This window comes from Balaenoptera acutorostrata, chromosome 2 (genome assembly GCF_949987535.1).
Source record: "Balaenoptera acutorostrata chromosome 2, mBalAcu1.1, whole genome shotgun sequence".
Lineage (NCBI taxonomy): Eukaryota > Metazoa > Chordata > Mammalia > Artiodactyla > Balaenopteridae > Balaenoptera > Balaenoptera acutorostrata.
Genome location: NC_080065.1, coordinates 162,869,231 through 162,941,319, shown reverse-complemented (window position 1 = coordinate 162,941,319; position 72,089 = coordinate 162,869,231). Strand labels below are relative to the sequence as shown.

General features: G+C 39.0%; 1 protein-coding gene across 1 annotated transcript; it reads right to left on the bottom strand.

Moving 5' to 3' along the window:
- Positions 1-22,125: 22,125 nt before the first annotated feature.
- Positions 22,126-43,228, bottom strand: LOC130707367 (UDP-N-acetylglucosamine--peptide N-acetylglucosaminyltransferase 110 kDa subunit-like). Its single transcript, XM_057541599.1, has 2 exons — positions 43,168-43,228; positions 22,126-25,275 (listed from the first exon to the last, which is right to left on the bottom strand). The coding sequence occupies exon 2, from the start codon at positions 25,264-25,266 to the stop codon at positions 22,126-22,128; it is 3,141 nt and encodes a 1,046-aa protein (XP_057397582.1). The 5' UTR covers positions 25,267-25,275; positions 43,168-43,228.
- Positions 43,229-72,089: the final 28,861 nt, after the last annotated feature.

Genomic DNA, 72,089 nt, shown 5'->3' with positions numbered 1-72,089 from the left:
CATAGATGCAAAAATACCTCAACAAAATACTAGCAAACAGAATCCAACAGCACATTAAAAGGATTGTACACCATGATCAAGTGGGGTTTATCCCAGGAATGCAAGGATTCTTCAATATACGCAAATCAATCCGTGTGATTCACCATATTAACAAATTGAAGGATAAAACCCATATGGTCATCTCAATAGGTGCAGAAAAAGCTTTCAACAAAATCCAACACCGATTTATGATAAAAAACTCTCCAGAAAGTAGGCATAGAGGGAACCTACCTGAACAGAATAAAAGCCATATATGACAAACCCACAGCCAACATCGTTCTCAATGGTGAAAAACTGAAACCATTTCCTCTAAGATCAGGAACAAGGCAAGCTTGCCCACTCTCACTACTATTATTCAACATAGTTTGGGAGGTTTTAGCCACAGCAATCAGAGAGGAAAAAGAAACAAAAGCAATCCAAATTGGAAGACAACTAAAGCTGTCACTGTTTGCAGATAACATGATACTATACACACAGAAGCCTAAAGATGCTACCAGAAAACTACTAGAGCTAATCAATGAATTTGGTAAAGTAGAAGGATACAAAATTAAGGCACAGAAATCTCTTGCATTCATATACACTAATGATGAAAAATCTGAAAGAGAAATTAAGGAAACACTCCCATTTACCACTGTAACAAAAAGAATAAAATACCTAGGAATAAACCTACCTAAGGAGACCAAAGACCTGTATGCAGAAAACTATAATACACTGAAGAAAGAAATTAAGGATGATACAAACAGATGGAGAGATATACCATGTTCTTGGATTGGAAGAATCAACATTGTGAAGATGACTATACTACCCAAAGCAATCTACAGATTCAATGCAATCCCTATCAAACTACCACTGGCATTTTCCCCAGAACTAGAACAAAAAGTTTCACAATTTGTATTGAGACACAAAAGACCCCAAATAGCCAAAGCAATCTTGAGAAGAAAAAAAAAAAAAAAAAAAAAAACGGATCTGGCGGAATCAGTGCCCTGACTTCAGACTCTACTACAAAGCTCCAATTAAGACCATAAGTAATTAAGAGAATATGGTACTGGCACAGAAATAGAAATATACATCAATGTAAAAGGATAGCAAGCCCAGAGATAAACCCACGCACATATGGTCACCTTATCTTTGATAAAGGAGGCAAGCATATACAATAGAGAAAAGACAGCCTCTTCAATAAGTGGTGCTGGGAAAACTGGACAGCTACACGTAAAGGTATGAAATTAGAACACTCCCTAACACCATATACAAAAATAAACTCAAAATGGATTAAAGACCTAAAATGTAAGGCCAGACACTCTAAAACTCTTAGAGGAAAACATAGGCAGAACAATCAATGAAATAAATCACAGCAAGATCCTTTTGACCCACCTCCTAGAGAAATGGAAAGAAAAACAAAAATAAACAAATGGGACCTAATGAAACTTCAAAGCTCTTGCACAGCAAAGGAAACCATAAACAAGACAAAAAGACAACCCTCAGAATGGGAGAAAATATTTGCAAATGAAGCAACTGACAAAAGATTAATCTCCAAAATATACAAGCAAGTCATGCAGCCCAATATCAAAAAACAAACAACCCAATGCAAAATATGGGCAGAAGACCTAAATAGACATTTCTCCAAGAAGATATACAGATTGCCAATAAACACATGAAAGGATGCTCAACATCACTAATCATCAGAGAAATGCAAATCAAAACTGCAATGAGGTATCACCTCACACCAGTCAGAATGGCCATTATCAAATTTTACTTAATTTTTAACTACTACAAAACTATATATTTTTTTAAAAAGGCATATTCAAGTGTGTCACATACAAATGTTACTACAGAAGAAGCCAACAACATGCTTACTGGCCTCGCCAGGTTAACTCTCTTGGTACAGCCCTCAGAACAAATGAAGCTCCCCCTTGTTACTTACAAATGGAATGGTATCCTTAGATCACAAGGCAACTTGTTTAAAAACTCTATTTTTTTTACCATTTCCAACAGTTTATCATTGTAATCAAGAAAAATCTTGATAATATGCAAGAAGTAAGAAATCACAGAAATCAATTGGTTGCTGAAGCTCACGTAAGATAATTGTCATTAATCCCCTAATTTTAATTTTTGGCGTTCATCAAAACAGCCTTGTTTTTTCATTGAATTTGAATAAATATGATAAATCTGAACTAATACAATGTTTACTAAAAATATTCTTCCTATCTGTTTTATATATTTGTGATTCTTCATAAGATTCCTTCTGAAAAGAGGGTTCTACTCCTAAAAAAAGTCTTTTAAAAAACTGAATGTAAAGTGTTACACTCCTTCTTTTTCTACTGACTTTCGTTTCTGAGATTGTTAAGCAAGTCTTCAATTTATTGGACTCATTTAAGATTCTAAAACCATCTTTTCTCTCTTCTCACACACATCCATATTTTTCTCCCTGCTCCCCACTTCTCCCTCTGAGCTTGGTGTTTGTGTAAGACAATAACAGGAACAATCTGATTTGGCAGGATAATAATCAACCAAAATGTGTCTCTTCTGTTTCTCATTTTGCTTGATTACAACATCAAAATGCTAGAATGGGTGAACTATTTTGAAGTCTGGGCTTTGAAAACACCTGTTTAGTGATGTGGATGTGTGAATTTTCCTATTGAACAATAATAGCAGCTTACTCTGTCACTTTCACACTTTGATTACAAAAACAGTGGTCTGGACATATCCTGGCAAAATATATTCGGAGGTTATGGTAGCAGTTGAAATTCTCATGGAAGAATAAAAATGTGCATTAGGACAATTTACACTTATTTTATTTGTTATACAATCTTATATAAGCAATGATCAACTCCTCTGTCCTAAGTAACTTTTTAATGTGTTATGTGAACTTCATCAGCAGCTTCTTGATTGGGTCTCAAGCACTAATCAGGCCCCTCACAAGTACATTGGATGCTTAGACATCTTGCCTCCATCATGAAGAGTAAGTAGGATCATAGTGACTAATCACATTAGCATGATTTAAGAATGCAGAGCGTGAATAGCTTTTCCCCCCAAGATTTGTAATAAAAACATACGCACAATAAGACTGCAATAATTCATTACACCATTGGCTTGTTTATATTATAACATATTTATGTGCCCAAAAGAATGAAACCAGAAAACCACCGTTAACAAGCAGAGGGAAGAGATTGTCTTTTTAACTGAATTCAGGATGAACACGTAAAAAAAAATATTTCAAAGAAGGGAAACTGCTATCTTGTTATGTCCTCTAAGACATTACAAAACCCAGTCTCACTAAAGATCTTTTTAGTAACCTATATTTTGTACTTCCCACTAAGAACCACTTTCTGCCCATAAAGCCAAACAGTGAGTTCCAGGTGAAGTCACTGCAAATCACAGAAGCATGTCACTAAGGGAAAATTCATTCCCGTGAATTTTCATTGGAAAATTCCTATGTTTCCCATGAAAGCAAAAACCCTTACCTTCGGGGGAAGATATCCCATTTACAAATAGTATATTGCCACCCAAATGGATGTAAATTCACTGACTCCCTCTCAGGACTTGGGGTGTCTGCTTTAGGGCTGAATTGGTCTGCTAAATATTAGCTAGGTACTGAGCAAGGTGCCTTAGATGCAACTATGAAAAATGACAAACGGTTCTTGCCTTCTACAAGCTTACCATCTAGTGAGGAAGGCACTAGATACTAATGATAGTATCAAGAGTTCTGTCCTGGAGGGTGTAATGACAGTGTTGATACCTGGAAGGTAACAGGAGTTCAGGGGAAAGGACATAATGATGTAAAGTATTCCAGGCAAAGTATTCCATTACAAGGAATGTTGAAGGAAATGAGAATAGTTTGTGATCAAATGATTATTGAATATTTGTTGAGTGCATACAGCTAACCTATAGATTACAAGGGAGAAAGTGGTGAAAAACAAAGCTAAAAGGGATTCGGGGGGCCAGATTTATCAACATAAACATTCAGGGGCCAGGGGCCTATCAGTGCAAAAGATAGACATGGTATCTGCCCTCAGGGAGCTAATAGTTTAGTAGGAGAAAAAGATTTTTAAAAATCAACACTAATGTCAAATTGGGATCAATACAATGAAGAAAACAAATGGGTGTGAGGAGAGAGTAACAGGAAGAATCTGCTTAAGATGGGCTCAGAGGAGACATCTCTGAGGAGGTGAGATTTGCAGGATGAAAAAGGGTCAGATCATGAAGGGCCTGGTGAACCTTATTAGTGAGTTGTGGGTTTTGTGGGGGTTTTTTTGAATTTTTTTTTTTTTTATACAGCAGGTTCTTATTGGTTATCTATTTTATACCTATTAGTGTATATATGTCAATCCCAGCCTCCCAATTCATCCGACCACCCCCTCCCCCTTTCCCCCGTGTGTCCATACGTTTGTTCTCTACCTCTGTGTCTATTTTTGCCTTGAAGACTGGTTCATCTGTACCATTTTTCTAGGTTCCACGTATATGCGTTAATTTACGATCTTTGCTTTTCTCTTTCTGACATACTTCACTCTGTATGACAGTCTCTAGGTCCATCCATGTCTCTACAAATGACCCAGTTTCATTCCTTTTTATGGCTGAGTAATACCCATTGTATATATGTAGCACATCTTCTTTATCCGTTAGTCTGTCGATGGGCATTTAGGTTGCTTCCATGACCCGGCTATTGTAACTAGTGCTGCAATGAACATTGGGGTGCATGTGTCTTTTTGAATTATGGGTTTCTCTGGGTATATGCCCAGTAGAGGGATTGCTGGGCCATATGGTAATTCTATTTTTAGTTTTTAAAGGAACCTCCATACTGTTCTCCATAGTGGCTCTACCAATTTACATTCCCACCAACAGTGCAAGAGGGTTCCCTTTTCTCCACACCGTCTCCAGCATTTGTTGTTTGTAGATTTTCTGATGATGCCCTTTCTGACTGGTGTGAAGTGATAGCTCATTGTAGTTTTGATTTGCATTTCTCTAATAACTAGTGATGCTGAACAGCTTTTCACATGCCTCTTGGCCATCTGCATGTCTTCTTTGGAGAGATGTCTATTTAGGTCTGGGAGTTGGGGTTTTATCTTGATGGTTATCCATGTTTAAAGGTTTTAAGTAGAGGAGAGATGCAATCAACTTGTATTTTAGACAAATCATTCTGGCTGCTATGCAGAGTCTGGAAATGAACAAAGCAGAAGGAAGAGGTAGGGAGGTCAGCTGGATGGCTTTTCCAGTGAACTGGGTGAGAAAGAATTTCCTAGTGCCAGAATATTTTAGTAACAGTGCTATTAGGTAGACGTAATATTAAACTATTTAACAATCAGTTTGGCATGAGCACTAACTCATCAGGATGGATGGTAGCTTCAGCACTGAGTAGGGTCTGCAGACGTCTCTCTGCTGGGCCAGGCTGGATAGACAGGTGGAACCCAGGGGTGAGGCCAACACAACTGGGGCTTAGACTAGCAGCTCTATGCAACCAGTATGGAAGTATTTCAATATTTCAGCACCAGACGCAACTGTAGTAGTCTGGGAATTTGGTATAGAGAGCCAGGGAAAGATTCAGGAGATGGTCAGGAAAGAGAAGGCTTACATGTGGGGAATGCGTGAGGTGAGCAAAAGGGAGGGGTTAGCGATTAGGCTCTGGCCTCTGCTTGGGCAACCAGGGAAACTCATTTATTTATTCAGCACTTTATGTTTAAGACACCTGAGAGATTTGAAATGTCAAGAGGGCCGTTGGATATGTGAGGCAGGAACGCGGGAAAGATGTGGGCTGCAGAAATAAATGTGGGAGTGTTCAGTACATCATTTGAAGCTAAAGAGTGGATGAATCCCCAAAGGAGAGACAATAGAACCCAGGATGGAGGCCTGAGCAACTCTGCCATTTAGAGTTTGTCAAGAGGAAAAGGAGCCTTTGATGGCAGAAAGAGTGGCTACTATTGTACAAGGAAAACGAATCCTGTGAGGTTTCGGAAGCTAAGAGCAGAGAGTGTTTCCAGGAGGAGGGAGTGGCCGGCTGTGTTCTAAGCTGCGGAGAGAGTGAGTAAGAAAGAGAGGACTGGAGACTCTCAGGGATTTAGCAGCACAGAGATTGTTGGTGACCTCGATAAGAGCAATTTCAGTGGGCGGTGAGCACAGAGGTCAGACTGTCTAGCACTGGAGGTGAATGAGAGGTGGGGAGGTAGAGATGGTGTGTCCAAGACAACTTCTTGCAGTGATGTGGGACTTGGATTTTTTTTTTTTTTAAAGGGAAGAGGCTTAAGCAAGTTTAATTGCTAGTAGGAGAAGCAGTAAGGTATTTTAATAGATTCCAGGGGTCAGCAAACTAGGGCTACTGCCTGTTTTTATAAATAAAATTGTATTGGAACCCAGCCACTCCCATTCATGTATGTATTATCGATGACTGTTTTTATGCTGTAACAGCTTACTTACTTTAGTACTTGTGAAAGACACCCTGTGACACAAAACCAAAAATATCTACTCTCTGACCCCCTTACAGAAAAAGTTTGTTAGCCCCTGGTTTAAACTAAAGTATTACATGCCCTTTTAATTTCCACAGAAATGCAAATAAATACAGACCATATATAAATGCATACATAATGACATACACTAACAATTTCCCAAGTCAAAAGTGCTACAGAAATTCTCCTTCATTCGTTTACAAATTTATCAATTAAAAAAAAAAGACAAAAAGACGTAGCTACTGCTCTTCTACGCATACTACAGTTCTGTTGTTGACAATATAAAATAAACACATTTTATTCACTACAGCACACCTAGTACCTGGTGCTGAGCCTGACATGTGGTAGGTGCCCAATAAACACTGGTTGAAGCAAAGAAGAGAAGGAACCAGGTGCTGTACTAGGGAATTGCCTGGGGCAAGGGGTAGGGGAGCTTTTGAGATTGGGGTAAATAGCAGAGGATTCCCTGTGTACATGAACTTAGAACCATCCCAGTGAGGTTTGTGGGGGCTGGAATAGATCACACTCCTCTAGAATTAATCTGGAAAGTGAGGGGGAAATGGCCTGGGGAGATCTGGCTAAAGCTGAAGAGTATCCTTGATGTGAAAACAAAATCACAAAGTGGCAGTTTGTAGTTTGGCAGCAGGAAAGGGCAGTCTGCACAGTTCTTTATTTGTTGTGATGAAACAGAAAGTAGAGATGAGCTGAATTTATGTACAGTTCAAGCCACCTTATTCCTCAGGAGCATGTGTTGCTCTGTTAAAAAGTAGGTTAAAGTAACAAGTCAAAAAATGAAAATTTCCAAAAACATTTTGTTTAACTGAAAACAAGCATATACAAGTTGCCCAATCTTTTGACACAGGAGCAAGGCTTTTGAGCACAGGGCATCACTCTTGAATAAAGAACACCCATAACATTAACTGAGATTTAAAGTATGGGTGTCTTTAAAGGAGAATGAAAACTTATAGATAAAGGGGAAGCGATCTGAGTGCAGAATTCTTCTAGAGTTTTCCCACAATCTTTTGCAGCTATATCGCTCACACTTTAGGAAGCTTTTGACTTGTTCACTAGAAAAAACTCTTTTCTTTGTCTTCATATTTCATCTATTTATGTAATATTTAATGATATCACATCATTAAAATAACAAAATGCAAGTGTCCTAAACAGACGTAGGAAACAACTGCTTCACAGGGAGGATACAATTCATATCAGAAGGTAACCTACTAACCTTGTTCTGTGGTGGGAACGCTGGGGTACAAAGGGAATAGGCGGTGATTCTGGTGACTCCAGGAAAAAGAGGCAAGTTAAGAGGGTTTCTCAGGACTTCCCTGGTGGCGCAGTTGTTGAGAATCCGCCTACCAATGCAGGGGACACGGGTTTGAGCGCTAGTCTGGGAAGATCCCACATGCCACAGAGCAACTAAGCCCATGTGCCACAACTACTGAGCCCATTTGCCACAACTACTGAAGCCTGCATGGCTAAAGCCTGGGCTCCACAACAAGAGAAACCACCACAATGAGAAGCCCATGCACCACAACGAAGAGTAGCACCCGCTCTCCACAGCTAGAGAAATCTCACGCATAGCAACGAAGACCCCACGCAGCCAAAAATAAATAATAAATAAATAAATTTATTTTAATAAAAAAGACTGTTTCTCTGTGAGTGTGGTACAAGCATGTTACAGGGCCCCAGCTGGTGCTGCTTGAGTCACTGACAGGCTGCCAGCATGGCTGGGTCCCCTGAATGTTGACTTGGGGCAGCTGTCCCAAGTCATCACACTCTAGGGACTGTGCAGTATTGTGCCCTGGAAAGCATGCATTAAACACTTGCTTTAGCTTCTTCTGGAATGTAGTATGTGGAATAATAGATGACTCCTCTTAACAGTGCAACTACCAGAGAATTACAACTGATGAGAGACCAGCCTTATATATCCCATAGCAGATTTCGCTTTGCAAGGCACATTTAACGTTCTCAAACTGCTGAATCTAGAGAGAGACAGTAAAATCTCTGTAAGCATATTCTGGCAGCAAGTCACCGGGTAACTAACAAAGAACACCCAAAATAGCAGGCAAAGATGACTGAACAATATAAAAGTCGAGAATCTAAGCAGTGGTTACTATATTACCATGAACTGAGACTCGGGAGCCCACGTTTTGCAGCAAAGGCCAGCCAGCTTTCTAATTTATTTTATGCTAAAATTGGGTTGATAAAAAATGACCCTATTCTCTGCTGTCAATACTTTGGAAAAATTTTCCCATAGTTTGGAAAGGAGGGAAATAAGATTTCCCTGAGAGAGTTAACTGTAAAACCAAGAATGTCATTGATTACATATAGATATGCAGTCACTCAAGAGATCGAGTATTTCCAATATGAAACCTTTTCATATTGTTCTCTATCAAGGCCTTAATTAATGGTAGAACTTGAAGGGGCCTAAAAGGTTCAAATGTTAGGACTCAGAAAGGTTACATGATATGTTCAAGGTCCTAAGGTCAATTATGAGTTAATCCAGCCTATGACCTAGGTCTCCCAGGTCCTAGTCTAATGTTTTTCTCATTATAACACCCACCTTCTAGTTGGAATTTTCTGATTAGCTGGGGTCACTGTATCCTTAGAGATATGGTTACTATAGCTGAGGACCAAATTACCCTACAAATCAATGAGGTAAAACAACTGTTTATAATGCTTATTGGGTCTGTGGGTCACAATTCAGACAGGGGCTGTGGAGATGACTTGGGGCTAAGATCCCCTGAAGACTCACTCACTCACTCACTCACACGTCTGCTGACTGATGGTGGCTATTGCTGGGACCTCAGCACCTACAAGCAGCCTCTCTATGTAGCCTGAGCTTCCTCACAACATGGTGACTGGCTTCCAAGAGTGGGCATCACGAGACAGTCAGGCAGAGGCTCTATTGCCATTTATGACCCAGCTGGGAAGTCATGCAACATGACATCCACCCCATCCTCTTTTTGTTGGGGCAGTCATAAAGTTCTACCCCAGTTCAAGGGGAAGGGAATAGACTTCACCTCTTGACGGGAAGTGGCAAGGTCCTGGAACAGCGTGTGGGGTCAGAAATATTGCTGTGGCCACTTATGGAAATGACAATCTGCTACAACTAGAATTAAATGCCTTCTTTACAAGAAAAAATTAGAGGGAGAAAAGAGGCAGCAGAAGAACAACTAACAAATCACACCTGAAGTCTGAGTATGCCTGCTCCCATTTCTCTCCCTTGGGGAACTTCGCAATCTGTGCTTACTGCAAATTGAATGGGAATAAAGCATGTTAACTCAACATGATTGAAGCTTTTATTTCATTTAAATGTCTAGTTTGGTGTGTTGGAAAGTATGTTTCCAGCTTTTATGCTAGGGATAAGATGTATCCTTCACAATGAGGAAAAGGGGAAAAACTATTTTAATTGAAGAACTTATTTTTTAAAATAGATCATGTACTAGACTATAAAGAAAACATCAACAAATCTCCTAAAGCACAAAGTGCACAGACATTCTCTGACCACAGAGCAATAAAACTATAAATTAGGAACATTTAAACAAAAATTTCCCACCCACTTGGAAATTCAAAAATACCCTTCTCTATATCTCTTGGGCACAAAAGGGGAAATATGATTGCAATCATAGAATATTTAGAAAATAAAAATAATGAAAACACTACAAATCAAAACTCCTGGGATATGGCTAAAGCTATATTTTAAGAGGCACATAAATCAGTAAGGAATGAATAATGACAAAGCCAGCAGGAGCAGCAATGGCTAACACTTTCTATTCTAGGAGCTTTATATGTATGGACTCATTTAATCCTCACAGCAACCTACAGGTAGATGCTATTATTTTCATTCTCATTTTACACAGGAACAAATTGTGACACAGAAGGGATGAGTGATTTGCGCAAGATCATGCAACTAGCCCTGTCATTCCAGGCACTGGGGTTACACAGTGACCTAGAAGGCAAAGTCTATGCTCTCTTACAGCTGTGAGCTCCTCATTACTGCTGGGCAGGTGTGGGAGTGCCAGCTTCTCACGAGGCCTTCACAGATGCCTTCCTGGATGGGAGGGGCAGAAGTGCCTCGTTACTGCCGGGTGGTGGCAAAAGCCCTGAAGCTCCCCTAGGCCTTCTCTGGCAGTACCCCATCTGGGATGGGAAGAGAGGCCTTGTTACTGCCAGTGGGGGTGGAAGTCCAGGCTCCCCGTGTGGTCTCCACTGGTACTGTGGAGAGGGGAGGGAGGAGAGTGTGTATCATTCATGCCTGGTGGGGATGAAAATCCCAGCTCCCTATGTATCCTTCTCTGCCACCACCTTGGCAGGTGTGTTGGGGTGCCTTGGTACAGCCTAGCGGAAGGCTGAAGTCTAGTCTCCCCTCTAGGACTTGGCTGGCATGGGTGGGAGTGGGGCCACAGTTTTGTTTTGTTTTTTTTCTGTGGTTTTTGGCTGGAGTAGAGCTGCTTAGATAATTCTAAAAGTTTTCTATTTCACTAGGCTGACCTATTTCTGGTTCTCTGGCTAAGCAGAGCACGCTTTGGTTGAAGGTTTTTTTTTTTTTTTTTTGTCTGTGCCTGTTGGTGCTTGCAGGTTGCTAGCTTCTTCAGCTCCAAGTCTGGGATATATGAGGTAAACAAACAAACAAGGTAGGAACTAGCCATGTGTCATTCCTCAGGTCTCAAAGTCCCTAGCTGATCTGCCTTCCTCTCTCTACCTTTCAGCCTTCTTATGTTTCTTTTATATGTAATGGCCAAGGGTGTTCGTTTCACTTAGCTGGAGGAATATGGGAAAGTACATCAACTTCATCTTCACAGAAGAAGTTGTCTCTTATGTTAAGAAAAAAAAAAAATCTGACAGGATGTGTTCATTCTCAGAGCAGGAGGAGAGTCAGAATGACAGAGAACCACTGATAGGGGTGGAGGGGAGAAAAAGGGGGTGGGATCCTGTGCACAAGTGGAAAGGATGGCCCTAGATGTGAACATGGAGAGTTCATCTGAAGTCACAAGAGGAAAAGATGAGCATCTATTAAACGTGCAGGGAGATTGGTAGTGAGTGGATGAGGATGTCTCCATGGAATAAGGGAAGCCATCAACTGAGAAAAGGGGCTGGGGTCAGGGAAGGCTGGGGATTTGCAGAGAGAAGCTGCTTTGAAAGGTGGTGGAGAGAACTGACTAGAGGAATACAGAAGGATTTCTCTACATCCTGAAGCCACATAAATTTAGAAGGAAACCAGTTAGCCTAGTTGCTTGTTTTCCTCCAGAACTAGGTACAGAGTAGGCAGATAAATGTGGGTTTAATCAATAACTGTGCCAGATCAGATGAGAGAAGCAGGAAGAAAAAAAAAAAAAAAGACATGGAGGGTGAGAGGGCAGACAGCAGAAGCAAGAAAAACTACAATCCTGCAGCCTGTGGAACAAAAACCACATTTACAGAAAGATAGACAAGATGAAAAGGCAGAGGGCTATATACCAGATGAAGGAACAAGAAAAAACCCCAGAAAAACAACTCAATGAAGTGGAGATAGGCAACCTTCCAAAAAAGAATTCAGAATAATGATAGTGAAGATGATCCAGGACCTCGGAATAAGAATGGAGACAAAGACCGAGAAGATGCAAGAAATGTTTAACAAAGACCTAGAAGAATTAAAGAACAAACAAACAGAGATGACCAATACAATAACTGAAATGAAAACTACACTAGAAGGAATCAATAGCAGAATAACTGAAGCAGAAGAACGGATAAGTGACCTGGAAGACAGAATGGTGGAATTCACTGCTGCGGAACAGAATGAAGAAAAAAGAATGAAAAGAAATGAAGACAGCCTAAGAGACCTCTGGGACAACATTAAAAGCAACAACATTCGCATTATAGGGGTCCCAGAAGGAGAAGAGAGAGAGAAAAGACCAGAGAAAATATTTGAAGAGATTATAGTCGAAAACTTCCCTACAATGGGAAAGGAAATAGCCACCCAAGTTCAGGAAGCGCAGAGAGTCCCATACAGGATAATCCCAAGGAGAAACACGCCGAGACACATAGTAATCAAAGTGGCAAAAATTAAAGACAAAGAAAAATTATTGAAAGCAGCAAGGGAAAAACGACAAATAACATACAAGGGAACTCCCATAAGGTTAACAGCTGATTTCTCAGCAGAAACTCTACAAGCCAGAAGGGAGTGGCATGATATACTTAAAGTGATGAAAGGGAAGAACCTACAACCAACATTACTCTACCCGGCAAGGATCTCATTCAGATTCGATGGAGAAATCAAAAGCTTTACAGACAAGCAAAAGCTAAGAGAATTCAGCACCACCAAACCAGCTCTACAACAAGTGCTAAAGGAACTTCTCTAAGTGGGAAACACAAGAGAAGAAAAGGACCTACAAAAACAAACCCAAAACAATTAAGAAAATGGTCATAGGAATATACATATCAATAATTACCATAAACGTGAATGGATTAAATGCTCCAACCAAAAGACACAGGCTTGCTGAATGGATACAAAAACAAACCCGTATATATGCTGTCTACAAGAGACCCACTTCAGACCTAGGGACACATACAGACTGAAAGTGAGGGGATGGAAAAAGATATTCCATGCAAATGGAAATTAAAAGAAAGCTGGAGTAGCTATACTCATATCAGATAAAATAGACTTTAAAATAAAGAATGTTACAAGAGACAAGGAAGGACACTACATAATGATCAAGGGATCAATCCAAGAAGAAGATATAACAATTATAAATATATATGCACCCAACATAGGAGCACCTCAGTACATAAGGCGACTGCTAACAGCTATAAAAGAGGAAATTGACAGTAACACAATCATAGTGGGGGACTTTAAATATATTTATTTATTTATTTATTTTGGCTGTGTTGGGTCTTCGTTTCTGTGCGAGGGCTTTCTCCAGTTGCGGCGAGCGGGGGCCACTCTTCATCGCGGTGCGCGGGCCTCTCACTGTCGTGGCCTCTCCCATTGCAGAGCACAGGCTCCAGACGCGCAGGCTCAGTAGTTGTGGCTCACGGGCCTAGCCGCTCTGCGGCATGTGGGATCTTCCCGGACCGGGACACGAACCCGTGTCCCCTGCATTGGCAGGCGGACTCCCAACCACTGTGCCACCAGGGAACCCAATAGTGGGGGACTTTAACACCTCACTTACACCAATGGACAGATCATCCAAAATGAAAATAAATAAGGAAACAGAAGCTTTAAATGACACAATAGACCAGATAGATTTAATTGATATTTATAGGACATTCCATCCAAAAACAGCAGATTACACATTCTTCTCAAGTGCACACGGAACATTCTCCAGGATAGATCACATCTTGGGTCACAAATGAAGCCTCAGTAAATTTAAGAAAATTGAAATCATATCAAACATCTTTTCTGACCACAATGCTATGAGATTAGAAATGAATTACAGGGAAAAAAACGTAAAACACACAAAGACATGGAGGCTAAATAATACGTAACTAAATAACCAAGACATCACTGAAGAAATCAAAGAAGAAATCAAAAAATACCTAGAGGCAAATGCCAATGAAAACATGACGACCCAAAACCTATGGGATGCAGCAAAAGCAGTTCTAAGAGGGAAGTTTATAGCTATACAAGCCTAACAAAAGAAACAAGAAAAATCTCAAGTAAACAATCTAACCTTACACCTAAAGAAACTAGAGAAAGAAGAACAAACAAAACCCAAAGTTAGCAGAAGGAAAGAAATCATAAAGATCAGAGCGGAAATAAATGAAATAGAAACAAAGAAAACAATAGCAAAGATCAATAAAACTAAAACCTGATTCTTTGCGAAGATAAACAAAATTGATAAGCCATTAGCCAGACTCATCAAGAAAAAGAGGGAGAGGACTCAAATCAATAAAATCAGAAATGAAAAAGGAGAAGTTACAACAGACACCGCAGAAATACAAAGCATCCTAAGAAACTACTACAAGCAACTTTTTGCCAATAAAATGGACAACCTGGAAGAAATGGACAAATTCTTACAAAGGTATAACCTTCCAAGACTGAACCAGGAAGAAACAGAAAATATGAACAGACCAATCACAAGTAATGAAATTGAAACTATGATTAAAAATCTTCCAACAAACAAAAGTCCAGGACCAGATGGCTTCACAGGTGAATTCTATCAAACATTTAGAGAAGAGTTAACACCTCTCCTCCTCAAACTCTTCCAAAAAATCGCAGAGGAAGGAACACTCCCAAACTCATTCTATGAGGCCACCATCACCCTGATCCCAAAACCAGACAAAGACACTACAAAAAAAGAAAATTACAGACCAATAGCACTGATGAATATAGATGCAAAAATCCTCAACAAAATACTAGCAAACAGAATCCAACAACACATTAAAACGATCATACACCACGATCAAGTGGGATTTATCCCAGGGATGCAAGGATTCTTCAATATACGCAAAATGTGATACACCATATTAACAAGTTGAAGAAGAAAAACCATATGATCATCTCAATAGATGCAGAAAAAGCTTTTGACAAAATTCAACACCGATTTATGATAAAAACTCTCCAGAAAGTGGGCATAGAGGGAACCTACCTCAACATAATAAAGGCCATATATGACAAACCCACAGCAAACATCATTCTCAATGGTGAAAAACTGAAAGCATTTCCTCTAAGATCAGGAACGAGACAAGGATGTCCACTCTCACCACTATTATTCAACATAGTTCTGGAAGTCCTAGCCACGGCAATCAGAGAAGAAAAAGAAATAAAACGAATACAAATTGGAAAAGAAGAAGTAAAACTGTCACTGTTTGCAGATGACATGATACTATACATAGAGAATCCTAAAACTGCCACCAGAAAACTGCTAGAGCTAATTAATGAATATGGTAAAGTTGCAGGATACAAAATTAATGCACAGAAATCTCTTGCATTCCTATACACTGATGATGAAAAATCTGAAAGAGAAATTATGGAAACACTCCCATTTACCATTGCAACAAAAAGAATAAAATACCTAGGAATACACCTACCTAGGGAGACAAAAGACCTGTATGCAGAAAACTATAAGACACTGATGAAAGAAATTAAAGATGATACCAACAGATGGAGAGATATACCATGTTCTTGGATTGGAAGAATCAACATTGTGAAAATGACTCTACTACCCAAAGCAATCTACAGATTCAATGCAATCCCTATCAAATTACCAATGGCATTTTTTACGGAGCTAGAACAAATCATCTTAAAATTTGTATGGAGACACAAAAGACCCCGAATAGCCAAAGCAGTCTTGAGGGGAAAAAACGGAGCTGGAGGAATCAGACTCCCTGACTTCAGACTATACTACAACACTACAGTAATCAAGACAATATGGTACTGGCACAAAAACAGAAACATAGAGCAATGGAACAAGATAGAAAGCCCAGAGATAAACTCACGCACCTATGGTCAACTAATCTATGACAAAAGAGGCAAAGATATACAATGGAGAAAAGACAGTCTCTTCAATAAGTGGTGCTGGGAAAACGACAGCTACATGGAAAAGAATGAAATTAGAATACTCCCTAACACGATACACAAAAATAAACTCAAAATGGCTTCGAGAACTAAATGTAAGACTGGACACTATAAAACTCTTAGAGGAAAACATAGGAAGAACACTCTTTGACATAAATCACAGCAAGATATTTTTTGATCCACCTCCTAGAGAAATGGAAAGAAAAACAAAAATAAACAAATGGGACCTAATGAAACTTAAAAAAAAAAAAAGACATGGAGGGTGTGTATAAAGGAGTGATTATGATGATGAAACACAAAGTCAGTACCATAGCATGGCACAAGTACAGAAGGCACTATTTTTATTGTATTTTGCAACACAGAGACCCAGCGTAGACTCTAATGTGGATGAGGAAGAACCTGAGTAAAGGGCCAGTGAATATTTGGGGGTGATTGAATTGGGAGTCCTAATAGGGCTGGAGAATTGTTAAGGTGGGACTGGTAAATTAGAGGCACCCAAAGATAGGAGATGATGGCCATAGAGAAGATATTTGAAATTGAGATTTAGGAGGTGAAATAGATATTGGAAATGAAAGATCTAGGATATGAGAAGGTGTAGCTGAAGTGAGGTGGGGGGTGCTTAGCAAACTACATGCCCTTAACAAACTTCCCATTGAGAATAACTAAAAACAATGAATAAAATATAGAAATATATATATTTTTAAATGCATCAGGGACCTGCTAATAAAGTAAGGCCAAAAGGAATTCAAAGCAAGGCCCAAGTGAGATGACCCAGGCACTGCTAATGGCCTTTGCACTGAGGACTTTTGACAAATCAGGGGATCTTGAGATCCAGTGTTCACAGCCTTGTGAAATATGGATGATAGTTGACAAAGCCTAGGTCCAGCCCAAAGAGGGCAGCATAAAAGACAATCCTACATAAAGCTCGAAAGGGTACACTAGAAATAAAATTGCCCCCATTGCAGACAACAAGGACATTTGCTTATGTTAAAATTTGGCGCTGGTAAAGGAGAAGAAAAATCTTTCCTGAAAGTTTCTAAGTACAAGCTAGCCCTCACGTGTGAGTTTTGTTGCCAGAGTTGCACTACCTGGGTGGTCTGGAAAACCTTCAAGCTGAGAATTTAGTTTAAAGTGGCCCTCCTTCAGTAGTACCCATGAGCAGCTGGCAGAAACACATGCAAATCCTTTTTAAATGAACTCCCTTCTATCTAGGCTTCAAAGAATTCCCATAGAAATATGAATTCACAATTAGAAAAGAAAAGCATCATGAGCGAGACCCAACAAAATAACAAGCAACTCACATCACCCACAAAAAGTCAATCAGGTGTTGGAAATATCAGATAGTATAAAATTTATATACAGTTTATAATGATTAGAGAGCAGAAACTAGGGAGTCATCTGCAGGAGATAAGATTTTTACATATACATAAAAATACATATTAAAGTTGGGGACTTTGCTGGTGTAGTCTTTTTATAGGTTTTATAAACCACTTGAGCCTATATCAGTCATTTTAGTGTCTGACATGTTTGGAACTATCAGTGCTTTGTTGGTTTCTGGCTTAAATTCTTTTTCTGGTCCGTTTCCTTCTTCCCTTCCCCCCACTTTAAAAATTTTCCTATACATAAAAATAGAATTAAGATTTTTTTTAGTAAAGTTGATACTTATAAGGTCAATATTTTAAAAATGCATTTCTATATACCAGCAACAAAAAATTAGAACGTGTAATAAAGACAGATGCCATTTACAGTAGTATCAAAAATATTAATTACCTAGGAAGAGATTTAACAAAATATGAGTAAGACCTATATACAGAAAATCATAAAATGACTGAGAGAAATCAAAGGAAATTTAAATAAATGGAAAGAGATACTATGTTTATGGGTAGGAAAATTCAATATTATAAAGTTGTCATTGCTTTTCCAATTGATCCATAGATTTCTTTTATTACATTTAAAATCCCAACAAAGTATTTATTTTGACTGGTGGGCATTGAGGAATGGATAGTGGAACTTGGCAAGTTGATTCTCAAGTGTATCAGAACGGACACTGAAAATCAGTTGAGAAAGTATGAGCTTTAAATAACTGATGCTGAGACAACTGGGTATTCATATAGAAAAGAAGGTATCTGAACCCCTACCCCACACCACATGCCAAAAATCAGTTCTAGGTGTCTAAAAGACTCAAAATTAGGTAGAGTTTTTAAGCTTTTTGAAAGTAATAAAAGAAAATGCCCTTTTCAATTAACGGATGAGAAGAATCTCTGAAGCGAGACAGAAAAACACAGGGAGTAAAGTAAATTACTATTAAAGTCAATTACATTAAAATGAAGAACTTCTGTTCATCAAGATATACCATAACAGAAGTGAAAATATGAGTCACACACTGGGAGAGGGTATTTGCTATACCCATATGACAAAGGGTTAGTATCCAGACCATATAAAAACTATAAGCCATTCAGAAAACTACAACCTAATTTATTTTAAAGGGGAAAAAGATTTGACTGGGCATATCACTGAAGAGAGAACACAAATGGTAAAATAACATATGAAAATATGTTCAACTTCATTTGTAATCAGGGAAATGCAAATTAAAGCCACAGTGGCATATTATTTCAATCTCATCAGCTTGACAAAAATTTTTCAATGTGGAATACCAAGAATTAGAGATGTGGAACCACTGAATTCTTATACAGTGTTTGTGGGAGAGTCAATTTATTTCAACCATTTTGGAAGATAATTTGCATTATCTATTAGGTTGAAGGTATGCATGCCTTTTGACTCAGCAATTCTACTCTCTGATGTTTGGCCTAGAGAAACTCTTGTACACATGTAGTGGGCGGTAGGTACAAGATGTTCATAGTAGCATATCTGTAAGAGCAAAAACTAGATATAACCAAGATATTCACCAACAGTAGAATGCAGTAAAATTCTGGTATATTCATATAATTGAATACTATACAGAAATAAACATGAATAAACTGTAGTTATTTGCAACAACGTGGATGCATCTCAGGAACATGTTATTAAGTGGAAAAAGTATGTCCCAGAAAGACCCATATGGTAAATTCCAATTATATGAAGTTCAAAAGCATGCAAAAATCATATATACATACATATATATGTATATATACATACACAAACAGATGTATATATAGAATGATTAGGAAGGATGGGATTGGAGAGGGACACATAGGGGCTTAAATGTTCTATGTCTTAAATGGGACAGTAGGTGCACAAGGTGCATGTCCTTGTTACTTTTTTTGTCCTTAAACATTTATTTTATAAATATTCTTTTGTATATATCCGATACTTAATAAAATGTCAAGGCTCTTTGGAATTGAGGAGGTAAAAAGAGCTTTATCACAGAATGATTTCATGCTGGAAAGTTAGAAACAAGAACAAAGGTCCCCAGTAAAGGTCTGGTTAAATAAATTAAGGTACATCTGTATAACAGAATAGCATCCAGCAATGAAGTGCATACACTGACATGAGATGTTCCTTGTACAGTAGATGAAAGAAGTTACAGAACAGTATGATATCTCATTTACATAAGAAATATAAAAATACACATACATAAGAATATAAAAAGCATTTAGTGAGTACACCAAAAAGTTAACTGTATTGGAATCTGGGTGTTGACTATTAGAATTATATTTAGGTTGTTTTCTCTTGATTTCTTCTCATTTTTTTCTACCAGAAACATATATTACTATTATACCAAAAAAAGTCAGAGAAAGAGTAGCAAAGAATATCTAAGAAACATCAGAAAGAAGAATGTAAATATAAAATATTTGGAAATGACCTTCACAAAATATATTAACATATTATTTGAAGAAAACGGTTACACTTTTATTAGAGTTAAAAATGAGATATGAAGATAAATGGATTTATCTATCTATCTATCAAGTTTCTGGCTAAAAGGCAATATAATAAAGATTTAACTTCTTTCCCATTTAATTTACAGGATTAAAATAATCCCAAACAAAATCACAATGAAGTTTTTTTGGTTTTTGTTTTTTGTTTTTAAGGGCAAATCATTCATTTATTGTTTAAAGATTGCAAGACAACATCTGAATTTCTGTAGCACAATGTAAATGTTTTACTTTTTTGATAAAGCAGAGTATAATAGAAAAAAACAATTAGTTTCCAGTAATATCTATATCTCTATTCAGAATTAAGTCTTCCACAGACATGTCACCTGGAAACAAAAGCCTGTTACAAAAAGCAAAGCTTCAACAAGAGCGGCTACTTTTCGGGCAGGGAAAGGTTCATCCCTCTAGGGGGATGCTGTGCTATGTAAAATGGCTGCAAGGTCACAGCCTTGAGGGCGCTGGAAGTCTATTCTCCTGTTCCACATGAAGTAGTGTGGTGAACTTCAAACGTCCGTTCATCTGCAACCAAGCTGGCAACCTTTAACTGATTCTTTCAAGCAGGTAAAAAATAAATTAAAAGAAATCCCTACACTGATGTTCCTTGATTTACACTGTTAAATCGTTCATTAACATGTAATTCTGGCTAAGAATTACATTTGAGACTCCTTGTTCAGATTTTGGTTAACAGTACAAATCTTTCCGAAATTCAAGTTCTTATTAATCAATCATTTGTCAGCTAGGATACATTCAGGCATCAGCTGCAACTACAGAATAGATGCACTGCCTCAGCGCTTTGGAAAGACAGAATCTAGAACACTACTAGCAGACAAAATATCTGTTACTAGACAGCATATGTGCAGTACAGCAAGATAAAAACATATATTCATATGTTGGCTTGTTTAAGCCTCAAGCCCTCAATCCTTTGTTGAAATACAATAATTTCATTCCTATGGTTTTTTTTTTTTTCATTCCTATGGTTTTTAATACCAAAAACTCAACCTCCAGGAGGGCTAAAGTCTAATTTATACTCCAAACCAAGTAGCAGTGCAGTTCGCTACTACTGAGGCTGAATCCATAAAGACTTCAAGACCACGTCCAGAAGACAAGTTATTATATATAACACCCTAGAAGGTCTGAAACATAATAATCATATACATAGCAGGTCCTCCAGAGCTTTTTACCTATAACATGTTTTTTGATGAAAGTTATTTAATGTACTGGAGATAACTGTGACTTACTGATCAAATATTTGAGTACTTGTACTTACCTGGGATTTCATTTCTGGTGAAAGAAAAAGGAAGAACAGGACTCAAAAAAGAAAACAAACTTTATAAGTGAAAGTAAAAATCTTATCACACACTATCACTTTTGGAAGCAGCATAGAGGGGCAGTCAACGGTAAAACACTGGTGAAGTAGGTCAAAACTCTAGGCCAAAAATCCATTATTATTATCATCAGTGACAGTACCACAACTGTGCCCTTCATAATTAATAATCACTCCTAAGAATCTTCATTTGGCACCAGATGATGCGTTTAAGAGAAACACTCTGGGAGGTTTTGAATCAGTCTTGGTTTTTTGTTAGCCAAGTTACAGGAAAATGTTTAAAGTGGGGGGAAGGGAAGAAGGAAACGGACCAGAAAAAGAATTTAAGCCATAAACCAACAAAGCACTGATAGTTCCAAACATGTCAGACACTAAAATGACTGATATAGGCTCAAGTGGTTTATTAAACCTATAAAAAGACTACACCAGCAAAGTCCCCATTTATCTGTAGAGTTCAGAAACTAAAACAAGGAATATTTTAGCTTGAAACCTTATCTCAAGAGAATCATATACACTTCACATGAATAAAAATACCTGAACCCAAAAAAAAAAAAAAAATAAAACCTGAAACCAAACATTTTTAATTGCTCCAATACCCCAAATATAAAGAAAAAATTAAGTCAGAAGACTGGGCAATCTCTATCTCCCCTCCACACTAACCACCCATCCCATGGAAGACCAAGGGAGATCAGACTTTCCAGACTTCTAACACCTGGCTGCTGCAAAATTCTACGGAGACACCTTGTGGAACAGCAGTCTCCCATCTCTTGTGTCTCTCCCTGTCATGATCATGCAGGAAGCAAGTCTGGCTGTGCTATTTGTTATCACTGTCTGTCACCCATCTGCAACATGATATTGCTACAAAGGTAAGTACAAAGTAACGTATCTAGTTCCCTTTCCCCCAGAAGGTTGAGGCTCAGGTACAGGGGTAATTCTCCTGTGCACAGTTATAATTTAGGCCGACTCAGTGACTTCAACAGGCTTCATCATGTGATCAGGTTTGTTGCCAGCTGCATAATGCTCCCACATCTGTAGATAGAGCTGCTCTAGTTCCATTGTGTATTGTTTGGTGTTGAACAGAGGGCTAGATATTCTCTGCTTCCAGACTTTGCCACGAATTCTCTTCAGGTATTCTAGATCAGTTCCCAGTTTCACAGCTATGTCTTCATACTCTTGTCTATTTTTAGCAATAAGCTCAAGACAGCCTAAACAAGTGAGCTGGGAAGCTGCAACTCGGGAAGCAAGAGTCTCTCCTGGCATAGTCACCATGGGTGTCCCCGACCAAAGGACATCCATCCCTGTGGTGTGTCCATTACAGAGTGGAGTGTCCAAGCAGACATCAGCCAGCTGGCCTCTCCGAACATGTTCCTCTTTAGGAGCAACAGGTGAAAAAATGATACGGTTCTGGGGAAGGCCCATATTTTGCACGTACTGTTGAATATTAGGTTCTCCTACTGCTGGGAAACGCAACAGCCACAGTACGCTATTGGGAACACGCTTCAGAATATTTGCCCACATCTGCAAAGTAGATGGGTCAATTTTATATAACTGATTAAAGTTACAGTACACAATGGCATCTTCCGGTAACCCGTACTGAGAACGTGTGGTTACAATAATGGTACGGGGAACCTCCTCTCCAGTGGCAGCCTTATTGTTGATCTGGGTAGTTGCCAGTCCATTGCTAATACTGAATCCATTAATTGTTATCTGAATTTGTCCTCTGTTAATCATTTCAATAACTGCTTCTGCAATCGTATTCATAGGAATGACAGGCATATTGAGAGCTATATTACTGCTGTCTGTTTTGTCTCCTCCATCAGGACATTTCATCTTGACAATTTTCACGTCTGGTAGACTATCAAGAAATGCTTTGAGGTCGATGCCATTCAGCACAATTCGATTGTCATAAATGTGCCCATTGGACTTAAAATCGATGACTGCTTTTTCCTTCAGGTGAGGGAACATATTAGCATGATCACCAATAAAGAAAGTATGGGGCATATAAGCCAGTTTCTCAGAATATTGCTCAGCAACTTCAGCAGGTGAAGTTTCCTGATCAGTGATGATATAATCCATGAAAAGTGCGCCACTAGTCCCAGGGTACCCCAGCCACATTGCCTGAATAGGAGCTGGCCTGAGAGCAAAGAGTTCATTTCGAGCACCCCTGGTATAACCATTCATATTTACAAGGATGTGTATACCATCTTGATGGATGCGATCAGCTGCTTTTCCATCGCATGGAATCTGAGAAAGATCAACGAAATGATCGGCTTCTGCCATCACCTTCGCTCGGAAGTTTGTGCCATCATCTGGGCTCAGGGCATAACAGAATACCTCAAATTTATCACGATTGTGCATGCCTGGAATAGACTGCATAAGATGAGAAGTAGGATGGTTCCCAAAGTCAGAACTCACGTATCCTACACGCAGTCGACCATCACTGAGCTTCAAGTCCTTTGGATGTTCATACGGTGGTTTGTGAAGGACACTGATGTTATCCAGGCAGAGGTGCCCATGCCTCTCGGCAATAGCCTTCCTGACGCCGTGAGGAAGAGGATATAACATGCTGTGATGAGGCTGCACGGAAGGCAACCTGTTCTTCTCTAACTGGTCAGCCACAACGCTGACCAGCCTCTTCATGCGCTCATCATAGTCTGTCCAGTCACAGACAGTCTGCAGGCAATGAGCCAGATTACAATACGCGTCAGGAAAATCAGGTTGAAGCTTCAGAGCAGTGCGATAAGAAGCAATTGCTTCTGGAATATTCCCTGAATCCTGGTGAATGGAAGCCAGATTGCTGTGGGCTTCCGCAAATGCAGGGTCAATCTGAATGGCACGGGTATAACACTGCAAGGCTCCCTGAACATCCTGCATCCCCGTTAGAGTGTTTCCCATATTACAGTAGGCCTCGGCAAAGGTAGGACTGATTCGAATAGCCTCCTTATAATGCATCAGAGCTTCCTGCACTTTTCCCTGCTGCTGCAATACACTTGCTAAATTTGAATGGGCAGCAGCAAACTCTGGGAAGACTTCTAATGCTTTACAATACAAGCGAACTGCCTCTTCAGTGTTTCCCTGTTCTCGCTTGGTATTGGCTAGGTTATTCAGAGAGTCTGCATGGGTGGGACACAGCCAGAGAGCTGTACTATAACAATCTTCTGCTTCGGCAACACTGCCCTTCTCTTTGAGAGCGTTGGCTAGGTTGCAGTAAGCGTCCGGGAAGTGTGGTTGCAATTCAATAGCTCGCCTGTAGGTGTCTATTGCCAGATCTATCAGGCCTTGCTCATAGTATACACAAGCCAGGCTGCCATGTACCACTGCATGATTTGGACTCAAGCTTAGGGCACGAAGGTAAGCTGCCACAGCTCGTTCAAAAATCCGTGCCTCTTTGAAGACATTTCCTAAATTGATATAAGCATCCAGAAAATTGGGGTCATGGGTGACAGCCTTTTCAAAGTGATGAATTGCAAGCCAAATCTCCCCTTGTGCATTGAAAACACAGGCAAGATTACTCCAAGCTACTGCAAAGTTCGGTTGCGTCTCAATTGCTTTCAAATAACATGCCTTGGCTTCTTCCAAGCGACCCAGGGCTTTGAGCAGGTTCCCCAGGTCACTGCAAACAAAGTACAGATCAGGATTGTACTGAAGAGCAGAGGCGTAAGCTTGTACTGCCCCTTCCATGTCGCCTGCTGCTACCAAAGCGGCTGCCAGGTTAATATAACCATCGATGAAATCTGGTTTGAGACGCAACGCATGCCGGTAATGCTCGATTGCTTCCTGCAACTGCCCGCTTTCCTTGTACACATTCCCCAAATTTGAATAGGCTTCTGCCAGAAGAGGGTTCTTTTTAATTGCCAGACTACTAAAGCGGGCAGATCCGTCCAGCCTTCGACACCGGAAGTGTATAGATGAAAGTAATAAAAGTACACCAGTATTGTCTAGCTCTTGTCTCCAGAGCTGCATGCAGTGTCTCTCAGCTGCCTCAAAATCTCCCGCCTGATAGGCTCGCTGTGTCAACTCTGCTAACCCTTGGAAGGAAAGCATACGTTTCGTTGGGTCTGTGCTGTCGGCCACGTTGCCCACGGAAGACGCCATCTGGAGCTTCTGGAGGGAGTGTGAAAAGAGGGTAATTGAGTCCCGCTGCTGCCACTACTGGCAAGAATGTTTCTAGAGGTAGCAAATACAAGGGCAGCAGCCGTACCACTGCTTTGGCAGGCTTAAGCGGCGGCAACAGTTACATACACTGAACCTTAGGAACTCTGGTTGGCCATCTATGTCTCACGGTCTTGAAAAAAATCACAATGAAGTCTTTTTTAATTGATAAAATGGTTCTAAAGTTTATCTGGAGATGCAAGAGGGAAGAGATGTGGGGACATATGTATATGTATAACTGATTCACTTTGTTATAAAGCAGAAACTAACACACCATAGTAAAGCAATTATACTCCAATAAAGATGTTAAAAAAATATAAAGTTTATCTGGAAGAATAAATGGGGCTATTGATAATAGAATTCTGAAAATTAAAATTAAGAGGTCAGACTTGTTCTAATGGATACATTTTAAAATGAATGCTAAAGAGACAACCGTTGAACCACTATGATACAGTCAAATAGAAAGCTCTTATACATCTAGCAGAAAGTGCTCAAACATCTCTTCATATTTTTGGAAACAGTGAATGTTGGAGGAAATAATGGTAATAGAGAAAGTATAAAATAAATAATGTTGGAATAATGGTTAAGGAAGGGTAGTTAATTTTTTACCTTAAAATACGTTCTAAAACAAATTTGACTGTATTTACCTAAAATCAATTATAGAGAAGTTAATGTAAAAAAAATTAAATCATTGTTCAGAGGGAGCACAGAAAATATGTAACAGATTCACGATGGTATAAGTCACTAAATCCAATGACTTTGCAGGACCAACTGATAATCTTGACTACCAACACTCTTTTTCTTCCCTTTGCTTCCTTTGACTTCTATGACACACACTGCCCCGATTTTTCACCTCACTTTGGTTGCTACTTCTCCAATTCCTTTGCAAGATTATCGTCCTTTGAAAGCCATTACATGTTTGAGTTCCTCAGGGCCCATTCCTTCTCTACACTGTCTCCCAAGATATTCACATTTACCCACGGCTCCAATTACCACCTCTACTCAGGTGACTCAAATGTAACTCTCCCCCAGGCATTTCTTACCTATCAGTATAAGTCAGAATCCCTGAAAGAGAAAGGTGGCACACTCAAATGTACCGTAATTAAGGAGACTGTAGTCAAGAGATCATTTGCAAAGGGTTTGGGGAAAACAACAGAGGACAGTAGTCCAGCATCTCAGGGAGCTTTTACTGCCTAGGCTTAAAGGAGGAGGTTAGGGACTTCCCTGGTGGCTCAGTGGTTAAGAATCCACCTGCCAGTGCAGGGGTTCAAGCCCTGGTCCGGAAAGATCCCACATGCCACGGAGCAACTGAGCCTGTGCGCCACAACTACTCAGCCTGCACTCTAGAGCCCGCGAGCCACAACTACTGAGCCCACGTGCCGCAACTACTGAAGCCCACGTGCCGCAACTTCTGAAGACCGGGCACCTAGAACCCGTGCTCTGCAACAAGAGAAGCCACCGAAATGAGAAGCCCACTCACTGCAACGAAGAGTAGCCCCCACTTACCACGACTAGAGAAAGCCCGGGCGCAGCAAAGATCCAACCCAGCCAAAAATTACTTAATTAATTTTTAAAAAAAGGAGGAGGTGGAAATGATTACTGGATTCGAGAGAGAAAAAAAGAGGAAGAGGTGGGAGGAAGAAGAGCAGGAGGAGCAGGAGGCAGAGGAAGAGGGTTTGAAGGAGGCAGGGTGGAAAGAGGAGGAGGTGGGGAAGAGGAAGAGATGATGCAGGATGTATATCGTATCGAGTAAATACTCAGCCTTCACGCTTCTTCCTTCATGTACCTCCTATGGGCTGAACGCAACTAGAAGGCAGAGCACACGGGAGCAGGTGCTGGGGATACATGGAATCTTGACATCCCACACACGTCAATGTCTCCAGGCAGGGATCAGCGTAGAGATGGGTGGAGAGTGGCTCTAGATGGGGAGGCAGAAGATATCTACCTAACAGACACCTCCGGCTTGGCTTCTTCTCTAGGACATCCCAGGGATATTTAAAACTCAGCAGGTCCAAGATTAAACTCATGAACTGCCCACTCCACAACCTCTCAAGAACAAGACTAATGAAAAACAAACTGGTCCTCTTTCAGTGTTTTCTGTGTCATCAAATGGTATCAAGGTCAGGCCTGTCTTCCCATAACTGTGCAGGAATGGATTGGAGTGGGGCAAGAGTAGGTGCAAATAGATCATTGAGGACTCTATTCCCCTAGTCCAGACACAAATGATGATAGAATGGGCTGAGGAAGTGTTGGTAATGATGAACAGAAGTGGATGGATTGCAGTGGATAGATTGAAGAGATATTTAGAAAGCAAAGTTGTTAGGACTTGTTATGAGATTGGATGTTTGGAGGTAAAAGTAATGTGGTTGTCAAAGATGACACCTTCAGTGATTTCCCATAGATCTTAGGAAGGAGACACAACTCCTTAACATGGACTTACTGGCCCTGCGTGGTCAGCATCCCCCACTTCCCACCCTTCAACCTTCCGCCTTCACTTACGCCAGGCCCCTCTGAGGATGTGGACCATGTTCTACATTCTTTCCGTCCTTCCTGTTTCCTGTGCTTGCCCCTGAGCAGGACATTTGGACCTGCTCTTTCCACTGCCTGTAATGCTCTTAGCCCACTACCTAAGTCCTCTTTATCATTCTTAGCTCAGTCACCACTTCCCCAGGAAAGCTTCCCCTGACTTCCCTAACTAGACCTAACCCTCCTATGAAAGTGCTCCTAGACTGGGTCCTTCCCTCTGTAGCCTCTATCCTTTAGTAGCTTACACACACTTGTGTGGCTTTTCAGTGAACGTCTAACATATTCTCAATCCCCCACCAGGATATGAACTCCACGAGGACAGGGGCTGTGTCTTTCTTGTCTCACAGTAAATAGTCTTATTGCCTCTCGTAGTACTTGGCACCTTGTAGTACACACACACACACACACACACACTCTTTAATGAATGAATGAATAAAAGTAAAAGCAATGGAATACATCATGCAGAAACACACTGATGGATTTAATAGACTTAAATTATAATCTTCTCTATATTAAACAAGAGTAAGGAGTAAATGATAAGTGATAAACTTAGAGATATATTCATAATATAAAGACAAGAAGACTATATCTCAGTAGAGTTCTTGCCACATCAACAATACAAATAATACCCAACAGGAATTGACAAAAACAAAACAAACAAAAAAAACCCCCTAGAACAGAAAGAGTTATGACAACTTTTCACTGTAAAAATTGAAACTCCAAATAAAACTGGCCTAAACAATAAGGAAACCCACTGTATCACGTAACCAGAAGGATAGGATGGCTTCCCTCAGGATCATGAGACGGTACCCAACGATCACCGGGGACAGCATGCTTTCTTGTGCACATTCATCAGAGGAGAAATGCAGTCTCTTTGTTAGCAATACAATACAAATCCTGGGCTTCCCTAGTGGCGCAGTGGTTGAGAATCTGCCCGCCATTGCAGGGGACACGGGTTCAAGCCCTGGTCTGGGAAGATCCCACATGCCGCGGAGCAACTAGGCCCGTGAGCCACAACTACTGAGCCTGCACGTCTGGAGCTTGTGCTCCGCAACAAGAGAGGCCGCGATAGTGAGAGGCCCGTGCACCACCATGAAGAGTGGCCCCCGCTTGCCGCAACTAGAGAAAGCCCTTGCACAGAAACGAAGACCCAACACAGCCAAAAATAAATAAATAAATAATAAAAAAATAAAAGGAATTCCTTTAAAAAAATATTTAAAACGTGAAATTTTGATGACGTTTTAAAAAAAAAAGCATATTCAAGGAAATATAGAAACCTGTGATCTTTGGTGGAATTAGTTTACCTAGCTGTGTACTGAAAGGTAATGGTCTTTTGAGCCCCCTCTCTCACACTATCCTGCCCCCTGGGGCCACAGATAAACCTGTTAGCTAGAAAGCAAGCTGGTTGAGGCTGGGCAAAGATTTATGTATATCACCCAGGGCAAACTTTTTTCTGAAAAGGTGGGAAAAGCCTCAGTAGCTATGAGGAAGGTGGATTCCAGAAGGCATGAATTAGCAATGGTCCTGAAGGGAATCCTGCAAGGGAATTCGGAGAAGATGGTCAGAGAATGAGGGCCGAGCTAGGAAGGGGCAGGATTGAAATATGAGCCATAGTCCTTCATTGCGTTTGGAAATGGCTGCATTTGGCAGAAGACATCCTTATTCTTCAACGAACAGAAACATTTGCTTCCAAGTCATCTGGATTTTTTGCTCCCCTAAATAAATACTTCTGGATTCAATCAGAGTGGGAGACAAACAAGTTTAGTTGTTTAAAATCCCACTCATATTTCTGAGCCGTTTTCTTATCAATTATCATTGGAGTATCTTTCACTTAGTAAGTAACTGAGGTGCTAATTCTTGGTCTTGAAATGTGATACCAGACCCAAGCCATATTCTTTGAAATCATTGGGTTAATGTGTCTTCATCTAGAAATGTGACTCCTCCTAAAACGATTTCCCTTAAAAACTGCGGGACATTGAACCATTCCAATTACCATTGGGCTCGTCAGTGATACAGATGGTGGGAAATTCCACCATACTTTATATATTATCTCATTGCCACTATAGCAAGAACTTGCTGAATTCTTTAGAGATTATGATATTATTAACTCAGGTTCCATTTATAGGCCAGCATGACAAGGACAACTGCTTTCCTGTGTTGCATTTATTTCTTGATACTGATTCTTCCTCTTGCTTAGAAGCAGTTCCTTCATTGTTTCAAGTTAGTTACATTAATTTGGACCCGTTTTCCAATGTCAGACTATTTGCTTTTAATCATATGGTCTTGTCATCTGCATGTGTACTTTATTCTTAAGTTACTGATTACATTTAGAGGTAAATGAGTTAATATGCACCCTCACAGATCAACAAGAAACCATTACACATCTAGGCAGTAGTGACATAGAAATAAAGGCTACCTCTTTTGTAAGCAGTTTTTTTTTAATGTGAGTCCAGTAGCACTGAAACTTTCTTCAGCCTTACATATGAGTAGATTTTAGTATGTCATCTGTGTGGATTATGAGTTTGTAGGCTTTGGCTCTGAAAGCTGTAATTACCAATGTTTGAAAGACATCTGTGAGGGTGAGGATATGGAGAAGATAAGCCAAAAGCAAGATATATAATTACCACACCCTGTCTTCCTATTGGGCACTCTGGATGTTTTAAGCAATTAGGACGTTTTAGACAGGTCCTTCTCCTATCAGAGTGCAACATCAGGTTGCTCTGAATGTAAGTCATCAATCTTTCAGGCAGGAAGTGTCCTCTCTCACATACACTATCAGCTCATAGGTCCTTCAATGACTAGGGGTGGAAAAGATCCATACTTCTCTATTACTGAGTGAACATATCCCTGACTGTCCTGCTATAAAGGCAATTTTTATAGAGGGGAAAACACTGGGCCTGGAGTCAGGAGAGCTGATTCCCAGCTCTGAATCTCTCATGTGCTGTGACCCTGGCCAAGGCTTCAAGCCTCAATTTTCCCATCTGAAAAATGGAAATAGTATAACTACCTCACAGAATGATCACAAGCAAAAAGGTCATATTTATGAAAGTGCTTTAAAAATACTATGAAATTTCTATACAGTTCAGGATATAGAAAATAAAAAATCATGTAGAGTTGCACCATTTCTTTGGAATGTTAAATATTTGTTTCTGTTTTCATCTCTGGTTAAATACTGAACATATATGCTTTCAATATTTAGGAATGCATTGAATGCATAGCTCCGCTATGAGTAGCTATGACTTGGAAATATTGGGAGAAATGACAAGATTCCTTGTTATTGATAATTAACAAAGGAACCCTATCTTTCAAAGGTAAGGGTAGCTTAAACCTGACTCACAGTACTTTGCTCTGCCTGATTTTCTTTAAGGAAAACTGCTGAAAAGTTTTCTAAGAATAAGTGAGGTGAGATTGGCCCTTGAGTAAGGAGAGTGGGCAGCTAAAGCCTAAAGCTTCTTTCTCAATAACAAGTTTAAGTGCCTTGTTTATTTTCATGGGATTAAGTGACACTTGTATAAATACCTTACTGAGTAATGGTGCTGTGGCAAAAGTGAAGTTTATTTAAGACACTGCTCCACCCAAGGTGAGCAATTAAAGCAGGTATGTAAACTAAGTCACCTTTGGCTTCTCTACTCAACCCGATGAGTAAGTAGTACTAGAAAGGAAAAATGGTGTGGGGTATATGGCATGGCTGGAGGTGGGAAGAAATAGGAAGGCAGAAGAAGCCTCCCTGAAAGAATGAAGGAAGTGTGAACGGTGGTAGGGAAACTATAACAATTGAAAATTGATTCTGACTATTGATATCAGTCTATCAAGTTAATGCAAATTAAGGTGGCATGAGATTTCTTTAAAAAAAAAAAAGCCTTTTCCCCATACAGTGTAATAATAACCACCTTATTTTAAATGTAGCCAAGAAGGGCTGTGTTTGCTCATGTGATAGGGTTTCCATACTTCCCACAGCTGGGGAAGTATCAGCTAATATTGATTTAGCACTCATTTATACCTGATGGTCAGGACCAACTAGAATAGAGGAAAACTGGTACAAATTAGTGAGGCCCTGTGGTCCCAGTAAGTGGTCTGGGGCCCAACTGTTGTATATCAATACAAATAACTCTTTCTGGGAAGGAATGGAAAAAATATTTTAAATGGATCTGAATCTGCTCTCAAAAGCTCTAGTGCTATCAGGCTAAAGATCTCCTCTAAGAATGTTAGGAATGGGTAAGATCAAGTTACATTCTTAGATTTTTATTATGTTTAGCTTATTAATTTGGGAGGTAAGCAAACTAGAAGCAGAACAGGCTTTAAAACATCTGAGTTTGTTATTATATTATGAATAATAACTGTTAGCTGGTCCATTCCATTTACCTTTTCCTCAATGAAATTCTCTATAAAGAAATATCCATAAACTAGTCTTACATTTTAAATATCACTGCAGATTATATGGAACAATAGAATTAGATACCAATCCACTGAAAACTGTTTCTTTGGGTAATTTCCACGAATTGACGTCAGTTATCCACAAATCTTTGTATTTGGCTAAACACTGAGAAAATATGTGGGGCCTGCAATTAAACTTAGTGAACTTTTAATCATTTCTAATCCACTGTTTCCCAAATTGGCCAAATCATAAACATCACCTGGGGAACTTTTTAAAAATTGTACAATCCTGCCCCTCCTGCTCCCAGACCTGCTGAATTAGACTCTCTAGGGAATGAGGCTGAACTCTGTATTTTTAGAAGGGCCCCAGGAATGCCTGATGAGATATATGTTTGGAAAACAATTCTATGTCCTTGTCGTATTCCTCATGATGTCAGAGCTCTTCAAACCCCAATATTCCCTTCTGACTACCCCTCTCCTCAGTGATTGCAGGCTTTTTTTCTGTTCCACCCCACCTAAGAAAGAAGGCACATTCCCACCAACCACTGTGGCCCTCAGCAGCAGTGAGTCTCTGCGGCAGGTGCAGTGGAGAGCGTCTACCATCTTGGGTGGGGAGGTCATGGAGTAAAGGGATGGAGGTGTGGTCTGGAAAAGTCTTTCCAGAGATTCCCCTTGACAACCAGTTGTAGATGACATTGCTACCTCCTCAAATGGCCATGCTCAACTTCCTTTGCTCTACATAAATTTTTTCTTTACCTTCACTCTCTTAACGTCCCTTCTTCCTGTAAATGGAGGGGGAAACATTGTCCCGTTTTGTCAAACTTGTGCTCTTGATCAAATCCTCTACTGCCTCATGGAAACTAAATCTATTAGTCCTCCTCATTCCAACTTCATTTTTTTCTCTTTTGGCTTCTATTGGCATATCAGTAGACGTTTCTTCCCTCTGCTTTTTAAACTAAAGCAACATATACTTTCTTGGACTTTGATGAACCCCAAGATCCCATTTGACTTCATGCCTTCTGTTTACTGTCAAATTTCTCAAAAAGAGAATTCTACATTACTTGCATTCATCTTCTCACCCTTCTCATCAACCCAACTGTACCCTGGCTTCCACAGAGCCACATTTTATGGACACTATTGGTGTGAAGATTTCCAGTGATGAGATCCAATGACTTTGCTTAGCCCTTAACCTTCTTCCCCATCTAACAGCTTTTGACATTGCTGATCACCACATCCTTTTAAAGACTTTATCAATTAGTCATCATTTAACTATAAGAACAAAAACCTATTCAAATGATTGAAACAGCAAGGGGGAGGGTAATATAAGACCAAAGAAACTCTCTCACAGAAAGTATAATAGGGCTGCACAGGGATTAGCATCAGGAACTAGGAAGCTATCAGTAACCAATAAAGTTTCAACAAATAATTCTCGGGCACCTGCTATATTCCAGGCACTCCTAGGTGTTCAGTGACCAAGTAGTCAACAGAAGAGACAAGGTCCCTGCCTTGAGAGACTTTATAATCTAGTGGGGAAGGCTTACATAAACAGGTAAACAATTGTGTATTTACACCATATAATGAGCACTACAGATGAAACAAACTGACCTAATGATACATTATTATAGGTTATTAGTGATAGGCAAGGACTCAGAAAGGATACTCTGAAGACAAGGCATTTAAACTGAGATCTGAAGAATGTGAGGGAGCCACTCAGGGCAACTGAGGATTGGGGCTGTGGAAGGAGTGTTTTAGGCTGAGGATACACCTGTGTGCAGACCCTGCAGTGCTGTTTCGGGGGAAGTGAAAGGAGGCCACTGTGGCTGGAACTTAAAGGGTGAGGGGGAGAATCAAGGGAGGTAAGGTTGGAGAAGGAGGCAGAAGCCAGAGCAGGCCAGGCCTTTTAAGTATTTAAAGGAATTTGGATCTCATGGCAAACTAATTGGAAAACATTGAACTGATTTAAGCAGGAAACAACAAGGTCCGATGTATTTCCAGGTTTACCCTGACTGATGAGCAGAAAATAGATGAAAGGAGGCAAGAGTAGAAGGTAGAAGACCAGTTGGCAGCTACAGCAATAGCTCAGGTAAGAGATGATGGCAGTTTGGTTTAATGTAGTAGCAGAGGAGATGGAGAGAAGTGGATGGACTACACATCTACTCACGAGGAGCAAATAAGAGGACCAGCTGATAGGTTAGAGTTGGGGAGGGAAGGAGAGGGAAAAATCAAGAATATTGCCTGGGTTGTCTTGTTTACAATAACTGGGTGAATGGTGATAACATTTACTGAAGTGGGAAAAAGTAAAGATAGAATTTCTTTTTAATAGTGAGGGGAGGAAAGCAGGTTGATAGAAATTGAGAGTTTAGTTCTATTTCAGATACATTAATTTCAGATATTCACGGAGACTTGACATGTCATACAGACAAATGAATATCTGAATACAGATTTTGGAGGAAATGTCTAGGCTAAAGAGATTAATTTGCGAATTTGTTACCATTTTTAGTATTTAAAGCTGTGGGAATGACTGAGATTACCAAGAAGGTGAGTTCACAGACAAGAAAGCAGAGAATAGAGCCCAGTTTTTAGAGGGCATTAGAGGAGGAAAAACCCCTGAAGGTCACTGAACAGCAGTGGTTAGAAAATTAGGAGACAGACCAGCCAATAGAAGAGATTTGGTTTTCAAGAAGTTGAGCCTGACTAACTGTGTTGAAAACTGCTAAAAGTTGGAGTAGGATGAGGTTCAAGGAACATCCACTGGGTCCAGCAATATGTAGGCTGTTGACAACATGGATTAGCAGTTTTCATTGGCGTGGTGGGGGTGGAAGTCAGGTTCGAGTAGATTGAATAGGAAATCAGAGTTAACCTGTAGACATCTCTCTCAAGAAGGTTTGCTGTGAAGGGATCAGAGAATTAGTATTACAGATGGAAAGGGATAGCATAAGAATCTTTGTTTTTTTCTAAATGTTAGGATGGAGCATGTTTATACATATTGGGGATAATCAAGAATTTGATGATGAACAAGAGGAAGGGAATAACTGAAGAAATGAAACCCCTAAGAAGGGGGGAAGGAATTTAAATCATAAGTAGAGGAATGGCTTTTGACAGGAGAGGAAGAAAGAAAGGAGAGATGGGTCCAAATGCCAAAAGATTTGTAGATTTGATGGTAGGAATATACTGGAGTCGCATCAGGGTAGGCAGGTGTGGGGATGGTTTTAGAAGATTGAAGAAAAGGGATAAGACAGAAAATAGTCGTCATGGGAAAATAAGCATACTCTCAGTTTCTCTCTCTCTCGCTCTCAGGTCATCTGTTCTCATTTTGATTTTCTGCAAGTCACTTCATTCGTTTCTTTCAGAAGGCAGGTTTCCTCCACTTTTCTGTTTCTGTGACAGAAGATGGCCACCCCATGCACAGGTTTCTGTGATCACCCAGTTCATGCCCTTAATAGAATAACATTGTATTTCTTAATTCCAAATTCCCAGGGGAGAAAACCTGATTGGTGCAGCTTTGGTCAGTTATCGAACTCAGGTCAAACCAACCATGGTCAGAAGAACAAGGTCAAATCGTACAAACATAGCTGTCAGGCCCAAACCCTCTGTGTGTTGGCGGAGGATTAGATCTTAGAGAAGGGGACGTGAGCTCCCAGATATCCCACAGACATCTACCAAACATCCTCTGAGACACCAAATTCTTTAATTAAGAAGTTCTTCCCTTCTGCCTTCTTTCCTAGTTTTGTTTTCTTTGGATTGTTTATGTGTTTACTTTTCCTCCTCCACTAATGTATAATTTCTCAAAATTTTCGCCTTGATCCTCTTTTTCTTTATTTCTATATTTTTCTCCCTCGCCAACTTCATTTGTGCCCATGGCTTCAACTATCATATGTACATGGATAACCCCCCAAACCATACCTATGCTCTTCTCAACTATCATTTAAAAACTGCTCTTAAAAACTCCAAACGAGTTTTTTTCTCTTTTTTCCCCTTGTATCAAAATCAGATGATGAATGTTAACTCAACTAGTTACGGTAAACATTTCATAATATAGGTAAGTCAAGTCTTTACGCTGTACACCTTCAACTTATACAGTGCTATACGTCAATTATATCTCAATAAAACAAAGGAAAAAACTGTCTCCACTTGAATATCCTCTGGTTCTCTTATTTATAGATGAGCTCATTATCTTCTCCCAAACCTGCTCCTTCTCTTGGCTCCCTATTCCTGTTAAAGCCACCACTATCCTCTTAGGCATCCAAGCCTGAAGCTTCAGAGTTGTCTGACGTCCTACTTTCAAGGTCCATCAGCTAAGGAGTATCACCTGCATCTTTTCCTCCCCTCCATGTCCCCTATCATTCTCCTAACTCTCATTACCTAAACTCCCATGGACTATTCTCAAAGTCTACTAAATCATCTTCCAGTTTACAGTCTCCATCCAGGTTGTAAACTATTCTTGCATGAATATTCAAAAAGCCCAGCTCCATTCATGTTCTCCCCACCCGCTCAAGAATCTTCAACAGCTCCTCCCTGCATACTCGATAAAGGGCAAGCCTTGCCTGGCAACCTCCATGACATGTCATCAACAGACCAAGACTTATCTTCCATTTACCATCAGTCGAGGCACACTGCTCGATCATCTCCTAACACAGCCTGTGTATCCCTAGTGACAAGATTTCCTCATACTCTTCTTTCCTGAAGCCTTTCCTCAAAAATGATCTTTCCCTCCCATTGCTTCCATTGGCTTTATTTGCACCTCTCTTATGGAAGACCTGTGTTTAGACATGGTTTCTACCTTTATCTGTAGAAATTACCTTTTTACCTCTGAGAGACTACAATTTACCAAAGTATGAAAACAAGGATCTCTTACAGAGTATACAAGAGCGTCGCACTTTGAAGGCATTTAATAAGTGACTTGATGAGGAGTTACTAAGGCCTGATGCTAGTATTATTGCTATTAAATGCTCATGTAGACCTATTAAATATATTAATATGAACCTTTTCAATAGGATGCTTGGTAGGACACTGGAAACCTTCTCAATAGGATGCTTGGTAGGACACTGTGCTATAAAAAGTTTAAAATAATTTTAATACCTTCTCTAGTCAAGCGCTGCTGATGAGTTGATTGCACCTTAACAGCAGTCACTCAACACACTTATATGGTAAAAAGTAAAATTCAGTCACAGAGGAGGAAATTAATCGACACATTTTAATCACTCCAAACTCTCACTTAAAAAAAATAGTATTATGATAATCAAGCACAGTCTCTTCATAGGACCACTACTGCTCTCATGTACTGTTGACACCATGTTTGGAACTAAAACAAATGAAATGTCACAGCAAAGAGAGAATATTTGCAGGTTTCTGGCCCCCAAATCTTGATTTAGCCTCGGAATGTGTTGGCTTTGTTCAATACAGTCTTTTAGTTAAATGATAAAACTCTACTTATGCATCAGCCTAGGGGATGTGCCCCTGGCATCATAGTTGGCGATAGGAACTGCTGTGGAGATGAAAGCTGAACAATTGGTGGTCCTCATCACTATTTTCTATCCAGGCAGGAATAATTGCATGCATACTCTTTTGATATTTATCACTTAAAAAACAAGATACCCCCTCTTTCTCTTGCCTCTTCTGAACTTCTTTTAAAAACAAAGCATAGGGACTTCCCTGGCGGCGCAGTGGATAAGAATCTGCCTGTCCATGCAGGGGACACGGGTTCAATTCCTGGTCCGGGAAGATCCCACGTGCCGCGGAGCAACTAAGCCCGTGCAACACAACTACTGAGCCTGCGCTCTCGAGCCTGTGTGCCACAACTACTGAGCCCACGCGCCGCAACTACTGAAGCCCACACGCCTAGAGCCTGTGCTCCTCAACAAGAGGAGCCACCACAAGGAGGAGCCCGTGCACCGCAATGAGGAATAGCCCCTGCTCGCCACAGCTAGAGAAAGCCTGTGCACAGCAACGAAGACCCATCCCAGCCAAAAATAAATAAAGTTAAATCTTTAAAAAAAAAAAAAAAGCATAGGGAAAAGCTCCTTGACATTAGTCTTATCAAGGATTTTATGGTTATGACACCCAAAGCATCACAACAAAAGCAAAAATCAACAACTGAAACTACATCAAACTAAAAAGCCTTCTGCACAGCAAAAGAAACAATCAACAAAAACGAAAAGACCACCCACAGAATGGGAGAAATATTTGCAAACAACATATTTGATAAGGGGTTCATATCCAAAATATATAAGCAACTCATGCAATAGCAAAAAACCAAAACAATCCCATTAAAAATGGGCAAAGGATCTGAGTAGACATTTTTTCCAAAGAAGATATTCAAACGGTCAACAGGTATATGAAAAGGTGCTCAACATCACTAATCATCAGAGAAATACAAATTAAAACCGAAATGAGATACCACCTCACACTTGTTAGAATGGCTATTATCAACAAGTTAAGCAATAATAAGTACTGGTGAGGATATAGAGACATGGGAACCCTTGTGCACTGTTGATGGGATTGTAAACTGGTGCAGCCACTATGTAGAACATTATGGAGGTTCCTCAAAAACTTAAAAAATAGAACTACCATATGATCCAGCAATCCCACTTCTGGGTATATATCTGAAGGAAATGAAATCAATATCTCAAAGAGATACGTGCATTCCCATGTTCATTGCAGCACTATTTACAACAGCCAAGATATGAAAATAACCCAAGTGTCCACTGATGGATGAATGGGAAAAAATTGTGGTATATATACACAATGGAATATTATTCAGCCATAAAAAGAAGGAAATCCTGCCATTTGTGATGACATGGATGAACCTTGAGGGCATTATGATACGTGAAGTAAGTCAGATGGAGAAAGACAAATACTATATGATCTCACTTACATGTGGAATCGAAAAAAATCCAAACTCATATGAACAGAGAATAGGAGCAGGGGCTGGGGAGTGGGAGAAATGGGTGAGGGTGGTCAATGGTACAAACTTCAAGTTATAAGATGAATAAGTTCAGGGACGTAATGTACAGCATGGTGACTATAGTTAACGACAGTATATTGTATATTTAAAAGCTACTAAGAGAATAGAATTTAAAAGTTCTCATCATAAAAAAGGTTTATAACTATGTGAGGTGATGGATGTGTTAAGTAACCTTATCGTGTTAATCATTTTGCACTAAATACCCATATCAAATCATTACATTACACGCCTTCAACTTACACAATCTTTTATGTCAATTACATCTCAATAAAGCTGGGGGGAAAGAAACAAAGTAAAATATTTATTATTTACATGAAATGTTCCTTTCTACTTAATTAAATATATATATTTTTCAGTTTCCTTACACAGGCCTCTTGAGAATTGCTCCTAACAGAGAGAGAGAACTAACCACATACCAGCAGATGTCACTCTGTAAGGGATCCTCCTCAACTGTCCTTCTCTGTCAGTTCCAGTTGGTTATTTTTTTTTCCTGCAAATTTCAACTGCCTTTTCTCCATTACCAATTTCAGTTTCCATTTTCAACATCTGATGAGCCTCCAAGAGCCACTAGGACTAGTATTATTTTTTTAAACATCTTTATTGGAGTCTAATTGCTTTACAATGGTGTTAGTTTCTGCTTTATAACAAAGTGAATCAGTTATACAGATACATATGTTCCCATATCTCCTCCCTCTCGCGTCACCCTCCCTCCCACCCTCCTTATCCCACCCCTCTTAGGACTAGTATTTTTCACTTTGCCTGTATAAGGATCATAATACAAGATATGCTTCCCTTTTGAATGCTGGCCCCAGTGCGAATATCTGTTTAGTTTAAAAAGCCACATGGAACATTTTTCTACTCTGTGGCTATGTCTTTGCAACAGTGATATACTTCTTATTATCCTTTTTTTTTTTTTTTTTTTCTGATGAAAGGCACAGTTTAGTTCATGGGACAAGCACTGGTTAAAATTTGCTACTCTTTTCAACAACATTGAGCAAATATTGTCTACCAGGTACCAAGCACTATTGTGGAGAGTCAGCAGTAATAAAACAGATAAAAAGTCTTGCCTTCATGGCTCTTACATTCTACACGGACAGAACAAAAAATAATTAAAATATACAATAGGTAGGTGGTGATGTGTGCTCTGGGGGAAAAAAAAGGAAGAGAGTAGGGAACATCTAGGGGGTGCTTGCAATTTTAAAAAAGAGTTTTCAGAAAAGCTTTCATTGTGAAGGTGATGACATCTGAGTGAAGACTGGAGGAAATGAGGGAGCAAGCCATGTGGGTAACTGGGGTAGGAACTGCTCAGACAGAGGGAACACCTAGTGCAAAGGTGCACATAGCCTGTCACAAGCAGTAAGGAGTTTTACTGTAAGCATCTGCCAGGGACAAAAATTCAGGCAAGGCTCTTTTTGTTGCTGCTCTAAAGAATCCACCTACAAGAGAGTTTAATCAGCTGAAGATGAACATCAGTGCAGATCTGTTTAGTGTTCTCTCTCAGCCGTGACCTCATTTCTGATACTGACAGCCTGGACTGCCTCTTAGATTTGGTTGGGGCTTGGATGCATCCCCTGGCAAACCTGGATGAAACTAGAAGAGGCAGGTTTTGGTAGCTCTGTAGGCCCATTAGTTATCTCATTCTCTCTTCACATGGGGCTACATATTAATCAGAGGTAGCCAATGATTCCAAGTTTTGATGCAACCTAAAGTATAGTCCATTACCATACATGAACCAAGAAGTAAGTGTAATCGTTCTACTTCAGATTAGCTAACGGTGGAATCTTGTTCCACAAACAGCCAAGACACGGGTTACTGAGAACAAAGGTATTTCCCATGCCACCAAATTGCGCTTTCAGTGTTGTCTTCTTCTAGGTAGGTCAACATAGTAAAGAGGTCATTACCAACATTAACATATATAGAATTTCCAGGGATTATGTTACACTTATATTCAACAAATAGAGATAATCTGCACGGGACCTAGCCATCCCATAGCTAGCACAGTCGGGTATGCTCTTCTCGCCCAGCAATCCACACTTCCTTCTAAGGGGGGTCCCAATTTACTGAGGGGTATGTTTTCCTAAAGCTTCTTTTCATACCCTTGGAGCCCACTCCCAAACTCACTAAGAATAAAATACTGTTAAGAACTCAACAAATGGACATTGGAAAGCCGATACTGGGTTTAGTTGATTTTAGCCCACCTTTGATTTGTTTGGAGACTGAATTCCTTACACATAAAGATCAGTATTTATTTCATGAGAACAAAGGTTTAAGAGGCAACCAAGATATATTTAGTAAAGAGAAGGTGATTGAACCTCCAAATAGGTCATGGTGACTTATGAGCAACTGAAAATAGTATTTTAAGATCATACTAGTTCTCTGTGTGCGTCATTTAGATTTGTTTTGGTTGTCTGATTTAAGTTGGCGTTGGCAGTTTTGAACAAACACAGAAAGACTTTAACACATGGCTAGGTAGGTTGTTTTAGATCCAAATCAGGTATTGATCATTAGGACTGTGGCTTGGTATAAATTTAGAATTACTGTAATCTAAAGTGTTGGGGTCGTTACATACTTATATTTAGGAGTGGCCAGAGATAACATTTCTATTATGAAACCATGCTCTAATCAAATCGACAACTTGGCAATTTACCAGCATTTTTAAACACTTCACATATTTTAATCCGTCAATTTTTGTTCTTGATATTCTGAAAAACTCATCAGAAAGAAGCCATTTATCATTCTTTTTCCCCATGAAGGAAGGCAATTTCCTAATGAATGAGGAAATCTTTCATTTCAGATGGAAAAAATAACACAATAGGTCAATTATACTAAATTTAAAAGAGTAAAGTTTTTACTACATTTATATTTAATATATGTTATTCTGGAAAGCAAATACATGTGAACACAATGGGGATAATAGTAGTATCGTACCTTGTGGATTATAGGAGGATTGAAGGAATTAACACATAAAACATTCTTACAACAGTGGCTGACACATGAAATGCTCAGTAAATGTTAGCTGTTATTCTACTATGTGATAAAGTGAGGAACTGTCACTAGTATTCATGGGTGCAATTCTTGCATTTTACAGAAAAAGTGGTTTCATCCACTTTTTACAGAACCTAGTATGCTTTCTGTTCTGAGGGCACAATGAAGCTGAGAGGGATGGCTCCTCTAAGTGAAACTGACCCCTGCATTTAGTGCCTGAAATCAGAGGAAGCTTGTCAGTGTGGGCAGACACCAAGAGAAGACCAATCTGATCTCCCACTTCTTTTTTCTCTCATGGAAACGAATGGAGGGTATCTGATGTGGACCCTTCAATCAATTGTTCCTGCTTAATGTTTCAAACCTTGGTTTACTGTGGGGTAAACTTCGGTTCCTGACAGTCATCCAAAATCTTAGTTTCTCTTCAGTTCCACTGCAGAATAAAAACTAAATTTACCCCCGTGGATTGTTACATCAAGTCTGGTATTATTTCTCCCAAGAGGCCATCTGCTTCTGGGAAAAGACAACAGGGTGTGCCCTCCATTACACCTCCATTTAACTGACGGTGCAATGATGGACAAGTCCTTGTTGACCCCTGCAATTCAGAGTTATTGTCTTGGAACAGAAGATTTGATGATCTCTTTTCACTCCATAGGATAACTGTAAAAGTATCCACCCAGTGTTCAATCCAACCCCCAGACATTGCTTCTGATGGCCTTACATTCTTTTAATTAGTCTACTCAACACAGAAACTCAGATTCCTAAAATTAGTGGGGAAGGGATGGATTCTTCTCAAACATCCCACCACCAGAACAGGTGTACTTGCAAAGTCAAGTTTGCCTGACGTATCCTCTGTCTCAAGTGGTACAAACGGCCCTGGAGGGTGGAGCCCTCACAGCCTGCTTCCCTGGGCGTGCGCGTCTGTGGGTGTCGGGGTACGCGCAGGACACACACGGACCCACTGTCCCAGGGCAGCCCAATCACAGTCCCCCTCTCACCTCAAAGCCTGTCAACTCTCACGCCCCTCCTTGAACGCACAGCCCCTTTCTCCGCCTTCGCTCCTTCGTATCCCGCCTCCAAAGTAGGACGCCCACTTTCGTTGGCAGATGCTCCTCTCACTCCTACCCGGAAACCAATCACTCGCGTTCTGGTGGAGAGTGACGGAGACAATGGGAATTCTCGTTGCGTCATCTGCCCGCCCCGAGCGCCGGGAGGCGGTGCAGGGGGCGGGGTACGGGTTGCGGGGTTAGGTGCCTTATGGAGTGAGGAGCGGGCAGAGGAGGCGGTGGCTCGGCTCCGCGTTCAGCCAGGCACCTCGAGGCCCTTTCCCCCTACCAGGTCCCCAGAAGCAGGGATCCCGGCCCTCCCTGCAGCTGCCGGGCTCTCCTGCGCGTGCAGCCCCGCGAGTCTGCGTGATGCCGGCGGCTGCCCCTTTCCCCTGTCAGCGCGATGCCCGTGGCGACGGCGACGGCGGTGGCGGCTCCGGGCTCCTCGAGGCCCCGGCCGTAACCGCCACCCCGAGCCCGGTCGGGTGGTTGGGGCCGTTGGACGTTAGTTTTCGCAGCCTTCCCCTCCCCCCCTCGCTGAGGCGGCGGGGGTGCGCGTTGCGCAGGGGGAGCCGAGAGACTCCTCCCCCTCCACGATCCCCCGCCCCTCCCCCTTACACACTCGCACGCACCAGCGCGCCGGCTCCCACACGCTCGCGCGCCTCCCGCTCCGCGCCTTGGTGTTGGCCGGCATCGTCCAGGGCCCGCGGAGCCACCATGTGCACTGCCTCCTCCTCTTCCAGTTCCTCTCAGACTCCTCATCCCCCGCCGCAGAGGATGCGGCGCAGCGCCGCGGGTTCCCCGCCCGCCACTCCCGCCGCCGGGAGCGGGAACGGTGCGGGAGGCGGTGGCAGCGGCGGCGGCGGCGGCGGCGGCGGCGTGAACTGCGCCCCGGTTGCGGGAGCCGGCCGGCCGGCTGCTGCAGCCCATCTGCGCCACGGTGCCCTACCAGCTCCTGCGGGGCAGCCAACACAGTCCCACGCGCCCGCCCGCCGCCGCCGCCTCGCTGGGCAGCCTCCCGGGGCCCGGCGCGGCTCGCGGCCCCAGCCCGCCCAGCCCGACGCCGCCGCCGACCGCGGCCCCGACCGAGCAGGCGCCGCGGGCCAAGGGCCGCCCGAGACGGTCCCCAGAGAGCCACCGGAGGAGCAACTCACCTGAGCGCCGGAGCCCCGGCTCGCCCGTGTGCAGAGGTAGCGAGCCCAACCCTTGCGTCCCCCCGGGCTGCGTCTCCCCGACGGTGCCCTCCGTGGAAACTTCAGCTTCTCCGGGCTTCTCTTTGCTAGTGCATTATCGAAGGTATGAAAGTGGCTTTGGGAACCTCACCCCCCTGCGGTCGCTGCGGGGCTTGGATGAGCGAACTGCGGAGCAACTTTTATTTGACCTTCCTGCCGCCCCTCAGCTTTTATCTTCCATCACTCGCCTGGATCGAAAGGTTTTTCAGTTTAAGAGCTGATTAGCTCACTCATGTGTTTGCTGTTTGTAGTGGGGGAAGGAGGAGCTGGGCGAAACACTTAAAAACAACACGCACACAAACTCTCCGGCAACAGGTAAGGTGGTGGTTGTAATCTCTACAGCCTCTTTGTGCTTTCCTACAAAGTTCCTATAAAGTGTCTGTGCCTATCGGGATAATTTTTGTTTTCTTTTTTGGGGGTGGGGAGGTGGAGGCACCAGTTATGATGTAAGGATATCCTGTTGGGTGTGTAGAGGGGACAGTTTTGGATGTGCAATTGAAGTGTACAGTGTTTGGTTTGGCTTTTTTGGGGGGGGGCTCCCTCTTTTCTCTATATAGTCACATGCATCACGGCGGTACTGCACTGGAAACAGTTTATGCCCAACTCAAGACTTTCATGGTAAATTTCTAAGGACCTATTTGTGGAGTGTGCTCCCCTTTTCCCTTCTATTCGTTTTTCTTAGGTGTCAAAGGTAATGGTGAGCTGGTGGATGCTGTCGGCTTCCCTTAATGTTTTGTGTTTTGGTGTGGTTTGGTTTATGTTTAGGGACACGGTGAATGATGTAGTTTAGTCCTGGGGGAGAAGAGGAAGTTTAGCCAAAACAGGGATGTAAAGCTCATAAGGGAGGGAGGAGGAGCTCATGTTATTAGATGCCACGCTAGGGCTACAGATGCTGTTGCTGCGTTGTGCAGAGAACCGATCATACCGAGGGGGAAACTCTCTGCTTGGAAGGGAATCACTGTGGAGCCTGTGCAATGTTTATGGGGTATGTGCAATTTTTTTAATGGAGTTTTCTTGATGAAGGTCTTAGACTTGGAGAAAGTGATTGTGTTAAGATAGATTGCAGTTTTGGTGTTTTGTGTTAATATTTCTGACGTGTAATTAGCATGTTGCTAAGGCCCTTGTTTTCAGACCACCTGATGGTGAGGCAGGGTAGGATGTAGTGCAGTGGTATGTGTCCAGGAGCACCGAGAAATGCATCCTGTAATCAGTATGCACCGGAAGGCATTTGCTCCCCCACTCCTCCCCCAGGTCCAGCCCGCTGCAGAAACTGACATCCTCCAGCAAATCCTGAATGAATGAATGAAAACAACGTGATCGCCCTAATAATGACCACAACTGAACACACATCTTTGGCTGTATTTTATAGAAAAGGCCACCGTTTTCTAACAGATTAATGCCATATGCAACTCCTTTGCACATTTTCTAGAACTGTATGAAATGAGAGGTAACAGAATGAAAAGAAGGCAGCAGTTACATAAATTTTTGAGTGATTTAGTTTCAACAGTACATAGATTGAGTTTGGGGATTTTCTTTTAGGGACTAATGTAAGAGCCATAAAATAAGCACTGCAGAAAGACTGTGTTCAGAGGGTTTTGTGGGCATAGTGAGTAGTTTCAGCAATTGCTGCAACAATATATTGGTCATCTAGTACCTCCTCCCCTTTTGTTGATAAACACATCTTACAACAGATTGTAGTACAACTTGTTTTTCTGCATCCTTCAGAAGTCTTAATTGCTTAGGAATTACAAGGTCCATCATCAAGTAGTTTTAATGAAATTTGTGACCAGGCTTAAACCGTCCTCTTTGTTGTAGTATGTCACATCTGAGTTGAATGCAATTTTAACGCAATCATGAGGAAAACACTTCTCTGAATCTGGTTGTTCAGGAGACAGATTTGCATCAGAGAACTTGTATTGGGAATAGAAGAGGCCTTTCTGCTGTTTTTAACACCAGGTGGTTTTGTCAGTTTCTTCCATTGAAATGATTTTGAATGTAGGCTCTTCTGCCCCCGGTTCCCTGATGATATTACCTTTCTGTTACTTCTCCACATCCCACCTTGCTCCTCTCTACCTAAGTTAAAACGATACAACTAATCTATTCTTTTTACTTATCTATTTAAAATTCATGCTATGAACAGTTGAACAATTTTTCAAACAATTATCTACTCAGTTTCTTTTGAATTCTGCAAGGTTCTGACTTCAGTGGATTGTAGCCTCCACAGGTCAAGGCTCCTGCCGCTGCTGCAGACACTGACGTCACTATACTGCATGAATGAAAAACAACAACGTGCTCCATTTCTGGCTCTCCCCCTCCTTCCTTTTCTGCACACTCCGTGTGTGTGTGTGTGTGTTTAAGATGGTATTACGCTGCATTTGAAACTACATTTAAAACTGTTAAATTAGGTAGGTGTTGGCTCAGGGATATGTGTTTAGTATAGAAGCATATTGCTTACAAAAAGCTTCAAGTGCTATGAGCATTTGGACTAGAGGTGACATAACAGCATTCGGTATTTTTTTTATCTGGACTGGTGGTTATGGAAGAAAATACAGAAGATGTAAACAATTTTCTTTGTAATTGCTTTACCAAGAAGAAGTTATGAGACAGTGTAATTTCTGAACATGTTAGATCATTATTATCTCCCTCTGAAACATTCTTAATATGCACATTTATAGGGTGAAGTCTAGAATAATAAAGAAATGATACTCAGATTGTTTCACAAGGCTGAGGAAAAGCTGAATTATGTAAATAGGCACAATTTTAATATGATATTTATAAAATCTAGCAAGAAGATGGTAATTTTCTTTATTTTTGTAGCACAGTTTTAGATAATTTCAATGGGTATCATAATAGAAGATACATAAATCTCCAAACACCTTGCTCTGTATAGAGAACATGGAGTTTTAAAAATTGAAATTATCTTGTTTATGCATATGATCATATTTTTGTTTGCATTTTTAAAATTTTCTTTTCTATTTTTAAAACTTCAGAGTTTCTTATTTATATTCATTTCTTCTGCCTTTAGCAAAATGTCACCCTCCCCCTTGTTCAGTTCTGAAGGTTCTTGAAGTGGTGAATGACAAGCTACTGAATGCATCCTCAGGCTCCCTGTGATGTGTTTTTAATAGATGTAAAATCATGAAGTATTATGCAAATAGTTATTGTTTTGTAATGGTAATATATAAGTCTACCTTTGAGATAAATAGAACAACCCAAATGAGAATATAGCAGGATGTTGTGTTAAAATGAATGATCTTTAAGCTAAAATCATGAGTAACAATGAAAATATAATAAAGTTGCTTCTTTCTGAAAACTTCATAAAGCAAAACCTATGAATTCAAAAACAGAACAAATATAATTTTATTGTGCTAGACAGTAAATAGCAATTGCAGGTGCTTTTGTGTTTGTTTGTAAGGATTGAGCATGGAGATGAATTATAAATTCTGAAAGATATAAAAACCGTTGCGTTAGAGCACTCGATGTAGAATACCGCTTATTTTTAAGTGTACCAAACCTAATAACAAAAACATGGAAGAGCTTGTAATTTATATAGTTCCTGCTATGGAAAATAGCATGTGTTGATTCCTGATTTAACATGCCTAGTATCACTAACTCTAGAGTGAAATTTGATAAGAATTTTTCATGAGTACCTTGAGAGCCTTATTGTTTTATACATTAAGAAGTTATGATTATATTTTAAAAGAAAATACAAAGCCAGCTAGCATATAATGCTGAATGACTGCCTGCAGTGTGTGTGCATGTATGTGTGTGTGTGTGTGTGTGTCTGTGTTTTGATCAAATAATTTGCTTGCAGTTTTTTATTTTTCATTAAATTTTCCCTCAAGTCCTTTTTACTGCTATGCTCAGTTTGTGGACTTCCAACATTTTAAATTACTTTTTTTCTCTCTTTTTAAAGATACTCAGACATTCTCTTATAGAGTTATTTCTCAGGCCGATATTGTTGAAAATTAAGGTCCTCCTCTTGTCCCCCCCCCCCCCCCGTTTTAAAAATAGTTTTCCTTGAGTGCTTAGAGTTAACTTGTTTCAAAGCTTTCTTATACTAGACTGAAAACAGTTAGAGCTTTGACTGTTTTTCCTAAAGAGACAGGTTTCAGATACTGATTTTTGGAAAAGGTTTTCAGCCTTTGAGAACTACACTAAGTATCAGCAGCGTTCATTAACTAATTTTTCCCATTATTTATGGTACGTAAAATTTCTCCATCAGTGGGTCAATAGCAAAACAGATAAGTGAATTTATAGAAGTTTTTTTTCTTAAACTGTTTTATGTTCAAAGATTATATTCCTTTCAAATAACTATTATTCTAAGCATATTGAATATGTATACCTAGGGTGTAGAAAAGCACCTTGGTCAGTTTAACTGTATGTAAATTCGTGTATATATATTGAGCTGAAAATTCTTTCATTATTTACAGTACTTTTTACAGAAGGACGTTTCATTCACTGCAATGTATGTTGCTTCAAGGATTTAATGCAAATTAGGATTTATACATTGGGGAAGTGTTGAAGGGTAATGGTATCCTTTTGATTTTTATTGGTGATAATGTGGAGTAAATGTGAATAAGAAAACAAAGGAGTATTTGGGCTCCATGGCAATGAATAACAATGGAAATAAAGGGCAGTGTTCAACAAATGGCGAGTAGGAGAGGATTTTTCTTAAATCTGAAATTTAAAACATTGCTAAAAGCCTGTTTTATCAAAGCTTCCACATATAGCTAATAATCTGCCAAGAAGTATATACTAATGACTTTGTTATTCTTTATTTTAGTTTAGTCTTTTCTCCAGAGTTTAAATCCCCAGACACCACCACGATAGGCTTTTTCACAGCACCTGTCCTGGGTCTGTGCCTGGCACTGTTGTTTTTTGTCTTCAATATATAATTTTGTTCTCTCATTAAATGTCAAAGAAACCAAATCACTGATGCTGTTTCTGTCCTATATTCTATTTATTTTAACAAGAGGTTGAGCTTCTCTGATGCTGGTCTCTAACTGGGTTTGCCAACAGTCAGTGGAGGAAAGAGAGAACACTGCTCACCTATTGATGTGAAAAACCTGAGTGAGAAGCTGATGGAAGAGCCAGGAGCCAATCTCTTTCCCTTTCTGCCTCTCATCTGAACCCTAGAACTGACCATGACTCCATGGATCATCCAGTTGATTCTAGAAGGATAATACTTGTGCTTGTTCTGCAAAACAAATTATGATGGATTTATAGAAATTCTAAAGAAAACAGGATTATACTGAATTATGAACAAATTGTGGAAAAATACTTTCCTAGTATTCCATTTTTGTAGGAACAAACATGGCAGATCCCTTTAAGCAGTGTTGTTTACCTCAGGTGAATGTTATTGTGGCAGCTTGCAGGACGAGGCAAGTTCATGAATACCTGAATAACCTCCCCAATATTACGTTGTATCTCTAATTGTTGTAGGTACAAAGGAAGAAAACATCTGAGTGCTTTGCTATATATAAGGCAATATATACTTTCATTCATCAAGAAAGTGGATTTCAAATCATATCTTCCGATTCCAGATACAGCGTTCATTCCACAGGATTATCCTATTTCTCCTAATTAAAAAGAGACTGATATTGGTCATCAGCTGTGATTTCTGAGCTCTAAGAATTACTGAAGAGTAGGTTTTCTATTGGTTCCACAGCACTATTACACTGTGCTGGGGTATGCTTTGACATTTTCAGAATGTCTAAAAATGTGTCAGAGAGAGAGAGGGAGAGAGACAGAGAGGAGGGTATGAGCAACAGTGTGTGTGAGAGAAATCCTGGTTCCTGAGGGGTCAAGGATATGGACTTGGTTGTATGTGGCCCTGTGTACTTCTAGAATCTGTGCTGTTCTTGAATCGTATTATAGTGAGGAGTATGTTTCTCCATGATTATTAAAAGTTAGTTATACATGGTGGTAAACTGGTAAATGCTTCAGGAATGACTAAGCAGAGATTCTGGTCTCAAGTGATTGTCCTGGCAACTGGTACTAGGTTAATTTAGCCCCACCAAGAGCTAATAGTTATCACTGCAATTTGTGGGTTTGAACTCTGTATATTTGTAACTTAATGCAATGCAACTATGGTGCACCTTAATAATGGCTCACCAAAAATAAGGATGAGTTAAAGAAACTAGTGAGATCCATTATTGTGTGGGAAGGTTGACGTCCAAAATTGTCTTCCGAGTTATTAGAATTCAGAAATCCATCAAGCTTTTGGATGTTGCATAACAAGAAGGCAAAAACTGCTAAAACTTGCTGCCTAGTGTCTAAAGATAAAATACCTATCAACTACTGACAGTAATATCCCCTTATTTAGCCAGTATGGCCACAGGGTGAACTTCCGTTAGTAGTCCCTATAGCTAATTGTAACTTTTATATTACTAAAAGATCAATTATTTAGGTAAACAGTTTCTAACATTATTATACAGTTGTTTTCTTGAGCAGAACAAACAAGATATGAGTGAACTCTTTGTGGCTTAATGAGCTTTGTTAATACCGATGATATACCTAATAAAATGATTGCTGTTGATACTCTTGAATATAGGATTGAATGAGCACTGACTGACAACTAGAGTTGCCCTGTAACTGATTCTATACATTTGCTTTGGGGATTGTCTTATTTCTGGTAAAGGTGGAATGAAGCAGTGAGTGGCTACATTTATTCCTTAATGGAATAACCTGGCTTTTTCCTCTAGAATTAATTATCAAGTTAAAGACCGAAGAAATGATTTTCCAAATGGTTCCATAAAAGAGGCTTAGAAACAGAAAGGTATACTGAAAAATATTAGATTTGGAGTCAAGAGACTTGGGTTCTATTTGCACTTCTAACATTTGACTTATAGTAAGTTCTTAACTCTTTGCATCCTATTTTCTCTATCTTTAAAATGATATAGGTGGGCTTTTTAAGAGTTTGGTTGGGTAGGGGAAAGATTCCGCTGTGGAAAGGAAAAGTAAGTTTATTAAAGGAAAAGTAAGTTTATTATTTACTGAGGTATAACTGACAAATAAAAGTTCTGTATATTTTAAGGTATACAGTGTGATGATTCGGTACACATTTACAATGTGAGATGATTACCACAATCAAGATAATTAACATATCCATCACCTCACATAGATGCCTTTTTTTTTTTTGATGTGTGATGAGAACACTTAAGATGTATTCTTAGCAAATTCCAAGTATACAATACAGTATTATCGACTGTAGTCACCATCTGTACATTAGATTCCCAGAACTTACTCCTAACTGAAAGTTTGTACCCTTTGACCTCCCCACTTTTCCCACTTGCCAGTCCCTGGCAACCATCATTCTACTCTCTGCTTCTATGAGTTAGACTTTTTTAGATTATGCACATAAGTGAGATCATATTTGTTTTTGTTTTTCCCTGTGTATTTGTTTTTCTGTCTGGCTTATTTCACTCAGCAAAATGTTCTCCAGGTTCATCTATGTTGTTATGAATGGCAGGATTTCCTTCTTGAAAAGACTGTATAATATTCCATTTTATATGTATACCACATTTTCTTTATCCATTCCTCCGTGAGTGGACACATAGGTTCTCCACATCTTAGCTATCGTGGATAATGCTGCAAAGAACATGGGAGGGCAGATATCTTTTCAAGATACTGATTTTACTTCCTGTGGGTATATACTCAGAAGTGAGATTGCTGGATCATATGATAGGTCTATTTTTAAGTTTTTGAGGAACCTCCATACTGTTTTCCATTCCTACCAATTTATATTCCCACCAATGTTATACAAGGGTTCTCTTTTCTCCACATCCTCACCAACACTTCTTATTTTCTTGTCTTTTTGACAATAGCCATTCTAACAAGTGTGAGGTGGTACCTCATTGTGGTTTTAATTTGCATTTCACTGGTGATTAGTGATGTTGAGCACTTTTTCGTGTACCCTCGTTAGCCATTTATATGTCATCTATGGAAAATGTCTATTGAGATCCTTTGCCTATTTCTTAATAAGGTTATTTGTGTTTTTTGCTATTGAGTTATATGAATTCCATATATATTTTGGATATAGCAAATGTATATATCCAAAATCCATACGCTTATCAGATGTATGGTTTGCAGATATTTTCTCCCATTCCATAACTTGCCTTTTTATTTTGTTGATTGTTTCCTTTACTGTGCAGAAGCTTTTTAGTTGCTTGTTTATTTTTGCTTTTGTTGCTTGTGTTTTTGGTATCATATCCAAAATATCATTGACAAGACTGATGTCAAGGAGCTTTTTCCCTATGTTTTCTTCTAGGAGTTTTATAGTTCCAGGTCTTAAATTTAAGTCTTTAATCCATTTCAAGTTAACTTTGTGCATGATGTAAGGTAAGGGTCCAGTTTCATTCTTTTGCATGTGGATATCCAGTTTTCCCAGCACCATGTATAGAAGAGACTGTCCTTTTCCCATTGTATATTCTTGGCACCCTTGTCAAAGATTAGTTGACCATATATGCGTGGATTTATTTCTGGGTCCTCTGTTCCATTGGTCTATGTGTCTGTTTCTATTGCCAGTACCATATTGTTTCTATAGCATTGTGTAGACTAGATGATTCTTAGTAAAATTAGTTATTTACTGAGCTTTTATGTCAGCAACTAGTCTTCACCGGAACTCAATATAGAACACTTTTATAATTTCTCTTTCTCTCTTGAGAACTTAAGTAATCTGCCCAAGATCAGGTGGCATGCACAGAAGGCCCAAAGGGCCGTGTAACTCTCTACGTCCCGACCTCAGATCAGGTGAAACTTGCTTTTGGAACCCAATTAATTATGGGGCAGGAAAGCATGCACAATGGGTTATCCCATTGCTTATACAGTTAAGTCACAGAAAGGCCAAAATTAGCTTTGGTGGGGTGTGAAGAGAAAGCTAAATGGAACTCAACTCTAGGGTCCATAGAACTTAAAATAGCTGCAGGTATTCCCAGTGATTCAGGCCTCAGATATGTATATAAATATGTCATAGCACTTCAAAACCTTATTATGTCATTAGTAAGCCTTCCCCTTGGTCCTGAAAGTACTTACCACTTTGTTAAGACAGAGTTTAGATTTAATTTTTAAAATTGCCTTTCACATGAAATCGTAAAATCTGGGTAGAATGAGTCTTTTGCATTTTCCTATTTGATAAGGTAAGCTTTACATTTATAATAAAGCATCATAAGGCTCCATTCAACCATAACATTGTGATACATAATTTTACCATTCTTTGATAATTTAGCAGCATTCAAAATAGTATCTTTTTATATTTCACTCTCATGGCAAAGCAGCAAGGTGCAGTATCTTCTCAATTTATGCCTCCTTGGGCTCTTTTCCATTTTCTAGGCTTGCTGATGTGATGTATAATAGAAAAGATACTTCAATCTCCATTTTAACAATTTCTTTCAGGATGTTGTGGCGTTTTTCAGTGTCACTTGTGCTTACTCTAAGCCCTCTTTGATAGTCAGTGTGGACCATGAATCCTTTCATAAGTAACATTAGAAATGGTATTTTTATTGTTATTGTTATGATACTGAAAGTGTTATATAGAGTCTATGTGATGAAGTTTCTCATGACTTTTCTTGTGTAATTACTTTAGTAGTGAAATACATCAGTGTATAAGTTGGATTAATGAAGTAATATTTGTATCTTAGAAGATAACAAAAACTAGTAGAGCTCAGTTGCTCAGTTACCTTAAAGAACTTTGCTATACTTATGTAAACCTGTGAAATGATCTTCCCACGAATGTGGAAAAGGATCATAGTAAAATACAGATTTGTTTATATATTAGCTGGTAGTCTGTAAACAAATTATGATATTTTTGAGTGTTCTGTGACAGTGTCATCTTCTTTCTTCCAAAGTGTTTTGGAGGTACTCTGGTGCATCTCCCTGAAAAGAATCAACTGTCCTTTTCCTGCTTAAAGTCAGGTTATTTCATTTAAGTGTCTACTACTTACTAAACAGGGATTAGCAAACATTGCTAAATGCAGTTTCATTAGCATTGTAAATTAGGGAGTTAGACTGTGCTCAGAAATCAGGTTTTGGAAAAAAGCTACAATATTCTGCAACATTTTGATCCGATAGCTTTAAAAAACTTATTTTAAAATTCTGTTCTTTCTTTGCATATTGAAGTGACCTGTTATTGAAAAACAGCTGGTCAGTTGATTGCATTTGCCCACTCCTTGTCTTTTTGGTTAACACATGGCCAAAGATGAGCGTAGCTTTAATGTAATTTCAGTGATAACTGTTCATTCAAGAAATTTTTGTTTTCAGGTATTGTAGTTGTTGGCAGTATGTTGATGAGTAAAACGAATGCATTTTCTCCCCGTTTTACATAATAAATATTTATTGAGTCCCCGCTATGTCTGAGGAGCTCTGTTTAACCCTCCCAGAATACGCATTCTAGGTGCAATTGGGGTGCTCACATTCATTTTTCTCAACAAGGTCAAGTCATTTAAAATCTGCCAAGAATTTGACCCACTATTTTCTCTGAGGTTTGGACTTCATATGGGAATTATTATGTTCTATGCTTATCTTTCAAGATTAGGTTGCACTTCTTGGTATTCTTTTTTGAATACCAAATACTTGTTTATATGTGTTTTTCCCTTATTAGAGGAAGCTTAGGAGAGCATTACCTTGTGGCTTCTATATTATATCTAGGTGTAAGCTATATTGCTGCCTGGACATATTATAATATTCTGCTAAAGTTTGGCCTAACATGGTGGGATTAACATGGAATCAGCTTCTGAAGCTGTTATATTTGGAGAAATTCAAAAAACCATCATGCCACAAATTTGGTGGGCATTTTCAATTAAAAATCTCAATGTTTTTAGATCTGTCATAAAGATTATGATTATACTAAGCAAGCAATGAGAATATAAATTACATATTAATTTGTTCTTTATTGCAATGTAAAAATTTTAAAGTGTAGAGCAAATTTTGGGGTGGTTGTTTGCTTTAGAGAATATCTAATTTACGTGCAAGTAAAATTATTCAATTTAGCAAAGTGTTATTTACACAAACTTTTTAGGAAGTCAGTTACACAAGATTGAGGTTCATCTGAGGTTGTAAAAATATATTACAGAAAAGTGTAATTTCTCATTGCTGCATAAAATGTTCTACTGACATTTAGCAGGATTAACTAATATCCTAAGAAGTTGTTATAAATGAACATGAATAGATCTTTTCCATTTCCTTTCTAGTCTGAGTTTTAAAATTCTAAGAAATTTTGTATTCAGTGAACCCCTAAAAGGGAAAGAATTCATATGTACTGATGATTTTATTTCTCACATTTCTCTGTGGAAAGATATGCTTTTAAATTAGATAAATATTCCAAGTTTTTTTCTGGATTATTTTGTCCTTATAAAAAGAAAGTTATTACTTGAGTTATAATTTCCTACCACACTGTTCCTAACCAGCTTAATGGAGGAAATATTTCTTCCTTGATGAAAAACTTTCACCAAACCTTCTACTGTTATCAGTGTCAGGAGGACAAGGCAATAAGTAAGCATAATTAGACTAGAAATATGATTAGTACTGTGGATTATGATTTTATTTATAATTGTATAATCCTACAGTCTGATTTTCACTTAAAGTTTCTGTATATACTTAAGGACGGAGAAATTAATTGGTCACCCATATACACACTACTGTATATAAAATAGATGACTAATAAAGACCTACTGTATAGCACAGGGAACTCTACTCAATACTCTGTAATGGCCTATATGGGAAAAGGATCTAAAAAAGAGTAGATATATGTATATGTATAAAAGATTCACTTTGCTGTACACCTGAAACGAACACAACATTCTAAATAAGCTCTACCCCAATAAAAATTTAAAAGTCAATAAATAAGTATACATTCACAGGAAGTTGCAAAGACAATACAGAGAGCTCCCACGTATCCTTCACCCACTTTTCCGTTAACAGTTATATTTTACAAAATTATAGTATGACATCAAACCAGGATTTTTCTATTGGTGTGTGTGACTGTGTGTGTGTGTCATTTTATCACATGTGTAGATCTGTGTAGCCACCAGTATAATCAAGATAGAGACCTGTTCTATCACAGATGTCAGGTGCCACTCAGATCTCCCTCGTGCTGCCCGTTGCAGTCACACCACTCCCTCCCCCTACCACCCTGACCCCTGGCAATCACTGATCTGTTCTCCATCTCTATAATTTTGTCATTTTGAGAATGTTAGATAAAAGGAGTCATACAGTATGTGACCTTTTGAGCTTGGCTCTTTTTCACTCAACATAATGCCCTTGAGATCTATCACAGTGGTTCAGAGTATCAATAGTCTGTTACCCTTTATTGCTGAGCAATATTCCACAGTATGGATGTACCACAGTTTCCTTACCCATCACTTATTGGAGGACATTTTGGTTAAGGTTGGGTCTGTTACAAATAAAAATGTTAAAAAAATTTGTGTACAGATTAAAAAAATTAATTGGTCACCTAATTTGATTATACCTAAGGCCTACACAATATCTGTGTGTGTGTGTGTGTGTGTGTGTGTGTGTGTGGTGTGTATGTATGTGTATAAAAGAGAGAATGCTGTAAAGTTTGCATTCCTTTCTCAGCAATCACTGGATAATCACTGGCTCCTGATACTTTTTCCATATAGAGTAGAAATTCATGGTCATCTTTTCATAATGCTATAAGTAATTTTAATATACTAACTGGTAGTGACTTAGGGACTTTACTTATCTCATGTAAGATAAAACGAATGGACAACTAACTAGATGAGAATTCTGAACATCTTCCTTGTGGTTATGGGGAAATTTGCTATTTATAATACAATTATATTTCCTTCGGGAGGCATGTCTTAAATGCTGAACTCTTTGACGTATTTACTTAAGGATTATTTGGTAAAAAGTTGTTGGATGGGTTTGGAGAAAGAAATTAATCAGTTTACATATAAATTCCCTTTTCTGAATCATCTAACATAATTTAGAATGACAGTCCAGTTATCTACAGTTTAATTTTCTTAGTAAGTGTATGATCATTTTCTCTGCTGGAGTTGGCTTTGTGATTTTTGAGCAGAATATTATGTTGGTATTTAGATTCAAAGTTGAAAGAAGTGTTGAAAGCTGTCGTTATTGCATTTCTACTGACTGGAGTGGGTATTCTTCTAGGTGGTAACTGTATATAGCAAATTAAAACAGACATGATGCTTACATCCTGCAAGTCTACATATCCAAATATTTTAAAATATCATTATAATTGTCTTTGGATGTTTTGCTCATGCTCTTTACCTTCTTGCTGATCTTGTTACCATCTGTATAAAAAGTTTTAATTTAAAGTATATTCCACCGATGTTTCACGTAGAATATATCATACTCCCTTAGGTAACATGCTTTGAAAAAGTGGCCTAGTGTATTTTTCTGTGCTACTAACAGAAAATCAATAATTTATTAATAAGACTTTCAGACCCAGAGCATCATTGGGTTGGGTTCTTAACTTCCTTGCAGCATAATTATTCACTTTTCCTCCTCCCTCATTTCTCTCATCCTACTAATCACCATATCTTATCCCATCTCCTTAGAATTATGTCCTGAATCTGCTAGCTTCTTTCCATCCCCTCACGGCTCCGTTATTACTTATTGCTTGATTTGTTAGAACTGCTGCCTCTTAAGTGGTTCCCCTGCCATTAGTCTCCCCTCTCTAATTGACCCATTGCACAGTCTTTCTTTATAAACATAGTCTTTCTTTAAAAAAAAAAAAAATTCTGAAGTTCACAATCCTTTGCTTGACATAAAAGACTCACCTCAGCATCCTCGATGGTGTACCTCAAGTTCTTTGTAAACTGAACTCACTTTGTATTGAAAATGCTATTATCTTTCAATAGCTCCATACTTGTTCCTTGTCAGGCAAGGATTCCGTGTCAGTGGAAGGTAATGTACTGATTACTGTAAATTAGATTAAGTTAGATCATTCTATTTATGGTGACAATTGTAATAATTTAGCAAGACTTACTCTAAAATTTGGCTCAAACCATCTCCAAGGTAATTCAGACAAAGGGAGTTAAGCCCTTCTATAGGAGAGACTTCTAAGGTTTCACCAAACCCTGTTTTGTCTCCCTGTTGGCCCACATCAAGACTCTTTTTCCTACCCCTCCTTACAATTAGATAAGGCTTTGTGATATATAACATTTTCATCTGTGTTCAATAAAAAAGCACTAGTTTGATCCTGGTCATTCATTCTCTTCCCTCATGTGCCAGCTGGAAGCAGAGAATCTAGCAGAGGACTCCAACCAAGGCCCTGGAGGAATGGTGGAGCCATAAGATGAAGGAAGTCTGAATCCCTGAATGATCATATAGAAGGCCATCTGTCAGCCAGGATGATACACATTGGGTTTTTATTGTGATAAGCCACGAATTTTAAAAAATGGTAGCTGTTAGCATTAGCAACTTTACTGCACCTAACAGTTTAAAGAAAGGTGGTCTACCAGCTGCTACTACTGGAGCCGCTTTGAAAATTCACCCTGGGAGTCTCACTCTTACCTCGTGTGATCCATCACATAGGCAAGTGTGGTTCATTGTTATCAGTGCTTCTGTCAGTATGCAAGACATACTTCATCAAGTTGGATTGTGTGATCTTGGTGGAATGTATTTAGTTTTATATAATTTGCTATTTCATTAACTGAAGATGCTATAACTACTCTTTGATTAATAATTTAAGAAACTATTTTCAAAAAAATTTGGAGACGTTGTAAGAATTGATAGCCATGTGGAAATAAATCCATTGTCTCCCAGAGTGCCTGGCAGGACACGAAGTTTAGTGGTCTTATTAAGTGGTCTTGTTATTTTATATAAATATGTTATTTTTCTTGGCTATGCACTATATGAAGAGTTATTTATTATATGAACCTGTTTAATGAGCTGTTTGTGAAATACCTAAGCATGGAAATCATAGCCTTTTATGTAAATGTGGAAAATGGGATGATAGAGATCTGAATTCAAGTTATTTTTGTCACTGTCTTGCACTTTATTCGCAATGATTTTAGATGAGCCTCACATACAGAAGATTAAAAAGAAACGTGGAGCCATTCTATTTGAGGCTCTTCCAGAAAGCCTCCTTTGCTAATGAGTTCCATAATATATGACAGGTGATTTCTAGTTTTTGAGTATTAATTTATTTAAAAGTAAGGAAAGGATGGATAACTGATATCCACAGGTTCAACAAAACTTGAGTAGTTGTGCTAGGTGTTAGAGAAACAAACAGAAAAAGACAAGAGCTTTACTTTTAGGAAGGAGCCTACCCTCTGGTAGATAAGTTTTACATTTATCATTTAAGTATAAACAAAATAGTGAATCATATTAGGTTTCGCTTTCTTATTTCATTCTTAAATGAAAGTAAAATAGCTAAAATATGGGGCAGGGGAAGAGACAGATACATGAGTGATTTGACATATCCATGAAAAAGAAGTTAACTGTATTATTCATAATGTTTGAATATATATTGTTCGTACTTGTCCTGTCTCAAACACTACATAGAAAGGATTTAAAAAATTCTGGTCAGAGGTAAAGAAGGAAAGAATGGAGAAAAAAAGGCAGACAAAAATCCAGTTGACCCATCTCTTTTCTATAGTGTGGTTTTGTTTTCTTCCCATGTTGAGATGAGTCTTTTTAGTACATCTGGAAGTGTTGTTCAGGGTTTTATTACAAATGCCCTAGCTATTGTAGGTATTGTTAATGATTCAAGCTATATCCAAAAAGCGTAGTCTGATATTTGTTTGCTCATTTCTTGGGCTTTTGGATTGAACAATGTTCTTTCATCATTTAAGGGAAAAAATTAACTTAGATGCTAATAACAAACTCTGGAACTTTGTGACTTCAGTCCATTTGTAGCTCCTGGGCAGTGCCATTTTGATTGAAGTCCCGTTCAATCAGTAATATCAATAGACTATTTTTGGCTAAGATTATAATGGCCAGTTCTATGCCTGTTCTGGAGGAATAAAATATGATGCTCTTCTAAAATATTTTATGACACTTTTCCCCTACTCTTAGTCATGCCGCTAGTAGTTTTATTTCATTTTTTTCTGAAGTTGATCCCAGTCCTTGGCAGTGTTTCCTGGCAACCTTTTATGCACAATATTTGTAGAATTGTTGAGGTGGAAGGTGTCCTGTGTATGCAAACACGGAACTGGTTTTTACCATGTTCTGTTTTACTCCATGGCCTCTACAAAGGTATCATTTGTATAAGACCTTTTCCGTCAGGATGTTTTCCTGCAGCTTTGGGCCATATCCAGCTTTAATGAAGCATCCAATTTTGGATACATTACTGCTTCACAGCTACATATTTGATTCTTTGCTGTCCATATTTATGAAAGTAAATGCTAGAATAAACATCTGTGTTTCCTTATTTCTGAAGCCTTCATTCTGTTGAGCCTATTGATTTTGGGTTTATTCTACAGAAGCGTAGTTATATATTTCCCAGTCAACAGCATATTCACCATTGCTGGATTTGGAGACACAATGTGGGGGAAAATACAGCTGGTCGGCTAGATTTAATTAACTAGATTCTTTTGCATGAAGCAAATCCGTGGTATCCAGATGTATTTTCAGTTCAGAGTTCTGTTTATCATTTGCCTACCATCAGTAAATTAGCTTGACTAGCAGTCTTATCTTTTTGAGGTTAAGCAGTTACTCTTTTCCTAAGCCTTTCTCCTTAATCTTTTCTACTTAACCATGGAGTTAACTGTTTACCCTATTATTATGCTATTATGAGCTAATCTGTAGGTTTTATTACCTAAACAAAATGTTTATAACTTAGACTTAAATGCTTGAATCTTATTTTCACTATAAATGGTATGTTGTTAAAATGTATTTGGATTTAGAATTCTACAAATTTTCAGTCTAGATTTAAGAAGAGATATTTACTTGTCTAGGAGACTGTTGTGCTTTCTCTGCCATATTAAGTCATTATTCTGTATTCAAATAAGAGATGAGAAAGCTGATAATTTTCAGACTCTTTTTCAGGATCAGAGGAACTATAGTCCTCATACAGATTTCATCATAAAGATCTTGTATTACATGGTAAAATTTGGTTGTCCTTTTGTAATAGTGGTAAGACCCTGATTCCATAATGTTAATAGTCAATCAGTTCTTTCTTGGTCTTGACAATTATTTGAGGACTTTTTGTTCTTTATTGACCTGTCCCATAGATACTGGGATGATGTGGACAGAGGCTGCTTACTTTTGTTCCTTCAAAAAGCAGATCCTTATTGATTTAGCTCCTTGCAAGGTGAAGGTGCTCTTCAAGGCTTCTTTCCATCTTGTTTTTTTCCAAATGACTCTCTCTTCAAGCCCCTCAGCCCATTGTTCTACCTTTTCCCCTGGTAAACTCCACCTTTCCCCGTAAGAGGAATTCCCGTTCCTTGATCCATTCCTGGTTCTTGCTGCAGGCTTCTGTAGGATTGACTTTCAAACTTTACTCTGTAATTGCCAGCTCTAGAGGAAGGGGATGGGCAAAAATTCTATTAATGGAGTGACTGTGGATGCCCCATTTCAATTAGTTTCTTCACGAGGTTGGGCAGGAGCTAATTTCTCTACTAGGTTACCTAGGAAGAAAGTATACCTCTCTAAGACTAACATTAATTTTTCTCAGAGTCAACACAATAAAATATTGGAGGAATATTAAAATGTTTAAAAATATATGTATATATATATATATATCTGGTTCTATAAGAAATTTAATAACTACATTTGGTTATCAGATATTCTGGAAATTCTTAGTCTTACAGATGTGCTGAGAGAATAACTATATGAATTTCCAATCCTTCTCTGGTCATTTCTTTCATGGAATGATGGAGGACTTACCTGAGAGATATTGAGCATTCTGCTACTCTCTTCCCCTTTGAAAGTTACTACCTGAATGGCTCACACATTCCAGGAGCCCTTATGTTAATTCCTTTCCAAGCTGTTGGTTGTTTGAAGCTTATTCTCTGGTAGATTCTTCAGGACAGACTTATGGGAACAATATTCCTTGAGTTCTCATGTATTATGTAGCAAGAATATACAAGACTATAAGACGTTTTCATCTATGGGTTTTTATACTTGAAGGTCACTCTAGCTTCATTAAAATGTGTTCGATTTGGGCTGTATCATTTTCTCAGATACATGTATAGTCTTTCAATATGTAGTTTGAAGTTATCTTTTATTCCAGGAGAGTTTTATTATAGTTTTTAGTATTTTTTGCTTTGTTGCTTTGGTCTTCTTCAGGGACTCCTACTAAACATATATTGGACAGTCTTGCTTATGTTACATATTAATTATTGTCTCTTAAAATCTTTTTACCTCTTCTTTTTTTTTTAATTCTAAAATTTGTCTTATGTTCCATTTTGTAGTTTTGGTAAGGCATTAACCCACTGTGCTTCTTCTTAACTTAGTCTTCATTCCTGAAATAAGTTTTTCTTTTATTTCTAAATCTTTCCTGAATTTGATCACCTCTCTTTTCATATCTTCCTTGATCTCAAACACAACATTTTTCAGTTTTTCTAATTCTGAGGTTTTTCGTTGCTTCTGTCATTTAAAGAATATTTTTAGCTTGTTTTGAACTATTAGATCACAGTTTTCCCTACTTTAAAAATCAAGGAGTTTGATCAGTAATATTGCTTGTCATACTGTGGTAAAGATATAGCCCATTCTGTAGCCTTTATTATAGTCTTTTTTGTTAGTTTTTTTTGTTTTTAATTGGGATATAATAGTGGATCTGTCTCATTTGGTTAAAAATTTTCTAAGCTCTACCGCTGCTTTAACTGGAAGTTAAGTGCTTTGAAACAAAATTTTGTTAAGCATTTTGCCTTCTGGTTAAGGAATATTTGCTTTCCTTTCACTTACTGTATTAATGTCCATTTTTGGTCATCTGATTTTGGTTGTTTTATAGTTGCTAATATTTTGTGGTTATTTCTTTAACATTTGAGACCATTAGTTATGTAAGATTTCAGATGTTTGGAAGCTCTATTAATTGAATTCATTGGAAGTTCATAAAGTTTATAGAATGTTCTTCTACTAATTATGACTTTGCCAGGGTTCCTTAAAGAAATAGCATTTTCCACCAGAAATAAAATGAACTTGAAAATCTTTCTCATCCTAGCTGCCGTATATGTAATTTCTTTATAGATCTATTCCAGATGTCAGAACTCCATCTTAATTTGTTGTGTATTCCTCCAGTGCTTGTCACCAGCCTTCATGGCCATCTTGGTGAAGTTTTCTTTTACAACCTTGATACAAGAAGATACTCTCTTGGGTTTTCTTTGAAAACAGGCTGAAGGCCTTCCTCCAAATGTCGTATCTCAATTTATGTATCATTTGACACAAATTTGAGCTATAACCTAGAGAAGAATCATTCCTAAATGGCTGCTTGACTACATTTTTTTGTTTGTTTTTCTTGACAGACCTCAGGTTACAGGCTGTGTCAGGCCTCATTTGGTGAGAAGCATGTTTGTTTCTCTTGTCAGCTTCTTGACTGGTTCCTTTCCAGATTTCTGCAGGGCAGCCATATGGTCATTTCGGCATGTCTTCTAGATTGCTTCTATGGCAGGATTCCAGGTCTTGATTAGTGTTTCAGAATCTGCTCACACTGAGAGGGCTTTAGCTTTTGCCCTTTACTTTTATTTCAGATAGCATATTCAGATCTGGTGTCCTTCCTGTCTCATCTAAAGTTCATTTGATTTTGATGATTTTATTTTATGTGGCCCATGTATTTGGCTAACTTTTTTTCTTCTTATATTTTAAGCAAGAAAGGCCCATAAAGGCCGTTGGTGAGGTGCCTAGACTGTGCTGATTTTGGAAAACTGAATGTAACAATAATTCTATTAGATGATCAGTATTAATGTGCATTAGATTGGCTAGAGATGTATACCAGTCTCCTCCTTTCTACTTTTTTTATTCTTAGTTACATAGTTCTTTAAATTTGTTTTTTTCCTGGTTGGGGGGGGCAGGGATTTGTTTTGAAAATTTCTCTCTAACCGTGCGGCAAGGAGAAAATTACTCATAATGTTGGTAGTGATGTTTAAGAAAAAATTGTTCATGACACTTATAAAGATTAGTAAAGCAGACTTTATTCAGGGAGACTATCACGATAGTTGTAGGGACCACTGCAATGTGGTTTTGAAGTGGGGGAGAGAGATTGGGCTCAAACTTGGAATACAACTAGGAGAACTGGGGCTGTATAGCCAAGTAGAAGGGTGGGGTAAAAATTACTCAGAGGAAAGAAACATGAAAATAAGGGGGATTCTGGCTAAACAGACCTAAACAGGATTGTTGATGAAGGCAGGCCAGGTGGTCAGATATTACATGGGGGATGGTAGGGATGAGGAACCTAATCAGATATCCAGCGTGATCAATATTGAGGGTGGGGGATTCTGGTTAAACTGACATAGTAGGATTCTTGCTAAAATTGGACAATGCAGAGATGAACACAGAAGCCCAAAAGTTAGGGCCTAATTGGAAAGAGTTCAGAGGAGCCTGACTAAAGTTTGGTCAAGGAGAGACTCTTCAACAGTGATAATAAATGTAAAACTATAACTTTCAAGGAAGTAACTCTCAATACAGAAATACTGAAGCAAATCTCTGTTAACAAAACAGACCTTTAGGAGCTTCCCTGGTGGCACAGTGGTTAAGAATCCGCCTGCCAATGCAGGGGACACGGGTTCGAGTCCTGGCCCGGGAAGATCCCACATGCTGCGGAGCAACTAAGCCCGTGCACCACAACTACTGAGCCTGCGCTCTAGAGCCCGCGAGCCACAACTACTGAGCCCGCGTGCCACAACTTCTGAAGCCCGCGTGCCTGGAGCCCGTGCTCCTCAACAAGAGAAGACACTGCAGTGAGAAGCCCGTGCACTGTAATGAAGAGTAGCCCCCGCTCACCGCAACCAGAGAAAGCCCACACACAGCAACAAAGACCCAACGCAGCCAAAATAAAAATAAAAAATAAATAGATTTATAAAAATACAAAACAAAACAGACCTTTAGTTAAGTTCATGCTTAACCTCAGTGAACCAATAGCAAGATATTCTCTACCCATATTTACTTTTGGTTATTTTTGATCACTAAATTAGGAACTATATCATTTCAGGTTTTTTTGAAGTTGAAGAAAAGCAACTTAATGCCTTATATTCAGTCTCTGCTCCATGAATTTGTTATTTTGATTTCAGTGATAAGGATTGAAATTATAATATGAAGGAGCAAATTCAGACATCATGAAACACTTATTTTCTCTTAAAAGATAAAGGTTTTAAATAAACAGGCTATAAAATACTGTAATATTTGGAGACTCAGGCTTAAATTCTTTAATCAAATTAATTATTAAAATCTAAATTTTACTCTGCTTATATATTTTATTTAATTTTTCTTTGACAGTTTGATTTTATAAAAAGGAACCTACTTAATGTATTTTTTCAGAATTTCTTGTATTTTTTAGGAAGCATATTTTATTGTAGTTAACTTGTGTGTGCAAAATGCCCTGTTTGGGTGGGAGGGAATCTTTCCAAAGAAGCTGTATTGAACTTTTTGTCTGTTATCTCATCTTTCTAAGAAAGCATTCCTAAGCATTCTGTCTAGAGTGCTTTGTATTTAGGTTTGAAGGTTCTTATTGTCATGGCTGGCACTCAGTTTAGAAAGTGACCTTTTTGAAGGAGATGACTAGAAGTTTAAATTTACTAGATTCTAGAAGGTTAGCTGCTAAGTGCAGATTTCGAAGAATTGTTTGACTTTTTTGCAGCAGGATATTTTCTTGGATTTATATTCAAACTTTCAGTGCCTCTAAATGGAGTAGATTATAATCAACAAAATGATTTTATTTTTGAGCACCTGCAGCTCTAAAGGATCTAGTCCCAATCCTTTAGACATAGGTTCTGAAGCTTGTAGTACCGGTAGATTCACTTGAGATACGTGTTTAAAATTCACATTGTTTGGTCCCACTAGCAGAGAGTCTCACATTGTTGATGAGAAATTGGGCCCGGTATTGAGCATATTTAACAAATGTCTAACACTTTGAGAAACATTGCTTTAGGACCTCAGTGGTTCCCAAGGCTGATGATGCATCTGAATCAATTTGGTCTGGTTGAAAAAGTATGTTGAGGGCTTCCCTGGTGGCGCAGTGGTTGGGAATCCGCCTGCCAGTGCAGGGGACACGGGTTCGAGCCCTGATCCAGGAGGATCCCACATGACGTGGAGCAACTAAGCCTGCACGCCACAACTGCTGAGCCTGTGCTCTAGAGCCCGCGAGCCACAACTCCTGAAGCCCGTGCGCCTAGAGCCCTGTGCTCCCGAACAAGAGAAGCTACCGCAATGAGAAGAAGCCGGCGCACTGCAACAAAGAGTATCCCCCGCTCTCTGCAGCTAGAGAAAGCCCGCGTGCAACGACGAAGACCCAACGCAGCCAAAAATAAATAAATTAATTTTTTAAAAAAAGAGAGAAAAGAAAAATTTAAAAAAATGTGTTGATACCTGGTTCCACCCTATAGCTACTAAATTAGAATCTCTGGGAGTGTGGCCCAGTAACGTGCATTTTTAACAAGCTGCCTGGTGATGCTTATACAGAGAGCCACATCTCAGGATCCCATCTTTGAGATCCATTGCTTAGTTCCACCTATGCCTGAGGGCCTTGAGCCTTTTTGTTCTAGGATCTCCCAAGATCTAATTTCTGGGTGATACACTGTATTAGAAAGCTTTTGCTATTACTTCTCAGACATGCCCAGATGTTGACACTGTACTGACTAAAAAGTATTGCCTTTTTTTTTAAACCATTCTTTAACATTTTTCTAATCAATACTAGGTGATTTAAGGCATATACACACACACGTACACCTTATGGGATTTAATGGCAGCTTCTTTTTGAACAGAATTGTTAAAACATAAAAAGACTTTACACACTTTAGGAACTTAAATTCAAGACAAAGTATTATTATATATGTGTGTTTTGATACTACTGACTAACATTGTTAATGTGATATTTTTATGTAAAACTAGTTACTTAATGTGAGTTCTATGTAGAAAGGTCTGGAAAAATTGGTATTTGTTACTTAGTTATCTTAAGCATTTTGCTGAATTGTATGGCTTGAGGATTCTTTAGAGTTGTAATAAATGTATGGCTTGAGGATTCTTCAGAGTGGTAATAAACTTTGAATAAAGTAAGAAGCAGTTTATTCTTGGTGGTGGTGTTACAATGGCTAAGTTTCATGCAGTTATAGCCTTTACACAGTAGTTGAAGGAATAATAGCTCTTTTTCAAAAGGTTTAAATGCTTTCTTAAGTTTAGATGTGCTTTGCTTGTATAATCAGTGTTTAATGGAGAGCTTTGGCGAATAATCTTTCTTGAGAGCTAAACACAGAGAATCAACAATTTTTATTTTTTAGTTACTTATGCACACTGAACCTATGAAAAAGGTTGGAGTGTGTTAAAGTCCAAGAAAAGAATGTGAGCACTTTTTATTACGTGTGTTAGTTTACATTCTGTATGGCTACATTATGTCACTCAAAAATATTGCATCCTCTTTACCACCTGTTAAGGTTGGTTTAGAAGGCGTAGTGGCTTGTTTCATATTTCTCTGTAGCTAAAGTTCTTAAAGTTTCTAATAATAACTTTTTTTTAATTTGCAGAAATTCCACTTAACTTTGTTAATTTTCTCCTTCAGGTGAGCTTCTTAATCCATCAGATTTCCAAACTCACTAACCAGTCAATCTTCAGTCACTGCTACTAAAGTAAAAATTGTTGGGAACAATTAGTTTAACCTCATATTACAGTGCTCTGGCAGTTAGATACTAATTAAGCAGTTTTGCCTATTTAGAGTAATGCCTTGTATGCTATTCAGATGCAGAGTTATCTAATACAGCTCCTTGTTTTTAAACCTATTATACTATTATCACTTTAAAGTTAAATTTCCAATTGGCTGTTAGAAAGCAATAATTATTTTGTATAGTCCTCAGTAGGAACCCCAGAGGAACCCCAGGCCTACCACTGCTCCCTCATGAGGGAGGGGAATTGGAGGGGGAAAGTACAACCTGTAGATGGATATAATGAGCAAGTCCTTTTACAGAATGCTACATGAGGAGTCATTTTCTGGTCCTAACAATGATGCTAGTACTGGAAATAGATGTGATTTTTTCCTAACGATCATATTTTACTGCTGAATTTAGTTATTCTCTATTTTATCCTCAAATATTTAAGTAGGCGATGTTAGCAACAGGATTATAAGTGGCATGGTAAGAGCCTTACTACTTGAAAGTTTCCCTTGATGTAGTTGGAGTACATCATTCTAGCTATCTGCTGCCTCATTTATTTTTTGCATTGTTTGCTTCCTGTCCTTCATTGGTGTGCATGTGCCATAATATACCACTTTATATCATAGTTTAATTGTACATATTGTATCTCCCTCAACCGGAATGTAAATTCCTTGAGGAGAGTCTGAAACTGATTTTGTAATTCCTCTTGGTACATGGAACAGTGCTTTTCATATGTAGTAGTAGACATTCAGCAAGTTTTATTTAGTGGTAGTGGTTACCTGGTTTCACTACCTATGAAATTACTATTTTCCTGATGCCTGTTTAGCTTAAGTAATGATGATAAGTATTTATTTAATTGATTTTCTTTCATACTTTAGAATATTTATTTTAGCAATTTTATTGCTACTCTTAATTTTTTATTCAATGTTTTATTAAATGTTATTATTTAAGCTCTTGTAAATTCAAAGATTGTTTGAGTATTTTAGGTATTTTATTCTTTTTGTTGCAATGATCAGTGGGATTGTTTCCTTAATTTCTCTTTCTGATTTTTCGTTCTTAGTGTATAGGAATGCAAGAGATTTCTGTGCATTGATTTTGTATCCTGCAGCCTTACCAAATTCATTGATTAGTTCTAGTAGTTTCCTGGTGGCATCTTTAGGGTTTTCTATGTATAGTATCATGTCATCTGCAAACAGTGACAGCTTTACTTCTTCTTTTCCCATTTGTATTCCTTTTATTTCTTTTTCTTCTCTGATTGCCGTGGCTAGGACTTCCAAAACTATGTTGAGTAAGAGTGGCGAGAGTGGACATCCTTGTCTTGTTCCTGATCTTAGAGGAAATGCTTTCAGTTTATCACCACTGAGAATGATGTTTGCTGTGGGTTTGTCATATATGGCCTTTATTATGTTGAGGTAGGTTCCCTTTATGCCCACTTTCTGGAGAGTTTTTATCATAAATGGGTGTTGAGTTTTGTCAAAAGATTCTTCTGCATCTATTGAGATGATCATATGGTTTTTATTCTTCAAATTGTTAATATGGTGTATCACATTGATTTGCGTTTATTGAAGAATCCTTGCATCCCTGGGATAAATCCCACTTTATCATAGTGTATGATCCTTTTAATGTGTTGTTGGGTTCTGTTGGTTAGTATTTTGTTGAGGATTTTTGCATCTATGTTCATCAGTGGTATTGGTCTATAATTTTCTTTTTTTGTGATATCTTTTTCTGGTTTTGGTATCAGGGTGATGGTGGCCTCATAGAATGAGTTTGGGAGTGTTCCTCCCTCCACCGTTTTTTGGAAGAGTTTGAGGAGGAGAGGTGTTAACTCTTCTCTAAATGTTTGATAGAATTCACCTGTGAAGCCATCTGGTCCTGGACTTTTGTTTGTTGGAAGATTTTTAATCACAGTTTCAATTTCATTACCTGTGATTGGTCTGTTTATATTTTCTAATTCTTCCTGGTTCAATCTTGGAAGGTTGTACTTTTCCAAGAATTTGTCCATTTCTTTCAGGTTGTCCATTTTATTGGCATATAGTTGCTTGTAGTAGTCTCTTACGATCTTTTGTATTTCTGCAGTGTCGGTTGTAATCTCTCCTTTTTCAATTCTAATTTTATTGATTTGAGTACTCGCCCTCCTTTTCTTGATGAGACTGGCTAAAGGATTACCAATTTTGTTTATCTTCTTAAAGCAACAGCCTTTAGTTTTATTGATCTTTGCTATTGTTTGGTTTGTTTCCATTTCACTTATTTCTGCTCGGATCTTTATGATTTCTTTCCTCCCACTAATTTTGGGTTTTCTTTGTTCTTCTTTTTCTAGTTGCTTTAGGTGTAAGGTTAGAATGTTTATTTGAGAGTTTTCTTGCAGTGAGCTTGAATTGCTATGAACTTCCCTCTTAGAACTGCTTTTGCTGCATCCCATAGGTTTTGGATCGTCATGTTTTTGTTGTCATTTGTTTCTAGGTATTTTTTGATTCCCTCTTTGATTTCTTCAGTGATCTCTTGGTTATTCAGCAGCACACTGTTTAGCCTCCATGTATTTGTGTTTTCTTTACTGTTTTTTTTTCCTGTAATAGATCTCTGATCTCACAGTGTTGTGGTCGGAAAAGATGCTTGATACAATTTCAATTTTCTTAAATTTTCCAAGGTTTGATTTGTGACCCCAAATGTGATCTATTCTGGAGAACGTGCCGTGTGCATTTGAGAAGAAAGTGTATTCTTCTGCTTTGGGGTGGAATGTCCCAACAATATCAATTAAGTCTGTGTGGTCTCTTGTGTCATTTAAAGCTTCTGTTTCCTTATTTATTTTCCGTCTGGATGATCTATTGGTGTCAGTGGGGTGTTAAAGTCCCCTATTATTGTGTTACTGTCGATTTTTCCTTTTCAAGCCATTTGCATTTGCCTTATATATTGAGGTGCTCCTATGTTGGGTGCATAAATATTTACAATTGTTTTGTTTTCTTCTTGGATTGGTCCATTGATCATTATGTAGTGTCCTTTCTTGTCTCTTGTAACAGTCTTTATTTTAAAGTCTATTTTATCTGATATGAGTGTTGCTGCTCCAGCTTTCTTGTGATTTCCATTTGCATGGAATATCTTTTTCCATCCCCTCACTTTCAGTCTGTATGTGTCCCTAGGTGTGAAGTGGGTTTCTTGTAGACAGCATATAGACAGGCTTGTTTTTGTATCCATTCAGCCAGTCTGTGTCTTTTGGTTGGAGCATTTAATCCACTTACATTCAAGGTGATTATCGATATGTATGTTCCTATTACCATTGTCTTAATTGATTTGGGTTTGTCTTTGTGGGTCTTTTTATTCTCTTGTGTTTCCCACTTAGAGAAGTTCCTTTAGCATTTGTTGTAAAGCTAGTTTGGTGGTGCTGAATTCTCTTAGCTTTTGCTTGTCTGTAAAGCTTTTGATTTCTCCATTGAATATGAATGAGATCCTTGCTGGGTAGAGTAATCTTGGTTGTAGGTTTTTTCCCCTTCATCACTTTAAATATGTCCTGCCACTCCCTTCTGGCTTGCAGAGTTTCTGCTGAAAGATCAGCTGTTAACCTTATGGGGATTCCCTTTTATGTTATTTGTTGCCTTTCCCTCGCTGCTTTTAATATTTTTTCTTTGTATTTAATTTTTGATAGTTTGATTAATATGTGTCTTGGCATGTTGCTCTTTGGGTTTATCCTGTATGGGACTCTCTGTGCTTCCTGGACTTGATTGACTATTTCCTTTCCCATGTTAGGGAAGTTTTCAACTACAATCTCTTCAAATATTTTCTCAAACCCTTTCTTTTTCTCTTCTTCTCCTGGGACCCCTATAATTCGAATATTGGTGCGTTTACTATTGTCCCAGGAGTCTCTGAGACTGTCCTCAATTCTTTCATTCTTTTTTCTTTATTCTGCTCCCTGGCAGTTATTTCCACC

Coding starts and splice junctions, on each gene's coding strand:
- LOC130707367 (XM_057541599.1), bottom strand. CDS start 25,266: ATGGCGTCTTCCGTGGGCAACGTGGCCGACAGCACAGACCCAACGAAA.